This window comes from Poromitra crassiceps (assembly GCF_964638095.1).
Source record: "Poromitra crassiceps genome assembly, chromosome: 2".
Taxonomy (NCBI): domain Eukaryota; kingdom Metazoa; phylum Chordata; class Actinopteri; order Beryciformes; family Melamphaidae; genus Poromitra; species Poromitra crassiceps.
In genome coordinates this window covers 41274172-41346260 of record NC_139624.1, presented here as the reverse complement: position 1 = coordinate 41346260, position 72089 = coordinate 41274172, and positions in this window count along the sequence as shown.

Genomic DNA, 72089 nt, shown 5'->3' with positions numbered 1-72089 from the left:
TAAAAAAAATCTAATGAGATGACCTAAATTGGCTGTTTGGATATTGTATATTGTTTTTCAATATAATGAATGCTGAAGAATAAGTATGTTTAAAAAAAATAAAAATAAATCTCACCCTGGATTATGGCACCAACGGATGCACCATCAAAGTCAAGTGTGTAGATCAGAAAAGATTTGTATGAAGCTTCACCCTTGTCCTCTGAATCTGTCGAAATCTTATATAGAAACATATTTCATGCTCTTTGAATACAGAAAACTGCCTGTGTTTTGTAAATCGAATCACAGAAATAACTAAATAAATCCAATTAGATGGACTGCCTTTTTTTTCTTTATCTCTTTTCTTTTTTCTCTCAGTTTTTGTGTGTGCGTGCGTGTGTGTGTGCGCGCGCATGCACGTGTGTTTTTAGCTTTCTCTGCATGTGACGTCCACACGGTTGAGAGAGAGGATCTTGCTGGACACTGGTCTATTTTATACAAGATTAGACCAATTTTCCAGAGGATTGTATCAATTTAACCCAGCAATCATGCTCCCTCTCTTGCTCTTAGCTTGACAAGCCTTCAGTTCGCTGAAGGTCATTGTCTATGCTGCGTACCCTGCTGTTAAAGAAGAAGTACACTAGAGGAGAGGAGAGGAGGAAGGGGGGACAACTGAACGGAGTAGGGGAAGAAGAGCGAAGAGGCAGGGAGGTAAGACAAGAAAAGTGGAGAATAGAGGGGGGGGTGAGGAAGGAAAGAGAAGATGGCATGGAACACACATCCACACAAGCAGAAATGTACACACACGTTACAACAGCTACTCCTCACATAGGGCCCAATTTCAATGCAGCAATGCAGTTAAAAGCATAGTAGCTGAGGGCAAGGCACAGGCCGTCGACTGCATCTCAGACACCCCCTATCCTCCGCCATCTCCGACCTACTGGCCCCTGTCCCCACCGTCAGAAGAGCTATGCTATTGGTGAAACCATGAGCCAGGTCTGCTCGAGGTTTCTTCTTGTTAAAGGGGGAGTTTTACCTTGTTGCGTGTAAGAGACTGGTCATGACCCGCTCTATATGAAAAGTGTCACGAGATAACCTTTGCTATGATTTGTCGCTATATAAATAACATTGACTCGACACCAGAGATGCTCCAAGTAATTTTTTGCAAGTCTAAGTCAAGTCTCAAGTCTTTGAGGGGAAAGTCCAATTCAAGTCTCAAGTCTCTTATGGATGAGCGTTCTATCACCTGCCGCATGCCATCGGGTCTGTTTAGAACACTGCATGGCTAATTCAAATCAGGTACTTTACTGTATTATCCTCTCATTTATCTATTAAAGCCTAAAGGGATAGTTCTGATTTTTTTGATGTGGGGTTATGTGAGGTAGTCAGTGTACTATATGCAGTAGAATACCGCTGGCACGGTCCCACTTTGGAGAAATGGACACCAGCCGCATCAGGCAAGTAGAGCTATCTGCTGAGTGTGAATGGGGTCTAGGGATACACAATATATCGGCAATCATATCGGTATTGGCCGATGTTAGTCATTTTTTTACAGATTGGCATAAGTCAGATTTTGCCATAACAGCAATGTTAATATCAGTTGTCGGTAGCAATGTTAATATCAGTTCTTCCTCTTTGTTAATATTTCTTCTTCTTTGTTAATTCTTCTTCTTCTTCTTTGTTAATGGCTCACTAGCCTCATCTGCCCTGCAGCTCGTCCACTGCGCTGCCTCGCCCGCAACTCAGCTGCTGTGTGGCCTCGCCTGCTATTTTACATATATTTAACCCTAACCCTAACCCTATCCCAGATCTTCCTGGACCAAACTGCCTTTTATTTAACCCTAACCAAGATCCTCCTGCCAAGCTGCCTTTTACATATATTTAACCCTAACCCTAACCCAGATCCTCCTGGACCTGGACCAACGCACAACGCACAATTGCACAACTTCACATCACTGATGACATCATTGTGACATCATCACTGATGATCTCATAGACATTGTGACATCATCAGTGATGTAACTGATGATGAAAAAGAAGGAAAAAGATGATGTCATAGACACAATTGCTCGAGTGTAGTGACATCACTGATGATGTCATAGTGACATCATCAGTGACATCACATTTGCGTGAGTGAAACAAAAAACATATGACCAAAAACATGACCACCAAAACGTGACCAAAAATGTGACAACCAAAATGTGACCAAAATTGCAGAACCCACATACAGTACTCCCTTTTATATAAAGATAAACATTGTTCCAGATTCAGACTACTGTATTACCCACAGCAACTGCAGTGACAATGAATGTGATGACGACTGGCAGGCAATTAGACAGACGGGCATGGCAAATATGATTTTTATGTGGAAGGAAAGGATTCAATTATATTTGTTGAATATAATTATAAGATATATTCTTTATCATACTGTAGTATTAATTTATACAACTGAATTATTTCCTTCCCCATAAAGATGTTTTTTTAAGCATTTCCATTAATTTGCTGAGTCCCCCCTAGTGCCCCCTGGCAGCCCCCACTTTGAAAACCCTGCACATTAACACCTGCAGTGTCGGGTGGTTCTTCTCCTCCACGTCATGCATTAAATCATTTAACACACACCCAGGAGTTGACTATCCTGTATGTATCAGCATTGATTAGTTGACATTATTATTAGTAGACGTTCCTTTGGTGTTAACACATTGAGTGCCACAGCGCTGCAGTAAAATTGTCTGGAGCCTGTGCCAGATTCACTTCCATTCAGTTGAAAACAGCTATAGAATTTTTTCTATTAGGGCTATATGGACAGGGCTGGACTCTAATGAAACATTGGACACTCCTGCTTCTTTCAAAGAAGAAATTTTGTTTCTAGACAGTTCCATTATGAAATGACAGCCTCTGAAAGAAGAGCACTTTCAAGGGTTTTCTGCTGTCTTTTTTTACTTTTCAAGATAAAGTCACTTTTATGAATACTTTTTGCACTCTAATTTCAAGCACATTCACTGACTCTAGCTACTATTTTCTGATGTAGTGACATGGTGTAGTTCTGTGCAGCCTGCGTGCCCCACCCCCCTCTCCCCCCCTCTCCACCCCTGAGCTGCAAACTCCTCCCCACACGCACACAGTCTTTTTCGCAGCCTCCGTTTTTGCCCCGGGCGGATCCCAGCGCAACAAGGAAATGGCAAACGGGACTGAAGGAAAAGGTTTGGCCGTTCGGCTTCGGGTGCTGCCTTTCTGGCAGGGAATCGTGTGGAGAAACTATATGCAGACAGATAGACAGAAGCAGAAGAGCTCAGTTGTGGGCGCGGATCGCAGCCAACTGTCAGCTGCAGACAGAGCAATCTATATGGCTCTGGCTGCAGCATGCATCGGTTTCCCCTTTGATCACGGCTTTCTCCGCTTTCTCCTGCACAAAGTAAAGGATCTGAGGTGGGTGGCGCAGCTCCCGTGTAGAGTTTTAAGGTGGCGCCGTGTGATCCCTTGAAGGGATTCATGCTCACTGGCTGGGTACGACCTTAAACAGCAGAATTATGGAATAATATGAATTATGATTTTAGGACGTCCACAGACGTCCTTGGCACTTCTCGTTACTTTTTTTTAGGACGTCCACAGACGTCCTTGGCACTCATGCACCAAAACACACACACACACACACACACACACACACACACACACACACACACACACACACACACACACACACACACACACACACACACACACACACACACAGCTAAGCTGTGTACCATGCCAGGGAATGGGATGTTAGTGGACTGCATTTGGCTGGTTTGATCCCTGTGTGTGTGTGTGGGATGTGTGAGAAAGTGTGTGTCTGTGAGTGTTGCACTCAATCACAGTAGACAGAAGCACGCGTGCGCGCGCACACACAGCATGTTACTCTATGGTTGGATAAAGGATATGACACTGCTGACGTCAGTGACACAACACAGGCAGACACACACACACACACTCACATATGCGCACATGTGCGCGCCGCGCGCACACACACACACACACACACACACACACACACACACACACACACACACACACTTGTGTGCACGGGCATGCACACACACACAAACAGCCACTGATTTAAGTCCTACACCATCAGACACACCAGGATTAGACTCCCCCTCTCCCTCACACGCATGCACACCCCCGCCACACACACACACACACACACACACACACACACACACACGGGATTATGTACACAGCTCTAGTAGCTTGTAATGGTTTTCGAGGCATGATGAGAATTGGAGTATTAACCCATGATGTCATCTCTTTACTACGTCATACAGCAAACACACACACACACACACACACACACACACACACACACACACACACACACACACACACACACACACACACACACACACACACACGCACTTTTATTTATTTAACCTTTATTTAACCAGGAAGCTCAATTGAGAACCATTTCTCATTTACAATGATGACCTGGCCAACAGGCAGCATAAAAGGCAAATGGAAAACAATTGGACATAAAGAAAAACATAGAAACAGATAATACAATTATACACATCATACCAATCCTAAAAGAGAGTAATATTTACAATATTTACGGTGACATATATTAAAAAGTAAATGGCTAAAAACAGTAAGAACATACAAACAGTATACAATATATATACAATATACACGATGACATATATCGAGAAGCAGATGGCTAGAAGCAAGTGCAATGATGTTGTACTATTGATTGTAATGAGTTTTTAAAAGAGGAGAGCGGAATGAATGAGTTCAGCTTTAAGGTCCGTTGCAGATGATTCAGTCATCTGCAACAGAAAACTGAAAAGAGGAACGACCAAAGGAGGTACAGGCTTTGGGTATGAGGAGATCGATGGAGCTACTGGAACACAGACTGTGATTTGTGTTGTGGATATTAAGAAGTGACTGTAGATATGAGGGAGTTTTACCTATGAGAGTTTTGTAAATGAATAAAAACCAGTGAGTTTGTCTGCGAGAATGGAGTGAATGCCAGTTCAGCAGAGAATACAGGCAGCAGTGGTGAGTGTTAAATGAAGATCCAGTCACAAAGCGGATAGCAGCATGGTAAATAACATCCAGTTTGTGAAGTTTTTGAGGCAAACCTGTAGGCTACATCACCATAATCAAGAATTGGGAGGACTGACATTTTAACCAGAAGCCGTTTTGCAGAATGTGTAAAGGAAGATTTGTTACACACACTAACCTTTTTGGTTTGTTCATCTTAAGGATTTTTGCTTGGCTGGCTGTATATGAACTTAGATGAGAATTCTGGGTTTTTTTTACACCCTGGACCTATTTCTAGCTTTAAATATGATGTTTAGGTCACCCTGATAAGTTTGGTTTGATATTATTTGCTAAAACGACAATTTGTTTTGAACTGTGACCTGAAAACGAGGAAAACGGGGCATGTGAAATACCTCTATTTATGTCCTGTATATAGATTATTTTCCGACACACAGCGGCTCATATGCTTATTATATCAGAGAGGCATCGAGAATATGAGCGATCTATTTACCTCCGTGCCACTGGCAGCCTGCTCTGTTTGCTGTCCGTCACATAGATAGCATCTCCCGCCGTCTCCCCCACTGCTGCTTGTAATCCATATATGATGGTATTCCATACGGGTGGCCATCGAATTCAAATGAATCGTCTATATTCTCTTAAACAGATAAATATCATCAGTGTATATTTTCTGTTTTCTTATTTTCAGAAAAATGAGTATGATGTTTTTACCGGCTGACGGTTTCGGCTGTAACTACAGCCTCTTCAGAGCTGTCATCTGACTTCCTGGTGATGACGTGTCTTATCAGCTGGTTGGGCCGAGAAACCTGTCAACATAGGGTTCCCGGCCCAGCCGCGCCCCACCTCCGCCCCCGTGCCGCCGGTGGAGGACGGTGTCCCAGGTGTGCGAGAGCATGTATGCTCCTTCGTTCCGGTTCATGGTGTTGCTCCCACGCTTCCTGATCTCAATAGATTCCTTAATCCATCTTTTGAATTTATTGGTCTCCGATGTAATGAAATGATCCTGCCCTTGTCCCAGTCCATGATGTGATTGTTCCTTCTGCAGTGATCTGTGATGGCTGATTTCTTATTTTCTTGTTCGGCTTTTTCTTTTTGTGTTCTTGTGAATCGTCCTGCTGTCTCCTTCTTGCATTCGTTTTTGTGTTCTTTTTTCCTGGTGATGAATGACCGCCCTGTTTCTCCGATGTATGTTTTATTGCAAGATTGGCATGGTATTTCACATCGCATTTTTTGTCCGGTGCTATTGCGTCTTTGGGGTGTACTAGTAATTGGCGGAGTTTTCTGTTGGGTTTTATTGCTGTGTGGATGTGGTGTTTCCTCATGATGCGCTGTATAGGTTCTGTTATCCCTCTGATGTAAGGTATCGTTGTTGTGCCCTTGCTTTTATTGTCGGTCTCCTGTTTTTGCTTTGTTTTCTTTTCTTTCTGTTTATTGTCCTTTTTCGTGGCTTGTCGTTTTCCTTTGCTTATGGCCCATTGTGGATATTGGCAGAGTTTGAGTGCGTTCTGAATAGGTTTTTCCTCCTCCTGTCTGTCCTTCTCGTCTGTGATGATGCTGGCCCGGTTGTACAATGTTCTGACGACTGAGAGTTTGTGTGCTGTGGGGTGTTCTGATGTCCAGAGGAGGTACTGATCTGTGTGTGTGGGTTTCCTATATACTGTGATCTTGATGCTGCCGTCTTCTCTGTGGTGAATGTTCATGTCCAGGAATGGTATGGTCCGGTTTATTTCCTCTTCGTGTGTGAATTGTATATTGCCGGTGCTGTCTATTGTGTTTAGATGGTCCGTGAGTTTTTGTGTGTGTCCGATTTTTATTTTTTCCAGTATGTCATCCACATATATTTTCCAGAGTGTTGGTTTGAAATGTGGGGGTGCTGTGTGGATGGCTTTCATTTCCAGGTCCTCCATGAAAAAACTGCTCATAATAGCTGAAAGTGGGTCTCCCCTTGCGAATCCTTCCTTTTGTCTGTATAGTTTACCTTTGAATTGGAAATATGTTGATTTGGCGATGAAATCTAATAGGGTGGAAATGTCATTGGCTGTCAGGTTTGTGCGTTTTTTCAGGGTTTTATCCTACTTTAATCTTTCCTGTACAATGTGTAGGGTGACGTCCACGGGGGTTTTTGTGAATAGTGAAATGATGTCGTGGGAGATTAGAATTTCATCTTTTTCAACTGTTATGTCTTTGAGTTCTTGTGCTAATTGTTGTGAATTCTTGCAATCATGTTTTGTTGTGCCGAGGAGGAGGCTGATGATTTCGACTAGGGCTTTGGAGAGGTTGTAGGTGACGGATCCTATGCTGTGAACTATCGGGCGTAGTGGTGTGTCCTTTTTATGGATTTTTGGGGTTCCATATATCCGGGGGGTGACGCTTGCAGTGGGGATTAGGTGGTTATGGTCATCTCTTGTTATTTTATTGGTTTCCAGCAACGGTTTGAGTAATGATTTTAATGTCCTTTTCTTTTCCTCTGGCGGCACGGGGGCGGAGGTGGGGCGCGGCTGGGCCGGGAACCCTATGTTGACAGGTTTCTCGGCCCAACCAGCTGATAAGACACGTCATCACCAGGAAGTCAGATGACAGCTCTGAAGAAGGCTGTAGTTACAGCCGAAACCGTCAGCCGGTAAAAACATCATACTCTACTAATTTGTCTGAAAATAAGAAAACTAAAAATATATTTTAAAAGAAGACAAAATTAACCAATCAATTTATCATCAGTGTATATCATGCTAAGCTACATAACAGCTAACTACAGTGAGTGAACCCTGCAAGTCACCTGGATGTACTTCTTTTCTTCTTCTTCTTCTGTTTGGTTTTATGGTGGAACAGAAGAAGAAGAAGAAAATAGACCACTGGAGACCATAACCCTTCAGCACCAGTGGCTCCTGCATTACATTACTGGCTTTCCTTGGGAAGTTAAGCAGGTCTGGCCTAGGATACAACTTGAATGGGAGACTGGTGCTGGAAGTGGTGTTGAAGGACCAGTAGGAGGTGCTCTTCCCCTCTGGTCTGAATGGTCTGATGAATAATCTGATCTGATGAATAATCTCCCCAATGCCCCAGGGCAGAGACAGGGACTCTGTCCTGTGAGTGAGCACCGTCCTTTGGATGAGACATTAAACCGAGGTCCTGACTCTCTGTGGTCATTAAAAGATCCCATCTGCACTCTTCACAAGAGTAGGGGTGTAACCCTGATGGACTGGCTAAATTCCCAAACAGGCCTTCCTTTAATCATGGCCACCTAATCATCCCTCGTTACTTAATTGGCACATTCAGTCCTCAACTGTCCACCGTGATGCTGATGTGTGGTGAGCGTGCCAGGTGCTACACATCGGTGGTGGATGAGTTGAGTTCCCTCCCCTCCCTCCCTTGATATGTGAAGCGCTTTGAGTATCTAGAAAGGCGCTATACAAATCCAATCAATTATTAAGCCCCCGACCATATCCAGACTCTAACCCTAAGCCCTTGTTCACACAGTATGCCTAATGTAAGCAGAACTGAAGCTTGAGGCAGACTCACGCTTTATCGTTCACACAAGAAGCCTTCTCTTTTCCTCTCAGTGCCTACTCGGCGCCTTGAACGCGCCCACAACTCCCATTCACTTCATGCCTGGCTTGACAGATCAATGCTCGGCTTCAGCACGCGTCACGCTTGGAATAGGCGCAAATCCTGAACGACGCTTGAGCAAGGCGTGAGCGTGGCTTCAGCGTGACGCGCGCGGGTGGTGTGAAAGGCTTTGCCCGTTAACAAGGACGCCTAAATGAAACTTGTGGGTTCAGCGTAGGTAGAGCTTAGGTTGAGTGTTGCTTCGGCGTCCTGTGTGAACGGGGGTTTAGACCCTCTAACCAATGCCTAACCCTAAACCCCCCCACCCAAGCCTAACCCTAACCCTACTTAGTCGTTTGTCTACAACTTTTATGTTTGTGATGGTGCTTTCTGGGCCATGTCTGCCATTTTCATTTGATAGGGTTACAAATGTGAATATATATAATAAAGTTATAATAAACCAAAAGGGCACCAAAGACAAGTTTAGGTAAAAGCCTGCATATGGAAACACAGGTCTTTCTGCCCATGCATTGAGAAATTAAGAAGTAAATTGACACAAATTTGGTCAAATAGTACTCCTAGTGAATTTCACAAAGCCACAATTGATCTTGAACAATGAACACAATAATGTGAAAGCATGATGAAAGTGTACGGGGGCCAACCCCATTCAACAGCTTTTTTTCATGTCAAAGAAACTTTGCACAATCAGAGGGCATGCTTCAGCAGCATGCTTCAGCAGCAGGTGGAGAAAGGAGGCGTACAAGCAGAGGTCAGCTAAATCCCAACAGTCACTCACTGTCTCCAGGCCCAAGGAAAATGGAGCCATTCACCACATCCTTTTAAACTCCATGACCTGATACAACTCAATTTATCCTGCTGGTGTGTGTGTGTGTGTGTGTGTGTGTGTGTGTGTGTGTGTGTGTGTGTGTGTGTGTGTGTGTGTGTGTGTGTGTGTGTGTGTGTGTGTGTGTGTGTGTGTGTGTGTGTGTGCATGCGTGTATGTGTGTGTGAGTGAGTGAGTGAGAGCGAGAGAGACCCACAAAATGATCACCAGCAAACATGCATTTCTAAATTGCCTCTTGCCTCCTAATTTTTCTTTTCCGAATAGAGCAAAAAAAAAAGTGATTAAAAACATGGTTCTGCAATTGACTGCAGCACCTCTGCATATTGTAAACACTGAGCGTTCCCATCTGGCCCCACTCGTAAGCTACATCATGTATGCTGCCACATTCTTATCTGAAGAGAGTGCTTCTGTTTGACATGCATGCAGTGTGTATAGAGAGGCCAAGGTTAAGTACCATGAGTCAACAGAGCCAGCCACTCAAACAAATACTATAGCAGTGTCACTTGTGAGATGCGATTTGGGGGTATTTATATATACAGTATATATTTATTATACGTTTATTCATTCAGGGAAAGATTGCGGCACAGTCGCCCTTTCTGCAACACCTTGTTTCATATTTCATACAGTTCCACGCAATCACACCAGAGAGCTGCCCGGGGCTCCTACAGTCTGCCCGGGGCTCCTACAGAGAGCTGCCCGGGCCGGGGCTCCTACAGAGAGCTGCCCAGGGCTCCTACAGTCTGCCCGGGGCTCCTACAGAGAGCTGCCCGGGGCTCCTACAGAGAGCTGCCCAGGGCTCCTACAGAGAGCTGCCCGAGGCTCCTACAGAGAGCTGCCCGAGGCTCCTACAGAGAGCTGCCCGGGGCTCCTACAGAGAGCTGCCCAGGGCTCCTACAGTCTGCCCGGGGCTCCTACAGTCTGCCCGGGGCTCCTACAGAGAGCTGCCCAGGGCTCCTACAGTCTGCCCGGGGCTCCTACAGAGAGCTGCCCGGGGCTCCTACAGTCTGCCCGGGGCTCCTACAGAGAGCTGCCCGGGCCGGGGCTCCTACAGAGAGCTGCCCAGGGCTCCTACAGTCTGCCCAGGGCTCCTACAGAGAGCTGCCCAGGGCTCCTACAGAGAGCTGCCCGGGGCTCCTACAGAGAGCTGCCCGGGGCTCCTACAGAGAGCTGCTCGGGGCTCCTACAGAGAGCTGCCCAGGGCTCCTACAGTCTGCCCAGGGCTCCTACAGAGAGCTGCCCAGGGCTCCTACAGTCTGCCCGGGGCTCCTACAGAGAGCTGCCCAGGGCTCCTACAGTCTGCCCGGGGCTCCTACAGAGAAGTGCCCGGGGGTCCTATAGTCTTGGCTGGAGCAGTTGGGGTTAAGTGCACTGCACCACCAGGGTGCATCAATGGCTGCTGCTGAGTGAGTGGACTGACCGCGATACTCATTCATTTCCCCCAGATGTTCCCATCCTGTCTGGGAATTCAAACTGGTCATCTTCTCTAATCTGTATCTGACATCTGCCTCAAATTGTTTTGCCTTCATGATTTTTTTCCAATCACACCGCGAAAATTATACACAAATAGTCATGAGTGTGTGACGACTGAATTGAAAGATTTGTCTTATCATTGGGGCTTTATATTTCTGCTATCACAATGTACCAGATCTGATAACTGTGCAATCTGTTATCTGTGCAATCTGCTGTGGCGTGACAGATTATACATACAAACACACACACATACACATACATAACCGTACCCTTTATGCTCCCAACTACACACAAACACATGCCTTTGAATAGCAGTTTTCAGGGTTGAGTGCAAAATCGGTAAATTGGTTTCTAGACCATTACTTCAGCTAGCGGAATACCTGTGCAGTGTGTCTGCTATTCTTTGCTGTGAGACTGCTGCATGACACATCCATGGACTCTGGCAGGCTGGCCGGGGCAGTGGGGACAGACATGTCCGCGCCTGGTGTGTTCCCCAGACCCATAAATGGGGTCTGGGGCCCAGACCCATAAATGTCGTAAAAATCGTCGGAAATAGCTCACCAACAGATACAAAAAAACATGAGAATTATGTGTTTAATGTACATACAAAGAAGTGCTATGATCGGATTTGTGAAATGCGTATTTAAAAGAATCATGATTTGCCTCTCCCTGGAGCTGCAGGTAGCTCCCCGACAGCTCCTCAACTGAAGCCTCAACTGACTGCGGACGCTCTGCCCCGGCTGCGTCGCACGGTGGAGGCTGCGCAGGCATTCCGAGTTCGGCCATTAATCTGTGCATTCGGCCCTTCATCGTCCATAATTACCTAATTAAAACATCTGGCTCCATTAGGTCACCTGCAGGGGTGCTCATTACACTTGCTGAAAGATTCAGCGCGATCGCACGTAAAATGGCATAGCTGTGGCCGAACACAATTTTGTTCACACACTCACAGACAGACAGACAGACAGACAGACAGACAGACAGACAGACAGACAGTTTGCATTCTTATTATAGAGAGCCAAAGTGAATGTCACTTCCTGACTTTCTCTGTGTACCAGTGTATGAAAAAATATGAATGGTGGTGAATGGAGACAGACATGTTTTTTTTTAATCCCGTTTGAATTGTGCCACGGGGTACACATATCATGTTTGTCAATGTAAAAGATAACTTTGCAAGTCAAGAAAGTGGCAGTTTGTGATAAAACTGTGGCACTATAAGTTATACATCAGAAAGACTACGCACAACCAGTCACATAAGTGACGTCTCTCCTGCCAGACCATGGTGTTGATGGTGTGACGTTACGTATATTGTGTGACATGAGAGATGTAGTCGACTGACAAAACTAAACCTTATGTTTCAGTTTCAGGACAAACTGCGACTTTCTTGACATGCATAGTTATCTTTTAAATTGACAAAATTTACATGTGTACCCCGTGGGGTACACATCAAACGGGATAAAAAAAGTAACGTCTGTCTCCGTTCACCCACCATTCATATTTTTTCAGATGCTGGTGCAGTACACAAAGGCAGGAAGTGACGTTCACTTTGGCTGTCTATGGGAGGATATAAAGCACAAACAAGCTCCAGAAAAAGCACTTCAAAAGAATTCTACAATCCTTGGGCATAGCCAGTCTGCAGTTTGGTGGGTAAATTGCTGCTTCTGCAGACATTTTTCCCCCAAAGTTAAAATTGACAAAGGAAATTTGTGCTGACAGGTCGGGAAGTCGTCCTTTCTCATCCCCTCTCATTCTGCTCAAATCATCCCTTGGGCCTAGCAGCTAACATAGCCCAACACATGCTCACCAGCTAACCAGAAGTACTGCGAGAGGAAAATGATATCACAACAAGGAGCGGTGGCTTGGACTGCCTGCAGTGAGGCTTACATCATTACCTGTCCCTGTGCCATGGCTCATCATGCGGCGCTGGTAGGGGGGCGGCACAAGTGTTAACGTGTTGCCACGGAGCGGTATCGCTGTCGGGACATGCGGGGTGGCGCGCCTGTCATGCCCTGACACGGGCGAGCAGCTAAACTCCAAGTGCTGAGTGAGTGGAATGCCAAGGTCCAGTAACCCCCCCGCTAACCCCCCCGCGGGGCAATTAGGAGGAGGAGAGGAGATTCTACCAGGGACCTAGGGTACTTATGTGTGTGCTCATTTCTACTCAGAGAGGTGACTGTGAGCGGAAGTGTTCATGTGCAGTCAACATGATAGACGGGGTAAGACACCCAAGTACAATCGCAACATAAACATACAACATCGTCACCACCACCACCACACACACACACACACACACGGACAAAGCCGGCCAGACCAATTATTCTACACTGAACAATCCTTTCCTTCCCCTGTTAACAGACATCGGTGGGTAATTACCATGGAGAGCAGCTTTACTGTACTTCAGCAAACACATTATCATAGTATGATAGCATACGGAGCAAATGCAACAGGACCAGCTAAACCCGATCTATTATGTTTAAAGGAGAATTACATGTCATTTTTACACCCTTGACCTATGATTTTTAAGTCACCCTGACAACTTCGGTTTGATTCTTCTTCTGCTTGGTAAGCGATACGGCGGAACAGAAGAAGAAGAAGAACATCCGGGGCAGGTCATAGTTGACTTGCATCTAGTTTGTTGTGTAGCTAAGCCTAGCCAAACGGATATTTATCTAGTTTCAAGATTATGGACGATTCATTTGAATTCAATGGCCGTCCGTATGGAATAACGTCATATGGATTACAAGCAGCAGTGAGGGACACCGCGAAAGCTGCTATCTATGTGACGGACAGCAAACAGAGCAGGCTGCCAGCGGCACGGAGGTATGTTAGATCGCTCTTATTCTCGTTCTCTCTATGATATAATAAGCATATGAGCCACTGTGTGTCCGAAAATAAGCTAGTTACAAGACATACAAGCATTTCACATGCCCTGTTTTCCTCGTTTTCAGGTCGCAGTTCAAAACTGATTATGGTTTCTGCTGATGCTGATCAAACCGTAAGTTGTCAGGGTGACTTAAAAATCACATTTATATTTAAAGCTGCAAATAAGGTCCAGGGTGTAAAAAACTGGAATTTTCCTTTAATTCATGTATGTGAGCATCACTATGGGCTGCTGCTGCTGCTGAAATGGAGACTGAAAACGGGAACTTGCTGATAAAAAAACAGGGAGCATGTCACTCAACATAGAAAAACAAGCACCTTGTGGTGACTGGTGAGAGCGTTGAGTTGAGTTCCCCCCCATTAATGTTTGCATTCAGAGCTATAAAATGGTACATCACAAACATAGGAGTGAATAAATTAGTCTGCATTATTAAATAGTGAGTCAAAGATGGAGCTTCTGCCTCCAAGTTAAATGACGTTTGGAAAGTTAAATGAGTTCATGGTGTTTGGTCACATATTAAGACTCAGCTTCTTCCTTTTCCCACATACAGAAGGCATCATCATCCTACTGTGAGTCAACAGTAATGGGAGCAGAGGGATATTATGAATACATATGGTGAACTAGGTCAGGCCAGGACATAGCTGTCTAGTCAATTCATCATAGAATTACTTCCATACTGATTGGGGTTAACCGTTAACAGACTCCGACAAACACAACCACTCAGAGATTAAAACTTAACCAACGCTAACCTGCCGCAGCGCAGACATATCTGTACTTATATCTGTAATATCTGTAATGTACTTATTGTAGATTTTTAATGCTTCATAATTTATGAAGATTAGAGATTGAGCTTTTAAAGGCTTATCGGCATACTGTATTAGCACAGCAAGGTTATTTAGCTCTCGGGCTTAGGTTGAACCCACGTTCCATCCTCTGCAACATCCATTCAAGTTCAGAGAGCTCATATAGCTCGTGTCTTCAATAAACCAACTCAAGATAGATGCTCAGATGCTGCACCCGTAACCAGGGGCTTGAGAGGGGGCAGACGAGGTCAAGTGTCTTTACTCAATTCGGGAAGCAGACATCTCTTTTCTCATCTCTCTTTCAGAATGTATTTTCAATCTCGAGTTTCTTTTTTCAAAAGTGAAAGCAAAGTAATATAATTGGATTCAATATATGATGTTTTGAAGACAACACCTGGTGAACCTGGTGACTAGTAGCAGAATACATATTCCAAAGAAGAGGCAAGGGGGGGGGGGGTTGAAATGAACCCAGTGGCCTGTCTGAAAGAGAGCACACTTTGCCCCAAGCCAAGTCGCTGCTCTGTCACCTTTGGTCTCAGAGGCGCACCGGGCTTTATAGCCACAAGATGGGCCAAACAGGTTGGAACAAAATCATGCTTAGTTGACAATTTCCTATAGCTCTTGATGAAGGGTTGACGGTGCAATTTGGAGAGCTAATGCCTGTTTATTGCAAGGGAAGGAAACGATTGAATAAGTGGGTTATACGATGAGTGAGAAGGATCAGAGATAGTGGAGATAGTGTCTTTCCTGGACAATGTCCAAGATGTAATTACTTTTCCATTGTAAAAACAAAAAACAAAAAAGAGGCAGTATTGATTTGTTAAGGGTCCGAGAAGCCAGGAGGACAGTTGTTTTTATAGCTGACCATGGAGGTTTATGACTCCTGTCAGAAGCTTTATGGCTTGAAGAACTAAAAGAGGATGTGTCTGCTGGGTGAGAGTTCACTTCCTGTTAGTGAGCTAACATGACGGGGATGGATTTGCCTGGGGTGTGACATCACCATCTGACTGAATAAATAAAGATGTAGCAACCGTGACGTGGTTTTTGAACTCCCGTTTTGAAGCCTTACGGTTGGCTTTTTCACCGTCCGTCACCATCTTGTTTATTTGGAGCCAGAAGTGATGTGGATTTGGATGAGAAGAGCCGCAGTCCGGCCTGCCATTGGTCTGTGATCGGCGAGCTGTGCAATCACTGGACAGGCGACCTGTCAATCACGCCCCAAAACAGTCTTTTTTATCATCAATATGACTCAAAATGGGACGATAATTTACTAAATGAACATCATTGAAGAAGACTAGAAACTGGCGATTGAGACCATAAACTCATTAGGTAAGTGTTTACTGGGGCCATAAATCAAGTGAGAAATACGGTCGTTTTTCCATTCACTTCCATGTAATCTGACATCCAGTGGAATCACCCCCTGCAGTGCATTTGAAAGAATGCAGGTTTACAGTAAGTTACTTCTGCATTGGCTTCACAAAGGGAGCTACGAGCTAGCCCCTTGGACCCACACACACACACACACACATCATGACCTACAGTAAATCAACCAAAACAGTAGTGTTGGACGGTGGCAGCAGATGATGGGACTGGCAGGCTATGATGACAGGAAAACGTGATGCACAACCCTGCGTTAATATTCAGCACACATTGTCAGCATGTTTGATGGTGAACTTAATGTTAATGTTTCAACTTTGCTGTGGAATTAATGATTTCACAAAGCGGCTCTGATACCTGCCGCCCAACACGGTTCCACTGCAGGATCAAGCCTGAGCCATCAGAAACGCTACAGTATGGCCTGTTTTCTAATGAACCAAGGCAGCCCTGCGCTATTAGCTAGCAGTCATATAGCTAGCAGTCATATTCAGCACTCTGCCCTGATCCAAGGCTGTAGACATAACAAAGACACAGCAGCTCATCAATTATGCCCTTTCTGGTATCCTTTCTGTCAAACAGAGGGAGGACGAATTATGAAAATGCTATTGAGAAGGGATTCTTTTGCCAACTAGTTTGGAGAGGTTTGCAGGCTGCCCTTCAAATCCATCATCACGTTTGAGCTGGGAAGGGAATTTAATTTCACTCGAGGCACAAGTGGCAAAGCCCGCTGAAGGATTGACAATGTGCTATAATTCCTCCGCTGAGGTACCTCCTCAAAAAAAGATTCCGGTGATAGTTGTGAGGCTAGATCTTTCTTGACAAAGCTCCACTTGCCTGTTATTTTGCTGTTGACAGAAAGAAAGAAAAAAACAACAAATGGAAATGGTGTTTTATTCAGAGGGACGTCTGGGCTCAGAGGCTTTGCTACCAATCAGCAAGTTCGCTCCAGATTTACTCCCTCTCCATATTCCCTTTCTCTCCTTCCCCCTATCCTTTACTCTGCCCTCTTTTATCAGAGCCACTGTTTCTGTTTTGGCTGCAAGCAGAGCCACAAATTGACATGCTGAATTCTCAACTGTGACATTAACCCCTGAGGACCAAACATGCACACAGAGAGAGAGAGAGAGAGAGAGAGAGAGAGAGAGAGAGAGAGAGAGAGAGAGAGAGAGAGAGAGAGAGATGTTTTATATTCTCTCCCTTTGGAATTGCTTTATGCTCATTATAAGGTGGATTTTCAATTCACAAAAGAGTATCTAGGAAATGCTGGACTAAAAATAGACAATAAAGGAAGGAATATAAAAAATGTGTTACCTAACTGGCCGCTATGAACCGCTACTCGCACTTGTTTACTTACTGCTTCCAGTGCAATGGCAAAAACAGAGAACAGAATATAAGCGGCCTAATGACTCACCGCAAATGGAGAGTCAAGATGAGAGTTTGCATATATACAGATCAGTGGGCAAGCTCGGAGGTTTTCCCACGAGGATGCGGAAGTAACCCTGAAAGCTGTAATTCCTCGAATGGCCACTTGAGGCAGGGCTCAGAAATCCAGTCATTCCCATTCACCCCCATGTTAAAATGCCCCACTTTGTAACAGTGATTAAGCATCTTTGCAGCCTGGAGCAAAACACGGTTTTGGTCTATATAGCTAATTTCACCTTTTCATAACAACTGTAGGGGGGTCATTTATTATATAACTCACCCTTTTGGAGTAAAATAGATGATATAAAAGGGGGGGATTGACAGGTCGCCTGTCCAGTGATCGTGCAGCTTGCCGATCACAGACCAATAGCAGGCGGAGCTGCGGCTCTGGGAAACCCACATCTCACGTGAGGTGCGCAAGAACGCCAACATGGCGACAGATGACACTTTGCTGCAAAACGTGAGTCCAAAAAAATAGTGGATGGGTTTGTCCATATTACAATTAGACCCTCGAAACAGACTCTATAAATAAGAAAACCAGCCTGTTAATTTCCCTTTAACCATAATTTTCCTTAACATTATTCACACTGCACAGTTTGCAATGGCATCACTACAGCCTATACTATATGTTTATAAAACCAAGCCGCCACTCTATCACTACTGCCTCCACTACATTATTTACATGCGTTTGAAGGCATGATTCAATCAAGCAGAGAAAAACTGCATTAACCATTTGCAAGACAGCTGGGACATTTGAGGAACACAATGAAAATGTAAATTTGGTGCCTCAAGGGTTGAGTGCTGTGTGTGTGTCAAAGTACTACAGTACAATGATGGAACTACTAAATAAATTAGGGCCTAAGGCCAAACCTACTGACCAACAGTACACAATCACATATTGTTACAGTATAGTATATATGGCACTGGTGCACGCAAACAAGAGCATAGTAGAGTATGCTCGAGCAGACACACTTGACACCCCGTACAACTGTGTATATATATATATATATATATATACCACTAGAGAGACACACGAGTAGCATACGTACACTCTCACAAACGTGCACACACGCACACTCTCTCCTTGTCTTTTCAGGTCAGCCCAGTGGAGAGCACTCTGCGCTAATGAGCTGCTCCACTTTCATGACAGATGGAAAATGTGCAACACGTCGCGCTCTGCTCCTCCCTCCTCCTCTGTGCTCCTTCGTCCGGCTTGCCCGACCATCTCCCCGCCGGCCCAGCCGCTGCCCCGGCACATACAGCGCCGTATCGAATGATCGGGACGGGCCAACGAGAGGGGGGGGGGGGGGGGGGGGGGGGGGGGGGCGGGGGTGGAGCTGGGAGCTGAGGCAGTGGAAACATCGCATCACCCTCTTCATCAATATTGCAGCCTCACCTGGTGAAAACTAACACCGGCCAACATATTCCATCATGTCATTGGAAGAGAGGATCGGATGCCTTGGCTTGACATGCCAACATTGTTACCTGTACAAATGATGACGCGAGGCTCGCTCCATTATGCATGGCTCCTTAGGAGGAGGAGGCGGAGTTTGGAGGGATGGAAAGCATTGGATGTTCAAGGTTTTCGGGGACAAGTCCAGTGATCAACAAGTAGGCCATGGTTCTCCTCCCTGAAACACGAGCACGGGCTCCTCCTGGCGTACCAGGCTGGCCAGATACTGTAGGGGGTTAGAATGGCCAGAGCTACAGGTGCAATGCCAAAGCACTATTACTGATCCTGTGAAGTGCTGCATCCTGCTAACACACTTGTTTACAGCATGTTGTTGACAAGTGAAGGGGGCACAAATAGTCAGCGATAGAGAACAATATATGGTAACTGAAATAGAATTATTGTGAACATTGTGAACAGGATTTCTTACGCTGATTGGAGCAGTGAAGGTGCTGAATGGAAAGCAATATATTTAAGGGCAGAAATAAATAAATAAATGGATGTGTAACAAGAAGGTCACACAGCCAATCGTCTGTTGAAGGCGTTTTCAACTCCTTGTTACTCAAGACCCTTAGCTTGGGTCTTGAGAGAGTTTACATGTAACTCTCTCATGTAAATGAGAGAGTTACATGTATGTGTATATGTCAGGCATAGAGATATAACACATCTTAGGTGTATGAAGAAGCCAGTTCCAAATGATACTGGGCGGGATAAAGGCAAAATGTAAAATGAATAGACACTGCCTGTAACCATGACGTAACTTGAGTAGTATGTTTTTAAATAGACTGGCAATCGTGATTTTCTGATATGAAGCTCCTCCTCTGAGCTCTGTTAACTGCAGCTGATCTCATTGGTCAGTGGGAGTGTTGTCGTCACAGTAGACCGTGTGTGTGTGTGTGTGTGTGTAACATGGTCTGGTTGAGGTCAGGGTTTGTGCACATTTAATCTGCTCTCTGTTTCCAGGCCACTCCAAGGACTTTGACACGATGCTAATGTATCTATTATTCAAGAGCGGTCTGAGACTGTGTGAGTGCATGCGTGTATGTGTGCATGTGCGTGTACGTGTACAGGTGCGTGTGCATGCACATGTGCGTGTGCGTGTGCGTGTGCGTGTACATGTGCGTGTGCATGTACGTGTGCATGTACATGTGCGTGTGCATGTACATGTGCGTGTGCATGTACGTGTGCATGTACATGTGCGTGTGCATGTACGTGTGCATGTACGTGTGCATGTACATGTGCGTGTACATGTGCGTGTGCATGTACGTGTGCGTGTACATGTGCGTGTACATGTGCGTGTACATGTATGTGTGCATGTACATGTGCGTGTGCATGTACGTGTGCATGTACATGTGCGTGTACATGTATGTGTGCGTGTACATGTGCGTGTGCATGTACATGTGCGTGTACATGTATGTGTGCGTGTACATGTGCGTGTGCATGTACGTGTGCATGTACATGTGCGTGTACATGTATGTGTGCATGTACATGTGCGTGTGCATGTACATGTGCGTGTGCATGTACGTGTGCGTGTACATGCGCGTGTACATGTGCGTGTGCGTGTGCATGTGCGTGTGCGTGTGCATGTACATGTGCGTGTGCATGTGCATGTACATGTGCGTGTATGTGTGCATGCATGGCGAGTCGGTGACTTGTCCTTCAGCAGCACAACAAGGCTCTAAACCTCTGAATTGTATTTGCAGCTATATGAACCCCCCACACTGTTGCATAACCACAACATTTCTACCACAAACTCACACTCAATCCACAAACACACATACGCACGCACGCACGCACGCACGCACGCACATATGTGCCCACTCCAGTTGCACAACCCCTGAATTTTAGGGATAGAATGGCCCTGTTTCATAAGCAGTTTGTTGGCGGTTGGCAGCTGTGCTGTCAGATGAGGTCATTACTTGGGGTGGGCCACAAGCACACACAGGGCATAATGTTGGACAAATTGTTAAAAACCCACTGAGTAAATAAGAATGACCACCGGGGGCGCAGCATGAGACTGTGGTGATGCACAAGGCTGGATTAACCATATGGGCAACTGGGTGAGTGCCATGGGGGCAGCAAGCAATCAATGCTTTTTTCTCTCCCCATGGTGCAGCTGAGGGCAGGTCATGCAGTCAGTCAAGTAAGGCTTAGTGAGGTGTCGCTTCGTGAGATGGCCTCTAGTTTCCCGGCTGGACGGTGTTCGGACCTTCGGGCGAATGCAATCACTGTGCTTAAATACGGCAAGCTCCACTCAACCGGGACGCCGGGCAACATTTGAACAAACACACATTCAAATGTCAAGCACAGCTTCTGAGCCACGGAGCTGACAGGTTGTGTTGTGAAAATGTTGAGAAAGAAGAAACGACACATCCTTTCCTATTCTCAACCCAATGTGAGTACAATGTGTTCAAGTGAATTCAACTTGTTTCTATCAAGTACAGTAGGTCCGTTCTGAGCGAAGCTAGGCTACTGTGTTTCTGCCTCTGTTGATGTTACGAAACAGCCCAGTGCACAGAAACTGCTGCAGCTAATTACATTTTCCACACGCGCTGTGGGCCTGAACAGGATCTGCACTGTTTGTTTTCCCTCCTCTGTAGAGATGCCTGGATCGGCTCTGACGCCGTCCAAATCCGCATGTCCATCATCCAGCCACCAGCCACCCCAACAAATTATTTTCTACGATTTATAGACCCGCACCCGGATAATTTATAAACTGAAAATGTAGTGGCATAGTAGTAGTAAGCAAAAAGTACAACAAAAACAATCAAGTAAAGTACAGATACTAATGCTTAAGATAAATAATGCTTGAGTGCAGTAAAAAAGCATACACCCATGTGGATAGGTGTATGGTTTGTGTGCCATGGGGTGGGGGCGGGTGGCATTTGAGTCATGGGTGCCCAGGGGCACCATGAAGTCTAACACGGGCATGATGATGCATTGAAGTAAACAGGGAAGGGAGTGAGTGAGTGAGTGAGTGAGTGAGTGTGTGTGTGTGTGTGTGTGTGTGTGTGTGTGTGTGTGTGTGTGTGTCTGTCTGTGTGCATGCAGCCTGGTGTTATTATCAGCTCAGTGCCAGGGTGGAGTGAATGGCCTCAGTGCTATCTCTGGAGCACAGCTTGTTTACCCTAATGAACAGCGCTTCAACTCCACTTCACTCCAGCCAACTGCAATTGTGGGCAAATGCCTATTGATGCAGCTCCGATGCTGGGAATCATAAGGGATATGAATATACATCAGAATAACGCCAGCGCTCCTCATTCACACACACAGTACGGTGAATGATGCTGGCATGCCTGCTAAAATAAGCATAAATAATAGCCTACAGAGTGCCAGGTCTTCTGAATTCTCTGCCCTTCACTCTGGCATTAATAACCTGTACGTAAATAATTGTGTGTGTGGAGCTGCTCAGTGCCCTCTCAGTTGAACCAGGTCTTTTGATATGTGTGTGTACCTGGAAAATGATTCGGCCCCAATGTCAACATTCAACCCTGAAGACAACTGCCTAATAATAAAGGGGAGTAGAGCACTCAAATCATTTCATCCAGTAGCTAAAGCTTCTTTAAATCCCTCCAAACATGATTTTTGACCAATGGGAAAATAGTTAGAGGAGGAAAAACACCCCCCTCCGTCCAATAGCAAAGCACCTTGTTTACACAAATCTCTGAAATCCCCTTCATAAATATTGATTCAGCCAATGCGAGGGCAGTTGCCGCGGTGGAAAAGGAGGAAAGTCTGCCTGCGGGTCTATGGCAGCGTTGTGCTGCAGAAGGCATGAGTGTGACCATTACATCATGGCTGTGCCCCTGACCGTACTGGTCACGTGACGCGCCCTCCACATCCCAGGAGCGCCGCCGGCCTGATCGGATGATGACTTTAGTGGGGAGACGCTGCGTGTCTTAACCCCTCTGTGCAGCCGCTGCATTGGCTTAGGGATTGAGGAGTACGACAGTGCCTGTGGGGACGTATGGGAGTTTTGCCTCTGTCGGGATGTTTCGTGTCGGCCTGCATACGCGTGTTCATGTGTACGTGCGTGTGTATGGCTGTGTTTGTTTTTCCCCTCATTACAGATTGTTTTCAGTGCCACCTCTTTAACCTCTACCCCCTCCTCACCCTCCCCTGCTCTCCACCACGCCAAAGCCGCTCTGAGCTCTTTGCTCTGACATCACCATATAGCGATCATCAGTGGGCATGGGTCATACCATTAGGTGAGTAATTGGGGGGTGGGGGGTGGATTACGTGCATATCGGAGCACGTCAGACTGGCCTTGTGCCAAGACAAACTGAGGAAACAAAAATCAGTTATTCAGCGTTCTTTCAAAACTCCTTTTAAAACCAGCTGACGAACAACAAACATACTACGTTCCCTTAGCTTCTGAAGGAATGGTCCAATTATCTCTGTCTCAGCAGAATAAAGCTGAGTCGCAGTCATTCGGATACTGTTCTCTCTCTCTCTGTCCACCTTTTTGTTGTGGGTTGCCGGAGGTGAGGAGTCATGACCTGCTGATCTGTACTGACACTCACAGAGAACAGGGTGACAAGAGGCAGGGATAAAAGGAGACAAAGTATGTGAGTGTATGCGTGGTGTGTGTGAGAGCGTGCGTGTGTCCGTGTCGGCCTGTCAGCTATCAGCCAACCGCGGCCCTAACTCAGCGACACCGTGACACTTTCAGGGCCGAGGAAGGACAGTGGAAGTTTCCACTCGCTCTGGAAACCCATCCATTTGTTAGGCCGCTTATATGAGCGAGGTGTTGTGGTGACCTCTTGCACCTCTGTTTGGGGTTCTGTGATGTGACATAGCGCCAGGATCACGTTACTCCATGGAGAGGGCTGCCAGAAACGGCTCTCCCAGGCTTCTTAAGAGAGGATATTTAAAGATCTAATAGTACGACTCGAGGTACACTGTCGGTCAAAAGTTTGGACACACCACATTTTTCTATGTGGTGTGTATTTCTGATTGTGACTATTTAAAGTAGCTGTCCTTTGCCTTGATATAAAGGCAAGGGCTTTGAAAAGAAATGCATGTATAGACATCAACTTCCTGAGAGTTCCTGTATTTATTTTTCTTCCGATTTCCTCCCCATTTCCTCCCCAATTGTACTTTGCCAATTTCCCCCTGCTCCCCCGCTGGGGGCTACTTGAGCAGCAGGGGGGTACTTTGAGCAGCAGGGGGTACTTGAGCAGCAGGGGGTACTTTGAGCAGCAGGGGTACTTTTTGGGAAGATTGGAGATTACAATTGACTTCCAAAATGAAAAAAGAAAGAAAGAAAGAAAGAAAGAAAGAAAGAAAGAAAGAAAGAAAGAAAGAAAGAAATATATATTCCAAGTGATTTAATTAGCCCATTGTTAAAATGGTACATGCATGCTGCAACTAGTTCCCCCCGGCAAGTCTCAACTGTTACACTGTTATGCTACTGATAAATGGCTCAAAAACGCCCGGTTGCTATCGCTCCAGATTCAGGTTTAGGGGGGCCTGGTGACAAGGAAAAGAGAGGCAAAGCCCAAACACCGGCAGTTCAGTTAAACATATATTTTGTATGGATTTACTTGTATGTAATCATCAACACGCAAGATTGAGGGGGTACAATTAGCATGGAACAACAGGCTCAAGGGGTACATAAGACAAAAAAGGTTGCGAACCACTGGGGAAAATACAGTATGAAGCTAAATAAGCCCATGTACACAAGCCACCCCCCCCCCCCCCACTAGAGACAAGATAGAGATTTCACTCCCCTTTCCAGTCTTCATGGTCTGACCACAAGAGATAGGAACTGATAAACATGAGGCTCTGAGTTTCCACTGGACAGCCACACTCAGGCTGATGGCGAAGCATGTCATAAATATACGAGAGCACTCACTAACGTGCTGGAGAATATTATTTGGGCTCATGTCTTCACGTGGGCTGCCAAAAAGTATGCACTCTGAAAAGCCACAGCATATGGAAACTATTTCAGAGACAAGGAACTAAAAATGAAAGCAACACGTAGGCATAAACTCTCTCTCTCTCTCTCTCTCTCTCTCTCTCTCTCTCTCTCTCTCTCTCTCTCTCTCTCTCTCTCTCTCTCTCTCTCTCTCTATTATAATTCATTGTTGATCTCTGCTTACCCCTGTAGGTTGACAGAACCTTTGACTCTAGCCTAAACACTAACACCTGCTTTGTCAAGGCAAATGGAAACATCCACAAGCTAAACCAATTGGACACGGACAGCAGATAGAGTTCACGAAAAATCCCCCATCACAAGATGCTGGGGCTATATGCACTGAAGGATTTAAATCCCCCATCACAAGATATTGGGGCTATAGGCACTGAAGGATTTAAATCCCCCATCACAAGATACTGGGGCTATAGGCACTGAAGGATTTAAATCCCCCATCACAAGATATTGGGGCTATAGGCACTGAAGGATTTAAATCCCCCATCACAAGATACTGGGGCTATAGGCACTGATGGATTTAAATCCCCCATCACAAGATACTGGGGCTATAGGCACTGAAGGATTTAAATCCCCCATCACAAGATATTGGGGCTATAGGCACTGAAGGATTTAAATCCCCCATCACAAGATACTGGGGCTATAGGTACTGAAGGATTTAAATCCCCCATCACAAGATGCTGGGACTATATGCACTGAAGGATTTAAATCCCCCATCACAAGATACTGGGGCTATATGCACTGAAGGATTTAAATCCCCCATCACAAGATATTGGGGCTATATGCACTGATGGATTTAAATCCCCCATCACAAGATACTGGGGCTATATGCACTGATGGATTTAAATCCCCCATCACAAGATACTGGGGCTATATGCACTGATGGATTTTCCACCATCACAAGATACTGGGGCTATATGCACCGAAGGATTTAAATCCCCCATCACAAGATACTGGGGCTATATGCACTGATGGATTTTCCACCATCACAAGATACTGGGGCTATATGCACTGACGGATTTAAATCCCCCATCACAAGATACTGGGGCTATAGGCACTGAAGGATTTAAATCCCCCATCACAAGATACTGGGGCTATAGGCACTGAAGGATTTAAATCCCCCATCACAAGATATTGGGGCTATATGCACTGAAGGATTTAAATCCCCCATCACAAGATACTGGGGCTATATGCACTGAAGGATTTAAATCCCCCATCACAAGATACTGGGGCTATATGCACTGAAGGATTTAAATCCCCCATCACAAGATATTGGGGCTATAGGCACTGAAGGATTTAAATCCCCCATCACAAGATATTGGGGCTATAGGCACTGAAGGATTTAAATCCCCCATCACAAGATGCTGGGGCTATATGCACTGAAGGATTTAAATCCCCCATCACAAGATGCTGGGGCTATATGCACTGAAGGATTTAAATCCCCCATCACAAGATATTGGGGCTATATGCACTGAAGGATTTAAATCCCCCATCACAAGATATTGGGGCTATATGCACTGAAGGATTTAAATCCCCCATCACAAGATATTGGGGCTATATGCACTGATGGATTTAAATCCCCCATCACAAGATACTGGGGCTATAGGCACTGATGGATTTTCCACCATCACAAGATGCTGGGGCTATATGCATTGAAGGATTTAAATCCCCCATCACAAGATATTGGGGCTATATGCACTGAAGGATTTAAATCCCCCATCACAAGATATTGGGGCTATATGCACTGAAGGATTTAAATCCCCCATCACAAGATATTGGGGCTATATGCACTGAAGGATTTAAATCCCCCATCACAAGATGCTGGGGCTATATGCACTGAAGGATTTAAATCCCCCATCACAAGATATTGGGGCTATATGCACTGAAGGATTTAAATCCCCCATCACAAGATGCTGGGGCTATATGCACTGAAGGATTTAAATCCCCCATCACAAGATACTGGGGCTATATGCACTGAAGGATTTAAATCCCCCATGACAAGATACTGGGGCTATATGCACTGAAGGATTTAAATCCCCCATGACAAGAAACTGGGGCTATATGCACTGAAGGATTTAAATCCCCCTTCACAAGATGCTGGGGCTATATGCATTGAAGGATTTAAATCCCCCATCACAAGATATTGGGGCTATATGCACTGAAGGATTTAAATCCCCCATCACAAGATATTGGGGCTATATGCACTGAAGGATTTAAATCCCCCTTCACAAGATACTGGGGCTATATGCATTGAAGGATTTAAATCCCCCATCACAAGATATTGGGGCTATATGCACTGAAGGATTTAAATCCCCCATCACAAGATATTGGGGCTATATGCACTGAAGGATTTAAATCCCCCATCACAAGATACTGGGGCTATATGCACCGAAGGATTTAAATCCCCCTTCACAAGATGCTGGGGCTATATGCATTGAAGGATTTAAATCCCCCATCACAAGCTACTGGGGCTATATGCATTGAAGGATTTAAATCCCCCATCACAAGATACTGGGGCTATGCACTGATGGATTTTCCACGCCACTTTGTAGGCCAGGTCCCAGCAATTGCTGTATCCGCCACAGGCTGACATAACGTTGCATTGAGCGGATCATGTGGACGGGATGAGTCAGATTCCATCCAGGACACCCTTGGCATGATATCACCACAGCTGGGAAGTCCCAGTCTGGAACCCCCTAAACGTCCCCCTGAACTTCCCCTAGCAGCTCACTTTTAACCGCCATTCCAACCTACTGAGCTGGCACCGGCTCCATGCCGAGCGGGTAAAAATAGGCTGCGAAGGGTGACGCGTCGGTCCTGATGACACATGTCTCCATGGCAACCCAACATGACAGGTTGTCGGAGGTCAAGAAGCCGGCTCTGAAGGGAATCGTGTGACCTTGGGGGACAAGGAGGGGGGCAGAGAGGACAACGCGACGCAGTTGGAGAGGCAGCTGCGCCCAGGAGGAGGAAAATCCCCCTAGAGAGGGGGGGGGGAGAGAGACAGAGAGAGAGAGGGAGAGAGAGCGGCCTTCACTATCACTTACTAGGAAAGCACTCCCTTTGGATTTCAGCAAAAGTCATTGGGTCATTAAACCAGCAGGGGCTTTAGGGAAGTAGTTAGGCATCTGATTTCGTCATATTCATAATGGAGGCCGTCCTCTCCTCCCCTCACCAGATAAAACAGGTTTCATGTTTTACTGCTTGTCATGCTAGTTCACAAATAACAACAGAGAAGTGAAAAGGTATGGTATATGCCTTTTCCCATAAGGCACAGCGACTGAAGAAGAGTGGCGGGTCAGTGGAGGGTGGATGGGAGACTCATCATGACTAGACTCAGCTCTCAATCTTAATCCGTCTGGAAACCGAGACTACATCATGACTATCAATGTAGTAGTTGGTGGGGGAAAACCTGCTCGAACCCCCCCCCCCCCCCCCCCCCCCCGCAATGGAAAATCCTATAAGTGGAAGGGAGGGCGAGGGCGAGCAATGACACAAAACATTGGCTGGGTCTTTGGGTCACAGAGCTGCCCACAACACCCCTCTTCACTCACCTTCACTCACTCACACACACACACACACACACACACACACACCTAACCTACCAGAGTCCAACCTCCTTGGCCACAGATATTTTGAGCGTGTGAGGGTGACCCCATGCCGGCTGTAAATAAGAAGAGAATCACATTTCTGGGTTGTGTAAGGCTTTCACCTTTTTAGGGGGAGGGCTGACCCCCCCAGCCACAGACACAGACACAGACACAGACACACACACACACACACACACACAGACACACACGTACAAAGACACATTCCATATTTCACTACAAGGATGTTGATAAATACATGTGACAGCACGGTAAGCAACCAAACCTTCAAACTATCCATTCTAGTACTTAGTTGGCTGCAGTTGACTGCTTCCACATTTCTCTCCTCGCTCGCTCTCATTTTCATGTCTCTTTTAGAGTAGGTTAGCATGTGGTTATTTGTGGTCGGCTTGAGTGTGCGCTCCCCTCTGTACTGTGTGTACTGAGAGAGAGAGAGAGAGAGAGAGAGAGAGAGAGAGAGAGAGAGAGAGAGAGAGAGAGAGAGAGAGAGAGAGAGAGAGAGAGAGAGAGAGTGGCGATACCAAGCCTTTTATTAGCACCCCATTTGTAGACTGGTTCCAAGATCCTCGTCCTCTCGCGCTCTCTCGACACACACACACACACGCACACACACACACACACACACACACACACACACACACACACACACACACACACACACACACACACACACAGAAGGCAAACAGGGGATTGCAGACTGAGGTCAATATGATGGTATCAGTAAGGGGCTGTTCATTATAGCATTGTTTTGTGTCAAAAAGTGCTCCCTGGAGCGCGTTTTGAGAGGAGGAATAAAAAGTGGATCATGATAACGCCACCTGCTGTTAGCTGACCAGCTGCTAGCTGTCTGCTACAAGAGCTTACAGAAAATACATTGTTGTGTAACAAGCAAAGGCTTACCAGATATTTCCAATACATGTCTGCTATAATCCTCAGAATCAGAATCACTTTTATTGCCACAGTATGCAAGTTACATACGAGGAATTTGTCTTAGTGTCTGTATGCAGCGCGGTCACATCAATATACAGGGATAAGAAGTAGGAAGATAACTAAAGAGACAATCGCAAAGTTGCAAGTGCAATCAAATCGAGTAAATATATACAATAGTGTACATGAGTGGTGAAGTGTTCTGTGGATGATAAATATGAATTTACATTTATGTACGTTGGATTTACATGAGATTTACAGACTGAGTTAAATAGACATTAAATAGGCAGTGGATTTACATGAATTTACAGTCGGAGTTAAATAAGAGTTTACATTGAATGTACATGAAATTTACAGGCTAAGTTAAATAGGCATTAATGTGCAGGGAATTTACATGAATTTACAGTACCAGTTAGACAGGCATTAAATTAGATATGAGTTCCAGTTTTATGGGGGGGGGGAGTTCAGTTGAGTTTAGGAGGAGGTAGTGAGTTTGTGTGTGGGGGTTGTTGGTGAGGCCCTTGGCGGAAGGGGTTTCCGGGCCTTGTTGGTGAGGCTGATGGCGGTTGGGAAGAAGCTGGTCTTGTGGCGGGTGGTTCTGGTCTTGGCAGACCTCAATCTCTTGCCGTGGGGGAGTGTCTTAAAGAGTTTGTGGCCAGGGTGAGAGGGGTCAGCCATGATCTTGCGAGACCGCTTCAGTGTCCTGGCTGCATGCAGGTCCTGGAGGGATGGCAGGTTGCATCCGATTATCTTCTCAGCGCAGCGGATGATGCGCTGAAGTCTGTTGATGTCTTTGAGAGTGGCAGCAGCATACCAGACGGTGATGGAAGAGGTGAGGATGGACTCAACGATGGAGGTGTAGAAGTGCACCATCGTGGCCTTTGACACTTTGAATTTCTTCAGCTGCCGCACAAAGTACATCCTCTGCTGTGCCTTCTTGGTGAGAGCTCTGATGTTCAGCTCCCATTTTAGGTCCTGGCTGATGATGGTCCCCAGGAAGCGGAAGGACTCCACAGTGTTGACTGGGGAGTCACCCAGGGTGACGGGGGAAAGTGGGGCTTTGTTCAATCCTACTGCCTTTATGATCGCTGTTACAGTAACGCAAATTCACTGATTACAATGTCCTATCTCTCCACTGGCACCTTCACTTTCTCCTTTGTTGTTGCTATGGGAAACAGCCAGCATCCGTCATCGGAATTGGTCGGATGATAAAAAGCGGTTTACGTCACCCGATGCTTTTCTGAAAACGTGAACAATTCTAAACTTTTGAAAGCGCTCTGCTCTGATGGAAAAAAAGGCTGGCTGACGCGCATTTCAGGAGCGACCGCCTTTTGTGAGCCTTTTAGGCATTTCGTGTTATGCTGTGGCCACACTGATCCGTCAGAAAATGGATAGAATTATAAAATGGACAGCTTTATATCTGTTGCGTTGTTTTTGTACAGTATTAGCTGTATAGCATTAGCTCTAGCTGTTAGCTATGTTTGCTAACTAAGTGTTCGCCAGGCTCAAAACGACGCGATATTAACTTTTAACCACTTCGAGTAACAGTCTTTCCATAAAGCCCACAATCTTTGATATATGTTGGCTAGTTGTTGATATTAGAACAATATTGTGGCTCTAAAATAATGTTTTTACAGAGATGGGGGCAACTGCAGCGACTGTTTCCTGTATTTCCGCTCTGGACCAGTTGAACAAAGAGAACAAACAGCTTAAACGGACGGTGACAAATCCGTCCATCCAGAAAAAGTTCAGCCCCGTTGAACTTTCTGTCCATCAAAACATATGCAAATTTGCTGGAGATGTATGCATCATCAGTGCTCCACAGACAGACGGACAGCTGTCTTTGAAAATGAATGGAAGTGAACAGAGAAACCAACGGAAACTGACAGACATCACAGATCAGTGTGGCCATGGCCTTACTTTTGATGAGAAAAGGGCGCTAGCAGTTGGGGAAACTAGACGACCGCAACGCGGACTTATGCCTCCGCCATTAGTTAATTCTTCAGTCCAAATCGCCATTTGAGGCAAATTGGAAGAAATTCCGTCAAGGCGCTCCTGTGATGTTGCGTTACAGAGCTTGGAAATTGGGTGTGTGAGGTCACAGTGACCTTGAACTTTGACCACCAAAATGTAATCAGTTCATCCTTGAGTCCAAGTGGACGCTTGAGGCAAATTCGAAGAAATTCCATCAAGACATTCCTGAGATATCGCGTTACCAAGCTTGAAAATGGCATTCGAAGAATCGGTGGTGGTGGGGATGGATGCGGAGAAAGCTTTCGACTCTGTTAGGTGGGATTTTTTGTATAGTGTATTGAAACGATTTGGCTTTCATGAAGGGTTCATAAAAACCGTACAGGCTTTATACAATAAGCCAACAGCTAGGATCAAGGTAAATGGGAGCATCTCAAAGTCTATCACGCTAGAACGTGGTTGCCGTCAAGGGTGCGCGGCTAGTCCCCTCCTCTTCGCGATTTTCCTGGAACCGTTGAGCCAATGGATAAAACAGAATGAAAACATACAGGGTATAAACATGGAGGGGGGAGTACAGAAAATAGCATTATTCGCAGATTATGTATTAATATACCTGTCACAGCCAAATACATCCCTCCCAGCACTTATGTCGACCTTAGCAGACTATGGTCTGTTATGGTCTGTTAAGGTAAATGTACAAAAAACACAGGTTATTTCATTTAATTATAGGCCAGACCAAGCCATTAGAGAAAGATATGACATTAATTGGGAGTTGAAATCAATGAGGTATCTGGGAATCAATTTGCCACAAGATCTAGGTCAACTAAAATCTGTTAACTATGACCCTCTACTTTGTAAAATTAAAAATGATATTAGGAGATGGAATCTTATTCCTTTTATGGGCATTAATGCCAGAGCAGAAGTGATTAAGATGAACATACTTCCGAGGCTACTTTATTTATTCCATACATTACCTGTGGAAGTAACCGACAGGGAATTCATAGAATGGGCCAAAATGATTTCACGTTATATTTGGCAAGGGAAGAGACCGAGAATCAGGTACAGGACATTGCAGTTACCTAAGAATAAGGGAGGGTTAGCTTTACCGTGCTTGAAGAGTTACTACCAGGCAGCGCAAATAAAAACATTGTTAAATCTGTGCAATCCCTCTTATAAAGCGAGGTGGAAAGAAATTGAGGTTATGACAACAGATGGTGTTCCTATCCAGGCTATAATAGCCGATAATAAATTGAGGAGACACCTCCGAGAGGAGGTAAATCCATGGCTGGATATATCAATTAAAATTTGGTCTACAATAATAACAAAAGATAATTTGACAATAGCCTACATAGTAGGTTGATAAGATGGATTGCACATGATTCAGAATTCATACCAAACAGAACAGACAGGAGATTCAAAACATGGGAGCGGGGACCCAAGATACGTACACTGGGAGTTACTGAAGAATAGGAATATTAAAAGTTTTCAAGAAGTGAAGGATCAATTTGGCTTGGCTAATCAGGATTTTTATAGGTATTTGCAATTAAGACATTATATAGAGCAAACAATGAGAGAGGGGAATCTAGATGGATCAGAATTGGGAATAATTAATATGTTTACCTCGGCACATGAATCAAACTTGGGAAGAAAACTAATTTCTAATTTATATATGAGAGTGGAAGATTTGAAGGGCAGTGACACAATATATATAAAAAAGAAATGGGAGAGACAAGCAACTATTGAGATGACAGTGGAGGAATGGGAAGAGGTATTTGAACAACAGTGGAAAACAACATGCGCCTCATCTTGGAGAGAACATGGATGGAAAAATATCACAAGATATTTTTTAACTCCTGCACAGAAAAAATATCAAAACACAAGGTGCTGGAGAATGTGTGGAGCAGACAGAGCTGACCATTTCCATGTATTCTGGGACTGCCCTATTCTAAAAGGTTACTGGCAAGAGTTAAAGAAATGTATGGATGAAATAACCAAAGTGAATCTTCCACTCTCATTCGAGGTATTATACTTGGGGAAAGTAGACCAAGGGCTTGTGCGATTAGGAGACAAACATATATTTAGAATGATGTTAATTGCAAGTAAGAAAGCGATTACCAGGAAATGGCTGAAGGCCGAAGCACCTAAGGTTGATGATTGGATTGAAGTAATGCATGATGTATATGTGATGGAGAAGCTGACCTATTCTATCAGACTGCAACAGGATAAGTTTAAAGGAATTTGGGAAAATTGGATCGAGTATATAGCGCCAATTAGAGCAGACTTTGTGTAAGTGATTGTGCAGGGCAAGGAATCCCTTAGTTCAAGGTTTAATAGCTACAGATATGTACATGTTATGATTTATTTTTGTATTTTTGTTAATGAATGTAAAAAACATTGAGGTGATATAGAGATGACTAAGTAGCTGTATGGAGAAGAGCATAAAGAAATGTGTGGTACTAAATACAACTGTCAATATGCATACATGGGAATTGAGAGAGAGGGGGGAGTGGGGAGGGGAATGCAGGGGTATGATTGGATGTATGTATGTATGAATAATATAACACTCTGTATGACACAAGAAAAGAATAGTAATAATGTATCAGATGCTCTGTATACCATGCTGAAGAACAGGAAAAAAAGAATTAAAAAAAAAGAAAGAAAAAGAAAATGGCATTCGAGAGGTCACAGTGACCTTGACCTTTGATAACCAAAATGGAATCAGTTCATCCTTGCGTCCAAGTCGATGTTTGAGCCAAATCAGAAGAAATTCTATCAAGCCGTTCTTGAGATATTGCGTTAACCAACTTGGGAATGGCGTTCGTGAGGTCACAGTGACCTTGAAGTTTGACCACCAAAATGTAATCAGTTCATCCTTGAGGCCAAGTTAATGTTTGAGGCAAATTTGATGAAATTCCGTCAAGGCGTTCCTCAGATATCGCGTTAACAAACATCGTACGTACGTACGTACGTACGGATGGACAACCCGGATCCATAATGCCTCCGGCCTGGCTATCGCCGGCGGAGGCATAAAAACGCTATGTGTGAACAGCCTCTAAGAAGAGAACCAAACAGTTGTTAGTTGAGGAAGAGACTGAATACCATTTTGAATATACCATCTTAACCAATACATCTAAACTGAAATGTAATGCACTGTTAAAGCTTATTAAGGCTTATACCGAGCTTATTAAAATATGGAAGACCCACTCATAGTTTAAGAAAGTGCCCAAGTTGAGGTGGCAGGACTTGCAGAGATGTCATGTTAATACTCCAGAGGAGAGGTGACAGCTGTGAATGGAGAGAAGTGAGAAGTCTTCGGAGAGGGACAGGAGGTGTGAATGACTGTAGCGGTCATAGGGCCTCTACACACACACACGCACACACACACACACACACACACACACACACACACACACACACACACACACACACACACACACACACACACACACTTCCACCTTGCCAGTTCTCGTCTCACCGCGGTCCATGCTGTCATATTGTGTGCAGCAGAATAAATTGCTGGGTGGCGCCGCTAATAGAAACTTGACAAAATGTCCCCATACATATGCAAATCCAAATGCTACAAATATTGAATTACAGCAAGTGCACAGAGAATTAATATGCAGAATACGTACACCTGTAAGAACCCTCATATTTTATTTATTCTTGTGATCATGGGGAACCTATATTGGATGCTATTCACCTATGATTGGAACGGAATGAGTTAGGGCTTAGCCAGGCAAGATGGTGAGGGAGATTCCCAAAAGGCAATTTCACCGTCCTTTCTCAGCGTCCACAGCAGCTCCAACTAAAGCTGGCTAGTTAATGTCCTGCGGTGTCGCTGCCCCGGGGAATTATATTATGATTACAGAGTGAGAGCTGTGTATGGGCAGAAATAGGCCTAATGTTATGTGGCACTAGAAACTGAATTTGAATTATTTACATGTGAATTGCTCAACTTGAATAATTGCATTAAAACCTGAATTAAAATAACATAATTTGAATTGGTTTAATTTGAATAATTGCACTGAATATCATGAACAGCATAATTTGAAGTTGATTTTAAAATCAATTTCGAGGTGTGATGAGTGGTTTGACTGCCAAAACCTAATGGCTTGGCTTAATTCTGTTTAGTCTAGAGCAGTGGTTCCCAAACTGGGGCATGGGCAGTGGGCACCCCTAGGGGTATGTGGTGGTAATACAGGGGGTCCTTGAGAGAAATGGGGAATTGGAAAAATATAAGAATAAATCATTAAAATAAATGAAACATTAAAATAAATCTGCTCAGGAGGCACTAATTGCAACTCTTTCACTCCATTTCTTATTTTCTAGTGCTATAGGGTGGGTTATCATTCATTCATTGCATAATGCTATAGTTTTCTCTTGCACTTTTCTAAGCAAAATGTTGTAAGAGGGTAAAGGGGGTACTTGGATTCAGAAATCGGGGAACTGAAGCAAAACAAAGTTGAGAACGACTGGTCTAGAGGTCTTCGAGTGTGCCTGACGCCCCGAATGCACGAGGACCCGACCCGTACTGGGTCTCGGGTCCATTCAAAAGGAGTGACTCCGGGTCCAGGTCTCAGCTTTCTAATAATAGACGGATCCAACTGGGTCCGGGCACAAATTTCCCACATCCATTAGGGTCCGTCATTTTGGACCTGTGAAGACCTCTAGTTTAGTCAAGCTAATGGAGTGTGTGTGCATGCCTACAACATAGGGGTTAACATCTATCTACCCCCATTCCTCTCTCGCTCCGATCCTTCACCATCTTTCAAGGAGGTCAAGGTTGCTAAATAAAGTGCCCCCAAACCCCTGTGAGCTCGAGCATTAAGTCTCCTAGGCAAATGGTGGGAGGCAGGAATTCCAGGAATTTACACAGAGGATAAACCCGCTCTTCACATTTGACCCTTACACTCCTTTCTCCCTCCTCTGTCCTACATAAAGACTCTGGTTGTGTCTGTAATGCAAAGCAGCTTAATATCATCTAGTTACCTAACTAGATCATTCTTTAATTAGGTATCTCATTTTAATATACAGTAGGTGATTAAAAAATATCTTGTTTCAGACCTCCTGCATTCTTGAAGGTAGCATCACATGCGACAGGTCGCACTGGTGCTCTTTCCATTGAATAGACCTTTTCTGACCAAGCTTGATGAAGTCGATTCCCAAAGCATTTGGCAATAAATTAGTATAAAACGGCATGGCTGATGGCTGTTTTCTCTAACCTTATTATAATCCAAACAAGTCAAGGCTTCACAGGTGAACGTTTCGTTGTTTTTACACTTTTAATTTGAAGGCGAAAAAGGGAAATGCTACGTGTGAAATGATAGAATTGACAGACCAGTGTCAATTCAATCTACTATCACACCATTTCCCTTTTCGGCCTTCAAATTAAAAAGTGTGAAACCAAGCTAATGGTAACGTTACTTAACTAATGACAGCTTGTCATTTAATAAAGCACGGTTAAAATTAACTCCACTCCACCATTCCAAGATCTGCCATGCTGCTATCCTCCTGGCTGTACAGTGTAAGTCCTGCTTTGGGCCACGCGGAGCGCGTTTTCTAAAGTAACGTTAACGTTAGCCAACAACCTAACTAGCTGGCTGCTGTACACAACAAAGTCAGGTAAGATGCTTCCTACTATTGTTCAAAAGTGACTTTCCTGACACTGTACAAACATCTGACTGCACTGAAATGAAGTAAAGGTTGACGTTATTGACTATTCTAGAATAAAAACTTAAAAAAAGTGACAGATGTTTGTTATTTAGACAACAATGTTTCACTTTTTTCTGATGCGGGAGGCTTTGTGGGTGCCGCCATTACAGTAGCTCGGGCTCGCTTCGTTCTTCTTCGTCGATTGCAAGGGCGCAAGGTATTATGGGATATCCTAACCCACCAAAGGTACCATGGTATGGTTCCTCGAAAATTATCCATAACCAGGTACCAAGAAAGGTTGCAAATTCAGTGAACTTATGTATCAAACTGGTTTCAGACAGCCTAATTACAACTTCTTACCTAGAAATGCCACCTATATTGCTTGTTCACTTGAGAATCAGACAGAGCCTCTGTCTGAAGTCTCTTTATCTCTCTGAGATGGCTGCCAGCATGGTGAGGCTTGAGTGTGTGCAGACACCTACCCCACACTGTTTAGAAAAGGATAACAGGAGCTCACTGAGCTTCAATCAAAAGCATGGGTCCTGTATGTGGTTTTATTGATTGCAGACTAGACTAATTTGGGTGGTCACTGGTCAGTGGGTGAGGCCAGAATGTTCTCTACAATCCCAAATCCCACCTGCATATTACTCATCTTTTCACAGTGCTCCAAACAAAAACTAGGTACACACTACAGTGGAGAAAGAGATAAGGCTTAGTCACTGTCTGCTCACATGGACTCAATAGATGACTTTTCTGGGAATCAGCACTGTGACCTTTTGGTGTGGTGTGATGCAGTGTCCACAGGCTCTATAGGTTACATTCAGTATATGAAGGGGGTGACACTGTGTTTAGGAGGTAATGAATGATGATGACGAGTGACGGTGACAAAAATGCAGCTTTGCTTTGTCAATCACAGAGTCTTGTGCCTGGCATCATGAGAGCCAGCCACACAACATCCTGCATCAAATCTTGATACTAATTGCACAGATAAATTACATTTAGCAACTTATCTACCGGTAACTCAAAATTGGTCCTGATTTTTCTCTTCATTTTCTCCCCAATTGTACTTGGCCAATTCCCCCATTTCTGCCCCGGTCGCTGCTCCATCCCCTCTGACAATCTGGGGCGAGCCGTAGACTAGCACCTGCTTCCCCTGATACATGTGCAGTCACCAGCCACTTCTTTTCACCTGACAGCAGGGAGCTTCACCGGCAGGACGTAGCATGTGGGAGGATCACACTATTCCCACCAGTTCCACTCTGTCCCGAACAGGTGCCCTGACCGACCAGAGGAGGTGCTAGTGCAGTGACCAGGACACATACAACTAAGGCTGGGTTCACACCGGCGACCCAAGCCTTGCCTATGCCTTGCCTTTACCCACGCTTTTAAATAGGCGTCCGTTTTAGTCAACGAGGCTGTGTACACCGGCCGCCTGAGCGTGAACCCTGCGTGTACCCACGCCTTGCCTGTGCCTTGCCGATTTTATCGTTTAGGCGTGAGTTCTATTTTCAAGCCGACAAGGCGCATGCAGGCAGGCTTCTTCTGTCAAGCCATGAAAGAAAAACGCGACAATATCCGTGGGAAATGGCAAAGTCAACTGAATTTCAAAATAAAATCGAGTTACTACAACAGTGTTGAGCAGAGAGAGAGAGAGAGAGAGAGATTGACGGGTGGCTATTATGTGGGGCTTTCTCCCTGTCTGCAAACAAATCTTCATGAGAGAGAATAGCGACCGAAGAAGCAAGATGGACAATGTTGTTGTGCCAGCACATATTCTTGCAAGGTCACCTCTCTAAAATGTCCGACTATAGTCAGACCTGGTTATACATATCCAGCATCAATAGAACATTAAATATATCCGATTTATTTTACCTATGATAATTCGGGACCACACATGAAAAAATACAGTCGGGAGAGAGGAGAGGCGCTTGTGACTTGGCTCCAGGTTCAGCATGCAAAGGCGTGCGCCGTGCGGTGTGATCGCAAAAGCGTGTAATAGGTTCACGCCCAGCTCAAGGTCTGCAGGCGTAGGCGTGGGTTGAGGCAAGGCAAGGCGTAGGTTCTCTGTGTGAACTATGCGTAATCCTTCCCACCCGGCCACAGACACAGCCAAGTGTGCCTATATGGAAGCCCGACCAAGCCGGAGGTAACAAGGGGGCGCGAACCTGCGTTGCTAGGCAGGGAATCTACCGCTGCACTACGCGGACACCCGGAATTCATTTTTTTTTAAATCGTTCTGATCATTTGCATATTAAACCGGACGGACAAACCCCGTCTTTATTTGTCACAAACACTGCATGAATAAGGCATATTTTGTGTGATTGTTCCACAGATTCATTTTACTTCTGTACTGGGATCAGACAACCAATTATTCGTCTTTTCTTCTTTGTAGAGTCATGACTCACACACATACAGTACTGCTCCCATATTCAAAGTGATCACAACCCTGGAGGGCCCTTTTTCAATAATTTTCTACTTACTGTAAATGGAAAGCCAGATAGTAAATATGATGTCCACAATTCACCCTTTTTTTTATGTACCGCCCTTTCCTTTTCCCACCACTAGTGAAAGCACATTTATTTTAGAAAATGGTGATATGTTAATAATAGTGTCATAGTAGGCTATTGTTAATATTGCACACAATGCAAATGATGGGTGTATTCTCCACACAATTGAAGTAGTGATTATCAACTTGGAAATCCATGTATCACATTTGCTGTTATATAAATGTGATCCAGCTATTGTTTGTGAATTGTGGTTACAGTATGTAATACTTTGGATATGGCAGAAAGAGTTCTCGTCTTGGCTCCATGCCATCCCAATCTGAGCTCACACACATCCCATTACGTGTTGAAGAAGTACCTTAGGGTGTGTAGAAGGGTGTGCATGGGGGGGGGGGGGGGGTCAGAGGAAATAACAAATCATCTGGGTTTAAGGGAGATTAAATAGCAGGAGGAGACAGTGGGATAGGGTAGGACTGCGTCATCACCCACACACTTACACTACATATTGAGGTAGCTCTTCTCCCCCAACACACACACATCACGGCACGCACACACTTACACTACATATTGAGCTAGCTCTTCTCCTCCCCCACCACACACGCACACACACACACGTTCCATGGCTGGCGACAGCCCAGCGCTGGCCTTTTGGTCATGGTTGACTCTCCCTCTGATTGGTCGGCCCTGCATCGGGCCCTGGGGACCTGCGGGGTGGAGAAGATGAGGCGGCTGCTAAGAGACTGTGAGTCACAACACACGGCCAGCACTCTCTGCTGGCTCACAGTGTCTCCTGTGCACAGAGACACTCTCTCTGCTGCCTCACAGTGTCTCCCGTGCACAGAGACACTCTCTCTGCTGCCTCACAGTGTCTCCCGTGCACAGAGACACTCTCTCTGCTGCCTCACAGTGTCTCCCGTGCACAGAGACACTCTCTCTGCTGCCTCACAGTGTCTCCTGTGCACAGAGACACACTCTCTGCTGGCTCACAGTGTCTACCGTGCACAGATACACTCTCTCTGCTGGCTCACAGTGTCTCCTGTGCACAGAGACACACTCTCTGCTGCCTCACAGTGTCTCCCGTGCACAGAGACACTCTCTCTGCTGGCTCACAGTGTCTCCCGTGCACAGAGACACTCTCTCTGCTGGCTCACAGTGTCTCCCGTGCACAGACACTCTCTCTGCTGGCTCACAGTGTCTCCTGTGCAGAGACACTCTCTCTGCTGGCTCACAGTGTCTCCTGTGCACAGAGACACTCTCTCTGCTGGCTCACAGTGTCTCCCGTGCACAGAGACACTCTCTCTGCTGGCTCACAGTGTCTCCCGTGCACAGAGACACTCTCTCTGCTGGCTCACAGTGTCTCCCGTGCACAGAGACACTCTCTCTGCTGGCTCACAGTGTCTCCTGTGCACAGAGACACTCTCTCTGCTGGCTCACAGTGTCTCCCGTGCACAGAGACACTCTCTCTGCTGGCTCACAGTGTCTCCCGTGCACAGAGACACTCTCTCTGCTGGCTCACAGTGTCTCCCGTGCACAGAGACACTCTCTCTGCTGACTCACAGTGTCTCCCGTGCACAGAGACACTCTCTCTGCTGGCTCACAGTGTGTCTGGTGCACAGAGACTCTCTCTGCTCACTCATAGCATCTCCCGTGCACAGAGACACTCTCTCTGCTGGCTCACAGTGTCTCCCGTGCACAGAGACACTCTCTCTGCTGGCTCACAGTGTCTCCCGTGCACAGAGACACTCTCTCTGCTGGCTCACAGTGTCTCCCGTGCACAGAGACACTCTCTCTGCTGGCTCACAGTGTCTCCCGTGCACAGAGACACTCTCTCTGCTGGCTCACAGTGTCTCCTGTGCACAGAGACACTCTCTCTGCTGGCTCACAGTGTCTCCCGTGCACAGAGACACTCTCTCTGCTGGCTCACAGTGTCTCCCGTGCACAGAGACACTCTCTCTGCTGGCTCACAGTGTCTCCCGTGCACAGAGACACTCTCTCTGCTGACTCACAGTGTCTCCCGTGCACAGAGACACTCTCTCTGCTGGCTCACAGTGTGTCTGGTGCACAGAGACTCTCTCTGCTCACTCATAGCATCTCCCGTGCACAGAGACACTCTCTCTGCTGGCTCACAGTGTCTCCCGTGCACAGAGACACTCTCTCTGCTGGCTCTCAGTGTCTCCCGTGCACAGAGACACTCTCTCTGCTGACTCACAGTGTCTCCTGTGCACAGAGACACTCTCTCTGCTGACTCACAGTGTCTCCTATGCACAGAGACACTCTCTCTGCTGGCTCACAGTGTCTCCCATGCACAGAGACGATCACAGGGAGACAGACGGAGCAAACACACCCCTCAGCAGCACGGTAATCTCCAGAGTCCTCTCCTCTTGTCTTTTCCATTCTGGCTTCAGTCAGTCACTGTCCTTTTGTTTTACCGCTGCATGGCTTTAGACACACTTTTGGAGAATGTCCTGTACTTGCTTTTCCTCATGCTGAGCTTTTTGCACAATGTATAACTGCTTTGCCTAAAAGATCATCCTGACGCATTAAATGGCCATTAGTAAATCCACCCTCATTAGCACCAAATCAATCCTCTTACCAAAACACAGACAAAAAGACTGTTGTTGTGAACTATATTCAACTGCTTACATTATCATCATCATTATCAGCACTGTACCATCAGTATGGCTTATATATCATCATTATCAGCACTGTACCATCAGTATGGCTTATATATCATCATTAACAGCACTGTACCATCAGTATGGCTTATATATCATCATTAACAGCACTGTACCATCAGTATGGCGTATATATCATCATCATCAGCACTGTACCATCAGTATGGCTTATATATCATCATTATCAGCACTGTACCATCAGTATGGCTTATATATCATCATTATCAGCACTGTACCATCAGTATGGCTTATATATCATCATCAGCACTGTACCATCAGTATGGCTTATATATCATCATTATCAGCACTGTACCATCAGTATGGCTTATATATCATCATTATCAGCACTGTACCATCAGTATGGCTTATATATCATCATTATCAGCACTGTACCATCAGTATGGCTTATATATCATCATTAACAGCACTGTACCATCAGTATGGCTTATATATCATCATCATCAGCACTGTACCATCAGTATGGCTTATATATCATCATTATCAGCACTGTACCATCAGTATGGCTTATATATCATCATTATCAGCACTGTACCATCAGTATGGCTTATATATCATCATCAGCACTGTACCATCAGTATGGCTTATATATCATCATTATCAGCCCTGTACCATCAGTATGGCTTATATATCATCATTATCAGTAGAGCTGGGTATTGGTTCAAATTTCAAGAATCGATTCGATTCCGATTCACAAGGTTGCGAATCGATTAATTTCGATTCGATTCGATTCGATTCCGATTCGATCAATTTTCAATATTGATTTGGTTAGTGATACCAAAACGTGGTTTTTGAGCTGTACCCTGAATTACATGACTGTCCAGTTATGTAACACAGGGGTTTCCAACCAGCCAAGTAGATACTGTACATGGGGAAAAAAGTTGCAGACCTGTTGTCAATTTTAATGGTTTTAGTTACACATATATTTACTCACCACGTGGTGACAAAGGGTAAATAACAGCCTTTTCATCTGTCAATAAAGAGACTTTCACAATTATGCACAGTGATTTGATTTCAGCCTATATAATTTCTAAAAGTAGATATTAATAATGATCAAACATTTCCATTCATGTAGCCTACAGTATTTATGTTTTTGTTTCAACTACAAACATAATTAAACGGCAACTTGAAACTATGTTTCAACTACCACACACAGCACAATATTTTAGCCTGTTTAGTAAAAAAAAAAAAAAAAAAAAAACGATCTCTGGACATATGAATCGATAATCGAGGATTAAAATGAAAATCGATTAAAAATCGGAGAATCGATTTTTTTGAACCCAGCCCTAATTATCAGCACTGTACCATCAGTATGGCTTATATATCATCATCAGCACTGTACCATCAGTATGGCTTATATATCATCATTATCAGCACTGTACCATCAGTATGGTTTATATATCATCATCAGCACTGTACCATCAGTATGGCTTATATATCATCATTATCAGCACTGTACCATCAGTATGGCTTATATATCATCATTATCAGCACTGTACCATCAGTATGGCTTATATATCATCATCAGCACTGTACCATCAGTATGGCTTATATATCATCATTATCAGCACTGTACCATCAGTATGGCTTACAGTATATATCATCATCAGCACTGTACCATCAGTATGGCTTATATATCATCATCAGCACTGTACCATCAGTATGGCTTATATATCATCATTATCAGCACTGTACCATCAGTATGGCTTATATATCATCATCAGCACTGTACCATCAGTATCGCTTATACAGTATATCATTATTATCAGCACTGTACCATCAGTATGGCTTATATATCATCATCAGCACTGTACCATCAGTATGGCTTCTATATATCATCATCAGCACTGTACCATCAGTATGGCTTATATATCATCATTATCAGCACTATACATCGTTGGAAAAAGCATTCTAATGGTGAATTATCATGACTCATCATAAAAAAGTGGACAGTGGTAGTTTAATTTCTTGGTTCTTTGCTCTCATTAATGCGTGTAAACTGACAGTGTGCTTAAAATACAGACTGTCAACTTCAACGAATGTTCATCCTCATTTGTACATGGTTTTAATTTCTTTATCTGTCCCAATACCTTGGCTCTGTGAAAATGGTGAATATTTAATTTACACAAAGTTCTTTAGCTCTCTACCTGTTTAACCAGTTTGCCTCGAAATTACTAGAAGAAACATACACAATATAAATGCTTTGTATTCAAGCCAACATTAACTGGAAAATATACGGTACTCATTATATATAAAGAAGGAAAGGCAAAAATCTTCATACACACTTGCACTTTAACCTCCTGGTCATTTCACATTCAAGTGATGAGAGCAGAGAGCCAAATACACAAGACATCAGCGTATATCATACAGCTTCCATATGTGCTTCTGTCAGAGGGGCATTCACATGACCTCACAGCAGTAGTCAAAAAGACTATTCATTTAGTGTGTTCCATATAAGGTCATAGAGGAGTGTGTGATGAGATTATCATTATATTATTAATGAGATTATCTCAAAGAGCCTGAGTTTTGCAATCTGCACCACCAATCTCCTTGATTGGGTTGCACTGAGCACTGAACACACACACACACACACACACACACACACACACACACACACACACACACACACACACACACACACACACACACACACACACACACACACACACACACACACACACACACACACACACACACACACACACACACAGGCGAGACAGATAGAGAAGGCACACTCTTTCTTCTCTCCGGCATTTCCTATTCCTCCCTCCATCCAAACAAGCCTGTCAGAGCTGCAATTATGGGAAGGAAACCATGTATTTATAGCAAGGCGAGGATCAACGGCAGAACAACTAGTTGTGTGGCGAGAGGGGCGGTTATATTTAACATGCCGTGATGTCAACACGTGGCTGCTAGGTTTCCATGGTTTCTCCTCCGAGACAGGGCGGGCACTTTCTTATCAGTGCAGTGCAGAGACAGATGAGGCGGCGAGGGAGACAGAGCGAGACAGACAGACAGACAGAAAGGGCAAGGATACAATAAAATAAAGATAGGGGCTTGAGGATTTACAAAGGGATACACAGGAGAAAGAACAGTTCAACATAATGGACTGGGTGTATAGGACATTGCTGGCCTCACACAGTATATATAGGCCATTCAGTGACGTTGAAATGTCTGATGCAGATTAAGGACAGTAATAGCTGATGTTCTCCATCATCCGGGGGAATTGTGTAGAAGATTGTGAAGCAGATTCCTTCCTTCCATCCTTCACACCTTCCTCCCATCTTCCATGCTCACTCGTCCCTCCCTCTCTCCTTTAAGGTTGTCTCAGATGCTATCTACAGTGTGATAAAGGTTAAGGAGACTTCTAGCTGGCAGCACCCTCGGTCTCCAGCCCGCTCGGCACCTCACAGCCTTCACAGTGATAATCCCCGGCCTCATCGCTGCACTATGGATGGTGGCGCTTGAGACATGAAGGCTTAATGAGAAAACAATGAGCTCTGCAGCACTCTAACATGAACCTCTGCAATTGTTTGTTGTTTTAATTCAGAGGACTGATCAGTCAAATCTGTTTCAAACATAGAATGTAAAAATAAAAAATGTACGCTTAACAAGCAGTAGGCCTACACAGAAACAGCTTGTGCCATGTAGCCTAATAAAGATTATGCTAAAAACATTTCCCCCCCTGGGCAATGGAGATTTTTAAATATTCATTCTTGACTCATGATGCCTGTTTCTACTAGGCTACTTCACAAAGCTATGGTTAGAACATGCACTGTCTGTCTCTACAGAACCACTGCTCTACAGAGTCAAAAGTGATGATGGGAGGAGACCGTGTGGAGAGACAGGATATGAGAAATGAAACCTATAGCTTCGAACACGAGCCAGCCCCACTTACTCAGCACACATGAGCCCCTCTTAGCCACATTCACCCGACGAGCCGTTTAATATTTAGCCTGCGTGAAATGACTGTGGAACTTGCACTCCACATTTAATAGCTCTACAACAGTAGGTGTCATGGCTTATGTCATGCTTGCACATTATGCATTCTATAATGCCACAGTGACAGATCCTCATGACTCCAAGCCAAGGCTGTGTTATCTACAATAGCAGAGAGGGCTGTGTGGATTTAGCTGGAATGGGCAATAAACCGAGGAAGGGAATAGGAGAGAGATTGAGAGAGAGGGAGCTCCAGGGAGGAATACAAGCTGGAAAAGGCAGCGATTAGCTAAGCTCCTTAACCTAGCTGCATGCTTTCATTAGCATGATGCTACAAACAGAAAATGAGAGGCGTCATGGCTGCAGAAGCTCAGGCTGAAGGAGATGCTAGCTAACAAAACGACAGGCTGCTGATAGGAAACAGGCAGGGAATATGTGACTGGAAACAAGTGAAATGCAGAAACAAGAACAATTTAAAAATTTACGTTTTCTGTCTCCTACTGAAACTGTCTATATATGATATCTTCTATTCTGACAAGAAACATATAGAGAGCCAAAGTCCCTCCCCTTCCGGTCGGGGCATATGCGAACCAGCCGTGAAAAAAATATGAATGGTGGTGTATGGCAAGAGACAATCAGTTTTTGATCCCGTTTGAATTGTGCCATGAGGTACACATATGATGTTTGTCAATTTAAAAGGTTAGGTTACAAGTAAAGAAAGTTGCAGTTTGTCCTAAAACTGTTGCACTATAGGTTATAAATCAGAAAGACTACACACAACCACTTGCGTAAGTGACGTCTCTCCCACCAGGCCATGTTGGTGTGACGTATATTGTGCGAGACCGTCACCAGAGATGTAGTTGATTGAGCGGTTTCATACAAAACTAAACATTTTGTTTTGGTTTTATGACAAACTGCGACTTTCTTGACATGCAAAGTTATCTTTTAAAGTTGAAATGAACCGGAACGGAATGCACTAGCGCGAGCGTCGGAGACTGAAAACAAATCTTGTCTGAGATGACAGGGTTGTGAGGCGGACCTTATAGTAGGGCTGGGCAATATAATCGATACGGCAATATATTGCGATATTTTATTTGGACGCCAAGTATCGCGATATTATTTTATTTTTTTCTTCTTTTGCAGGCGATGCGTTCAGTAACACTCAACACTCAGTAGTTTTGACTAAATTTGTCCACTAACTTATCAGTATAAAGTGATGTACATATTATTACACTACCTGGGTGGTACACAGTGTCACAATATCTTTAGCTCTATTATTTAATTTTGAGTAAATTCTGTAGAATATCGCAATATATCGCAATATGTATCGCATCGCAATATATCGTGATACAATCGTATCGTGACCCAAGTATCGTGATACGTATCGTATCGTGAGATCCTTGCCAATACCCAGCCCTACCATATAGGGTGTTGATGATTTGATTTGACATTTCTGGGGACTGGCTTTGGCATTGGCCAATCCTGGCGTGTTCCACCCCCAAATCGAGTGGGATTCAGCGTGTTGTCGTGCTACGCGAGTGGGATCCGCCGAGTACCAGGCAGCCAGCTACTTCTGTGTGGAACGAGCGGACAATCCGATGCATGGGTGCTGCCCTCCCGCCTGGAATCTCCGAGGGGCGACCCCTGACAACCAGGCTCTCAGGCGCGCGCCATTATCACTATTGCGGGAAATACAATATTGCTGGAATGCGAGTTTTAACGAGCCAGTTACATTTCTCTGCATTCTCCGACATTACCGTTTCATTTATTTAGTATGTTCCATACAATTGGCCAAGTTAGTACCGGTAGTTAGTTTATGGGCTAGAAATTCTGTCAGATGACAGGCACTAGGCGCCATTTTCTCATTCATTTGGAAGAGAAAATTATCCTGAAATGAAGATTTGATTGACAGCTGCCATGTCGTGATATGATTGGTTGAAATGGGGTAGAAATTTGATAGTACTAGGTGACGTCAGCAAACTGTATAGATTACTGTTATGAATGAAATCTTTCTTTTTTAATCAAGGTTTATTTTCAATTTTCAAAGTATTTTCATGGCATTACAAGAAAGAATGAACTGAAGATTGGGCTCGTAGCTCCAGTATCCCTCCCATTCATCTCCCTCCCACCCCACAAACCCATAAAAAAAAACAAGAAAGAAAACAACAACTACAACATATTCCCACCCCACTTGGCAAGAGGCATCTCAAGAGCATTTGCATTGAATTACTTTCCCACATACATACTCATTCATACACACACACACAACGATGGGGAGAGAGAGAGGAAGGGAGAAGAGGGGGCATAGAAGTCAATATAAAAATAAAAATAAATAAACAAATAAAATAAAAACCACACACAAAAAAAACCACACACAAAGAAACAAAATACTAGTCCATTCCGGCTAATAGCTGGGCATCTAAAGCCTCTACAAAATCAAGAAATGGCCTCCATGTTGAATAGAATTTGGAAGCTGATCCTCTCATGGTATATCTGACTTTTTCTAGTTTTAATGACTGCATAACCTCCTTAATCCAACGTGCAAAAGTGGGCGGGGAAGCATCTTTCCATTTGGATAATATCAATCTCCTAGCTAGTAAAGTAGTGATGATGAATGAAATCTTGAAAAATTAACTTTTGATGTGAAAAAGTGTGAAAAACTAAAGAAACTAGATTTTTGTGATTTTTTTGGCATACATTATTAAATGTATTAATGTAATGTAATTATTAATTACCTGCATACCCAGGTATCTGAACTAAAAGAAAAGAAAAGTCATTTTTGGGTTCAGCTCGACTTTAAATTGACCAAATTTACACGTGGACTTCATGGCACAATTCAAACGGGATTAAAAAAGTATCATCTTTCGCTGTTCAGCATCATTCATATTTTTTCGCAGCTGGTTCGTAGCTGAAGCAGGAAGTAGGCGGTCACTTTGGCTCTCTATACGCTATGGCTGACCCCAAAAAATCAATGCTTCGACGCTTCAATCGTTGCCATGGTAATCGGCACTCAAATCAGCAATCGACGCGTTGTTATTGTCCCCCCCCCTCTCATCTCTCTTTCTCTCTCCATATGCACAGCCAGCTAATGTGAGGAGCAGCTTCGTGAGACAGTCTCTAGTTTCGTGGCTGGGCGGGGTCCTTCGGGCCAACACTATTTTTAACACGGGGAACTCACACCGGGACGCGCCGTGAGCACAAACAAACACACCAGTAGCCACACAGATGGTGAGCTGTGGTCTGTGGAGTTGTAAACATGAAACTTCGTACACTTCTTTCCAACCCAGTGTGAGTAACGTTACAAGTGTTCAAGTGAATTCAAGTCATTTAATTTGTTTATAATGTTATGAATTAGCAGCAGTCACAGATACTAACGTTAACATTGGCTCCATCTATCACATGGATTTGTTATTACCAACTGGTAGTGAAAGTGAAGTTGGCTCCATCTATCACATAACGTAACGTTATGTAGATACAGCCGGAGCGCACGTCATATTAAGATTATCAACACGTGGAACGTGATTGTTAATATAACATTAAGTCACTTAATATGTAAACTAGTCACCTTTAGGTGACAGTCACCTTTTTCATCCTAAAATATAAGGATTTCTGAGTGGCTTTATGTCTGGCCTGGTGTCAGACGATCAGCTCAGAGAGCAGAGGGAAATCCGTTAACGTTATGCTGAGCTCACCTGAATAAATTCACATCATTTCGTGGCAAATAATATATTATGCGCATGTCGGACTCAGAGCAGTTGAGGAGCAGATGAGGAGTGTTTTGTGTGGAAGCCTGGAAGGAAGTTTACTATGGGCCGCGGAGCGGACGGTGCTGAGCGCTTTCAACTCTGTGAGTAGCCTACAACATGTTTGTTTGTTCCTCAGCGGGATCGCCACAGCCGAGAACGCGCACAACACTACCAGAGTTTTTCTTTTTTCGTGTTACCGGGTACCAATGTTAGCTTGTCGCTTGTAGCTATTGTCTTTTTGACAACTATGGCGCATAAGTCCTCGCCTGTTGGGATTCTGTAGCCCTGTATCAATTGACTTTGTACAGCGGCATTGTCTGACAATAGAGACAAAAAGATCATTTATATAACACCTTCATGTTGTAGTTTTCACTGAAACTCAAAATAAACAATGACAGACTGAGTCGGAGATGATGGAAAGTGGGCGGCAGACATTACTGGCAATAGTGCGAAACCCAAGCTTCTCCTCGCTTCCTGGTCGGAACTCCACTCTGTTTCTATCTATAATCCCCTGCACGGACCCAGTGACACGACTCTCATATACAATTACATCACACAGGCCAGGCAGGGTGCCCTCACAGCAAAGAGGGGGATGAGGGCAAGAGAGAGAGAGAGAGAGAGAATGGGAGAGAGAGAGAGAGTGGGAGAGGGGAGGTGATTTGAAAACATGGGAATTTATGGAGGGAATTGGAGAGGAGGAGGAGGAGAGGGGTGGAGAAAATGAAAAGATGAATTTCCATCCATCCGGGCCAGGGAGGGAGGTGGTGACACCATATTGATGGTTAAGACTGAACAATGACATCACAATAGTCTAATCCTAATGTTAATTTAAAATGAGATATTCCTCTAAATCTGGCTTCAAACGGCCAGATTTCTTCGCCGTCACCGGCAAAGGTGCCCCCCTTACAGCCCAGTCACATATAAACGTCAAAATCCACCCATGCCCAGAAAAGTCACGAAAATTCAGAAATTTGAAATTCGGGGGCAGACACACACGGTCACAGACTACCAATCATAAGTAATGATTGAGTAAGGAGACAGATAATTTTTGGATGAGCTTAATATGCTATTTCAAGGGAGAAAAAAAAAGGGAGATCTATCTATCTATCTATCTATCTATCTATCTATCTATCTATCTATCGCCAACTGAGTTAACACAATGGTTATTGAGCCTATTGCCCACTGATGGAAGCCTTTGGATTTTCAGTATTGCCGCATTTATGAACTGGGTGTCGCCAAAGAGAACCAAACTGAAATCTTTGCGATTATAACTTTAAGGAGTAAAAACAAACTGTTTCCCCTATTAATATGCAGATGTATACAGCAAGCTGGTCCAAAATCTAATCAGATAGTCTACTAGCACAAGTACCTGCTAGACTAGCAGGTACTTGTGTGGTGTAAATATGGGGTTTCTATCATGTTTTGTTATTGAGTTATTACTGTGAACATAAAAATAGCATAAAGTACAATAAGGTCACTATAAACTCACTATCGAGTACCACAGACACAAAATAAATGTTTTATACTTGTGCTTTTGAGGGTAGTAAGAAATAAGGAGCGCATTCGAGAGGAATACAGGGTGAAATACGGAGATGGAGTGATGGAGCGAGGCAGAAGAGGTACAGTAGAGGCAGGGAGAGAGAGTGAATAAGTGACAGAAAGAGAGACGGAGAGTGACAGGACAGAGTGACAGAACAGAGTGACATAAGAGGATATAAGTCTGGAGAGCTGGAGAGCAGCCATGGTGAGTGATTCACATCCATTTTCCGCCAGCGGGCATATGAATTACACAGTCTAAAAAAACACATCTGAAAATAGTTTTTTCCCTCCCAATTATGTATGCATGTGCGCGCCTTTTCTCTCTCTGTGCGAGAAAAGAGGGTGCACAAGGGCGTTTTATTAGCAGGCACACGAGTCCCATGCGCTGTTGTACAGAAATAGACCATAAGTCTTCACCACTGGAGCCTTGCCTCATCAAAGTGAATCTATTCTTAGTAAACGCTGAACCATAAATAAAATGCGACACACGCATCACTCGGTGGAGAATTGACTCGAAAATACAGAGAGAGAGAGAGAGAACGGAGGATCTGTGAATGAAGATTGTTTGAGTGACAGCACCCTGCAGGATCTATTTGGGGAAGTTTATGAATAAACCATTCATGTATTTATAGGAATGATGAAGATGGAGTATAGTTGGATGGAATATGCACATATACGTACATGCCTGTGAACACATGTGAGCAAACAAATACATGTAACATGGACTCCATAGAGATGCTCCGATATCAGAAATAGTTGTATTTTCTAAAGCAGGGCTATCCATACTAATTTATAATTCCAGGTCTGTCTGTGTGTGTGTGTGTGTGTGTGTGTGTGTGTGTGTGTGTGTGTGTTTGTATGTTCACATACAGTATCTCGAGAACCCTTGTTCGCTGTGGGGAACCTTACGAAGTGCAGTGCTGAATTTGGTGCGATTTGGTTGCGCCAAAGCCGAGATATTAATGCTCCGCCCCGCTGTGCACCGGAGATGAAACAAGCGCACACACTGGAGCTGGGGGGCGGGGCAAACAGCACAGCACTCTGTGTGTGGGCTCTAGAAATAGAGAGCCCCAGGAACGAGTCCGGAAAACATTGATGCTAACACTTCCTGGTTCTTCACTGTTTTCGCCTATAGGATTTTTGAATGGGTTTTTGGCGCGATGCTTCTAATAAGGTCTCTGGGCAACGCAAGCTTAATCAAACGCGAACCAGTGTTCAGTAGGATAACCTTCACACATGAGGACCACTTTTATGAGTTTTTAAGATTGTACGTGCTGTTAAAAGGGCGGCTAGCTAGCAAACAGCTAAATGAGACTACACTATTGAGTCGACGGGGATATTATACGTCAATAACGTCATCACTTCAAAGGACGAACACGGAAATTCTCTTTCCCACACCTGGTTCAGCCCGGGGTAATCAGTGCACAGCAGCGCACACATCAACAATAGTGCAGGTTGAGTGGTGACATGACGGGGAAGCCTATGCGACAGTGTGTGTAGTCCTGGATTAGCTTAGCACGAGCTTTTTACTTCTAGGGCTCGCATTTACGCTTCAAAACTCATGAAAGTGGTCCTCATGTGTGAAGATTATCCGGCTGAACACTGGTTCGCGTTTGATTAAGCTTGCGTTGCCCAGAGACCTTATTTGAAGCATCGCGGCAAAAACCCATTCAAAAATCCCATAGGCAGAAACAGTGAAGAACCAGGAAGTCCGGGACTTCCGCGTTCCGACTACAAAAATACGTCATCCCTTGGGCTCTCTATAGAAGGCTCTGGTCTGGCGGGGTGCGGAAGCCCGCCGGGTGGAAAGCGAGCTGCTATCTATGGCTACTATAGCAGTTTTTTTTTAAAATATATTTTATTTTGCAATTTTCAAAACGTAAAACAGAAACAACAACAAAAGGCTCAGACAGAGAAAGAAGAAACAAACCAACATAGTTCACATGGTAGCTTGGCACTACCAGCCATGTAAGGTCCCCATGTGCCTGCAAGCAGGGCCGGCCCTAGTCATATTGGTGCCCCAGGCGAGATTTGATTTGGCGGCGCCCCCCCCCCCCCCCCCCCCTCCACCCACACCCACACACACACACACACACACACACACACACACACACACCTGTGAACCACCATCATTGATTATTATTATTATCATCATATAAAGATTTTGGTCGTTTGAAGCCAGAGAATTTTAAATTAACATTAGGATTAGGTTGTGATGTCAGTATTCAGTCTTAACAATCATATATTTGCTCCTTTTCTCACTCACTCCTATGTCACCACCTGCTCTCCCTGCAGGGTTTGAGATTAAACTTTTTTTTTTAATCACCAGCCAATATGGCTGCTAGATTTTAAAGTTACAAGCCAATTAATTTCAATTAGCCAAAATGTTTTTCTTGAAATAAACCAGAATATGAGTGCCACTGGGTTAATATAAGCATACGTATCAGTACAAATAAGTTATAGCATAATGAATCTATAAATGGAGTTAGTGTGGTAACTGAAGTTCAGGAACACAAGACCAGACCATGTAATTATCAGCGCCGCACTAAGCTATTTCACCTGCGCTCCAACCTATCACTTCACCGACGCACACCTGTGATCTGTCAACTCAATCACTCGTAGCACATATAAACACAATCCAGTCCATCTCTTCCCCGTTTGTTTCAGTCGTCACGACAGACAACCAAACAGAGAAAAGAGAATCAAAGAAAAACGAGAGAAAATATTAGCAGTTTAAATAGACTAGTAGTCACCAGAAAAGACAGAGAAAAAAGAAAAGAAATACAGAAGAAATGTCAGACAGCGAGTTCCAGATCCTCGCATCGGACGAGGACCTGTTTGGCACCCCAGGCACGGTGCCCGAGTCTCCCCGGTCCGCTGCCTCGTCGGCAGTGGGCTTCTTGCCAGCACAGAACCGGCCGCGCTCCAACGTTTGCGTGCCATACAGCGCAACAACCAGCTCCAGCCCGTCTCCTCCACCACCGCTGGATCCACGGGGCCGAACACTATCGCGCCTCCCTCCAGCAGACAGGCGCTCCACTCAGCGTCACCCCAGACGGCCGCCTTCCCCTCGCAGACGCCGAAGCCCGGCGAGAGAGGACCGCCACGCCAGGCACAGCACGGGCCCCCGTGCGCCCGCTCGCCGCCGCGCGTCCGCTGGCCGCCGCGCGTCCGCCGACCCGTCACCTCGGCACACCGCCGGCCGCCGCCCCGCGCATCAACCTCCCGCTCCCACCATCTCTGACTGGACCGTCGTCCGCCTGCAGCAGGCACTCCGGGACAGAGGCATACGATTCAACAGAGCGGACAACAAATCTACGCTGTTCCACCTCCATTCAACTTCCACATCGGCGCCACAGCCAAGCGTCTTGGCGGCTCCCACAGCCCAACCCACAGCCACGGTCCAGGCTGCTGCTGCCCCAGTAGCGGGCCAGGTAGTAATGCCCCCACCCCCTCCCGTTGCCGACGCAGCGTCCCTCCTCTATTTTTTCCTGTCCTCCCTGTGCACACCACCTGCACAGGGCGCACTAGTCCCCCATGCACACGCGTCCACACGTCCCCCCCTCCACCCGGATCCCCTTCCTTCAGCCCTTGGCACCGGGGCCCCGATAGCCCCGCCTGCCACCGCAGCCCTTTACCCCCCATCTGCTTTCTCATCTGTTCTAAACCCATTCGGCCCCCTCCCCCTCCCTCCCCCAACCCCCGTCCCCTCTCCCCCCCCCCCCTTCCCCATCACCCCAATGTTAATATTCCTTCTGTACTAACAACTTTGTTTCCACAGGCCGCACTCGGTTCTGACGCACATGTCCCCACCCGTTCGCCCTCCCCCTCCCATCCTCTTCTTTCTGCCCCCGCGGCTTTTCCCCCTCCCCCTCCCCCACCTCCCGCCACGGCCTCCGCGGTCCTCGGCGCCGTTCCCTTTCCTCCTGCTCTGAACCCTTTCGGACCCCTCCTCGCCCCCCCCCCAACCCTTCCCCATCACCCCAACGTTTTCGACGTGGTTGCTTCCGTCCCGTCCCCGTCCGTCCCGGCATACACCCTGGCTACCGCTACTCCCTCCGTCCAGCCTCAGCTGACGCCTTCTCCCATCCAACCTACACTCAGGCAGCAAATACTGTCAGGTACATAAGTAGATTTAGCCTCTCTGCTCCTACCATCCACCGACAACTCCCAACCAAGGGAGCTTATTACACCTTACGGCGTAGCGCAGCTCAGGTCGCCCAGGCCCGCCCGCTCCAGGGAACTCACGGTGCCTGAGTACGCTTACGCTTTCTCATTGTACAGAGACGTGCTTTGTACAGCCTACCCCGAGCGCAGGGCAGAACTTGACGCATACCTGACCATCATCTTGGACCTGGCCCTGCGTTTCGGTGGTACGGCTTTTTATCAATACCACGTGCTGTTCGCTTCCCAGGCCGCAGGCCGTATACAGCAATTCAACCAGGGCACGTACTGGGGCACCCTGGATGCAGAAATATACTGCCGCGTGTTCGCGGCACGTGCCTCTCTCAACTGCACCTCGTGTAGAGCACCGTCACATCCAGCCACCATCTGTGTCGCCCCCAAACCATCGCCTTACCCCACGGCCTCAATTGCTCCCGGCCATAACGTGTTCTCGCGCCTCGGCACCGCCCCACTGTCTTCCATCACTCCCAGGCCAGTCGCTGCTCCACTGCAGGGCGCTGGTCCGGCTTCAGCTAACCAATATGACTCGCAGGGGCGGGCTATATTCACCCAAGGTCGGCGCATGATATGCAATAATTTCAATTATAAGGGTTGCAACCTATCCGCGTGCCGTTTCATCCACACTTGCTCATTCTGCGGCGGTGCCCACGCCAGGCCCACCTGCCCCCATAACCCCACCGAGCCCTGACTAGACCGCTACCTAGGGACGCCAGTTAACATCGGCGCCCTGGGCCAAGCCTTACGAAACCACCCCGACCCCGACTTCGTACAGTATTTAATCAACGGTTTTACATACGGTTTCCACCCTGGCACCATGGTCTGCCCCGACTCACCTTTCACATGCCCCAACCTTCGGTCCGCCCTCACCGAGCCGGACACCGTGGATAGGCTCCTGGCCAAGGAGGTCTCCGACGGTTTCATGATGGGCCCTTTCCCCGCCCCCCCCTTCCGTAACTACCGTATCAGCCCTATCGGAATCGCCACGAGGAAATACTCAGGCAAGAAGCGCCTCATCATTGATCTCTCCTCCCCCCACAATTCAACTACACCCAGCATAAATAGTCTCATCCCCAGCCCGGACTTATCCATGACGTACGCCACCATCACCCACGCCACCAACCTCATTCGCCTTGCCGGCCGTGGGGCCTGGTTGGCAAAGGCCGATATCACAAGTGCCTTCAAAGTCCTGCCCATACGTCCGGACTTCTGGAAGTTCTTCGGCGTGCTATGGAAGGGCTCCTATTACTTCGCCGTCCGCCTTACATTCGGATGTAAGAGCAGCCCGAAAATCTTTGACTCCCTCTCCGAGGCCCTCTGCTGGATCCTCATGAACAAACACAAACTTCCATTCGTCGTCCATCTCCTGGACGATTTCCTGACAGTAACCCCACCTTCGGCACCCCCGGCACACGACCTCTCCACCCTCAAGTCCGCCTTCCTAGAGCTCGGGGTTCCCCTGTCCCCGGAGAAGACCGAGGGGCCCAGCACGTCCCTCGAGTTTCTCGGCATCACCCTGGATTCTGTCACCTTCCAGGCCTCCCTCCCGACTGAGAAGCTCCATCGCATTTCACTTTATATCTCTAACCATCTCCTCGCCCGCCGGTGCACCAAGCGCCAGCTCCTTTCACTGCTCGGGCACCTAAATTACGCCATCCGCATCATCCCCCAGGGCCGATCCTTCATTTCCCACTTGTTGTCCCTGGCCGCCGCCATTCCCTCCCTGCACGGTTACACCACTCTGGACGACGAATGCAGGACCGAGCTGACACTGTGGCGTGACTTCCTTTCCTCATGGAACGGGATTTCCTTCTTTTACGAGGATTCCATCACACACCCCGAAGACATTCAACTTTTCACAGACGCTGCCCCCTCCATCGGCTTCGGCGGGTACTACGGCGGCCGGTGGTTCGCCTCCACTTGGCCGCCGGAGATTTCGCTACTGGACCCATCTTCCGCACTCTTCGAGCTGTACCCAATTATTGTGGCAGCCATTCTTTGGGGGCACGAGTGGGCCACTAAAGTCATACTCCTCCACACAGACAACCAGACCACAGTCGACATCATTAATAAAGGTCGTTCGCATTCACTCCACATCATGAAGTTTGTCCGCAGGCTCACCCTGGTTTCAGCAAAACATCAGTTCATTGTCCGAGCCGCCCACATTCCCGGATACCAGAATTCCATAGCTGACTCCCTCTCACGTTTCTCCTTTCAGAAATTCAGAACTTTGGCACCAGACTCCAACCAGCATCCCACTCCGGTCCCACCGTTTTCAGCCACCATCTTCCCCTGAACCCTCATCTCCTACACCTGGTCGCAACCACACAGCAAGCCATTCTGAACAGCCTGGCGCCAAAAACCCTGTCATCTTACTACTCTGGGTGGTGCTCATTCAAAGCATTCCACACCACACACCACCTCCCATTCCCTTCGGTCGACGTTATCTCCATCACAAGCTACATCACTCACGCCCACTCAGTCCTCAGGATCAGAACATCCACCATCCGAGTCTATCTCTGCGGCATCAACTTCTTCGCCAAACTGATCACCGGCGCTCCGGCTCCCTCTATTTCACATCCCCACGTGACCATGCTCATTAAAGGCCTTCGCAAGGACGAACCTCGGCTTCCGCCGCAACGCCTTCCCCTTACAACCGACCTCCTCACCCGGTGCATCCAAACCCTCCGCGCCGGGTATTCTACTCCCATCATCAACTCTACCCTGGAATCCATGTTCCTCCTGGCTTTCTTTGGTTTCCTACGTTGCTCAGAGTTCACGACTAATTCTTCCACCTACGACCCCTCACAACACGCCAGTCTCTCAGACATCTCCATCCACACATCAGACACCCTCCGCTTCAACCTCAAACGAAGCAAAACAGACCAATCCGGACTGTCTCACCCCATCTTCCTTTTCCGGCTAAACTCATTCCTAAGCCCCTACGAACCCATTCTTAACTACGTCAACGGGAGACTGGCACGACACGCCTCTCCCCGAGATCCTCTCTTCATCACGGAATCGGGCAAAGTGGCGACACGTTTCTGGTTCCACCACCACTTCCGCCAAGTCCTCCTCAGATCAGGAATTTCTCCGGATCTGTATTCCGGCCATTCGTTCCGAATCGGTGCGGCGACAACCGCCTCCAGCCAAGGTCTCCCGGACCACACCGTCCAAATCCTAGGCCGCTGGTCTTCCCAAGTCTACCACAGCTACATCCGCGACAACCTCGACGACATCCGAAGAGCCCACGCACTCTTATGTTGAAGTACTCTTTTGGGGGCTGATGGAGCCGGGACTCCATCCGTGAAGCCGAGCTTCGCTCAAGAACCAAGCTTCACCCAAAGACGATACCCCCACCCTGAGTCTCAACCCCCCGGGTTCCCGCCACTGCCGCACCATCCTCCCGAAGAGATGCTGCCGCACCTTGACCTTACGTTCACGCATCCAAACACTCACTTACAATAAATTATCTTTTTGTTTAAACATGGTGTGGTCTGTGTTAGTGAAATGGAGTTAGTGTGGTAACTGAAGTTCAGGAACACAAGACCAGACCATGTAATTATCAGCGCCGCACTAAGCTATTTCACCTGCGCTCCAACCTATCACTTCACCGACGCACACCTGTGATCTGTCAACTCAATCACTCGTAGCACATATAAACACAATCCAGTCCATCTCTTCCCCGTTTGTTTCAGTCGTCACGACCCTCCCCCCCAACCCTAAGTTTTTCCCCTGTTACGGGCAGCACACGTGGAGTCTGCACGTTCTCCCCGTGTCTGCGTGGGTTTTCCCCGGGTACTCCGGTTTCCTCCCACAAACAGCAAAATACATGCTAATTACGGGCAGCACGCGCGGAGTTCGCACGTTCTCCCCGTGCCTGCGTGGGTTTCCTCCGGGCACTCCGGTTTCCTCCCACAAACAGCAAAATACATGCTAATTACGGGCAGCACGGGCGGAGTTTGCATGTTCTCCCCGTGCCTGCGTGGGTTTCCTCCGGGTACTCCGGTTTCCTCCCACAAACTGCTAAAGACATGTTAGTTAGGGCTATGTAATCCTGCATCCCTATCTTCTGCTTACAGGAACCACGGGGGGGCTGATGGAGCCGGGACTCCATCCGTGAAGCCGAGCTTCGCTCAAGAACCAAGCTTCACCCAAAGACGATACCCCCACCCTGAGTCTCAACCCCCCGGGTTCCCGCCACTGCCGCACCATCCTCCCGAAGAGATGCTGCCGCACCTTGACCTTACGTTCACGCATCCAAACACTCACTTACAATAAATTATCTTTTTGTTTAAACATGGTGTGGTCTGTGTTAGTGAAATTACAGTATTTCACTGATCAATTGTGTGATTTCAAATTGTGTGAAAATAAAGAGATTTTTATTTATATGTAAATTGATAGCAGGGGAGCACTTCAAGTATGTCACTTTATTTTTTATAAATAATTATGAGGGGGTGGCCCTTTTTCACACTTATGCACCTGGCCCCTAAACTGTCTGTGCACATCTCTGGATTGCAGGCAGGCTCGTTACTTGCACGTTTGAACGCCCACCATTTGCTCTGCTATTTCACTCGTGTCTTTCTCTTCTCCCTGCCTCCCTCTCTCTCTCCCTCTGTCAATAGTCACAGCTCACAGCTGTATCTGTAAGTTCTTCACAATAAAAATTGTCCAGGTGTTTTGTCAATGAAAGTTCACCTTATATGAATCAGCAATAATCAGGAAATGTTTAAACAAGGCTCCAGACGACTGAAAGTGATCAGCATTAAACGCTAGTCTAGCAGATGTCAAACAGAAACAAAACTAAAAAAGAGGAAAACTAAAGCAGCCTGCCTATACAACCTTTTAAACATGTAATTTCCTGGTTCACTTTTGACAGGGAGAAGAAGGCAGGTGAAGTGAAACTCAGACACTCACCACCCCCAACGTAGGCTACTCACCTGCTCCAGCTGTACTGACGCTGCGCCTGGATGCTGTCTGTGACAAGCGGCTTGTCCAACATCATATGTCGCGTTCTGCACCATCAACTAATTGTTAATAATAGACATCGGTTTGCGCAAACACATGTGGGATTCCCGCAATCCTGCAGCCAATTTCAGGCACTGATTGTGCAGAAAAGGAGGGGGCGCCTACCAGCGATTTGTTTGTTTGTTTGTTGTTGTTTTGTGAGGGGCTACAGCGCCCTAGCCGAACTGGCGCCCCAGGCAGGATACTGTTTCGCCTGTAGGGTGAGCCGGCCCTGCCTGCAAGGGATGTGCGTGGGATCCCACGCAAAGGGTCCATGAGAAGTCAGTTATGCGAGTCACGTATCGCTATTAACCTCATCCAAATAGGCCAGAAACGGGTCCCAGATAACCAAGAACTTCCCAAGAGAATTTGTCCTCAAAAACCGGAGCCTCTCCATACGTATAACCGAGATCATGTCCGTCAGCCACAGCTGAAAAGAAGGTGTAGAGGGAGACTTCCACTCCCTCAGAATGAGTCTCTTGGCAACAGTCGTTCCCTGCGTCAGAGACTGTTGTATAGCCGTAGGGAGGAGCAGAGAGGATTCCGAGCAGCCGAAAATGGCGAGTTCCGCCTCCGGCTGAAGGGTTGTTCTATAGGCCTTAGAGTACCAGTCAAATATTTTGGCCCAAAAACCAGATAATGAAGCACAAAACCAAAAAGCATGGGACAATGTACCCTCTAACACCTGACACCTATCACATAGTGGTGAGACAGAAGGGTAGATCTTGTGCAATCTAGACTTGGAATAATGGAGACGGTGAATGACTTTAAATTGGATCAGCTGGTGTCTGCTATTAATTGAGCAGAGTTGGACCACAGATAGACTCCTGTCCCAAATAGCTTCAGACAATTCAACACCAAGTTCCTCCTGCCATGCCTCTTTAATCCTCTGAGTGGCGGCTCTGATGCAGCCATAAAATAAACATACAAATCTAGAAATAAGATGCCTGGAGTGGGGGGGACTCGATAAAACATAAAAAAAAAAAAAAAAATTTGGGGAGAACTTCAAAGTCACGAATCTTGGATCTAACATAATTTCTAACTTGTAGGTATCTAAACCAGTGTGTGTTGAGCAACTCAAATTTCCTCTTCAGAAGATCAAAGGATGCAAAATGACCATCTATGTATAGGTCTCTGATGGAAACCAGACCCTTCTCACTCCAGACATGGTAATTTTTGTCTGACCATGGAGCTAAAAAATAATGATTAAAACAAATTGGTGTGTGGCTACTATAGCAGTTTAACAGGCTTTCAGACGTCTCAACAGACGTCTTGTTAACACACACACAGTCCAAGTTACCTGGGACTACATGAGCACATGCTGTCTAAATGCCTGTGTTAAATACAACAGCCTTTAGTTGCAGGAGAGAAGTGGGACATAATGCTTTAGCGATGGCAATGAGGAGGCAATGGGAGATAGTTTCTTATCTCTCATTTGTCAGACAGAGGAGAGCTAAATGGCTTATGTAAGGATGCTGTTCAAGTCATTGGATAATTTAGCTGATGAGGCTGACATTTGGAGTGTGTGTGTGTGGGGGGGGGGGGTTTTAGTGGAAAGAGACATCATTACTTTGTATGTGACAGCAGAGGAAAGGGAGACAGGGTGAGAAGGTTTGATCGTAGTGTTAGCTCCGGTGTGAGCTTACACAGACTAGTACTGAACTAGGGAGGAGAAACAGGTGCATAGACATCAATGCAAATGCATGCACACAGTATGAATCATACATAATGCCTAGTGGTGACGATGCTTATAAGAACAGATATTGCTTAACTTGAAAACATAAAAAAACTTAAACTTAATGATTCCAAATTCAAACTTGAAGTTCAAGCATCTTATGAATGCTTATGACCAGTGTTGGGCAGTAACGCGTTACTTAGTAACGCGTTACTGTAATTTTTTTCAGTAACGAAGTAATATAAGGCGTTACAATTTCCAAAACAGTAATTAGATTACAGTTTCTAATCCAAGTTACGCTGCATTACTGCGTTAGATCATTGCCCGCCAGAATGCAGTGTTTTCTATGTAAAAAGAGAAGAAAGGAAAAAGTAATCCTCACGGACTCAGGTAGACCTGTCGCGCCGCACATACGTCATGACGTATCTGCGCGACAGGTCAGAGAGTGTGGTTACTTCAAAACAAACTGAAGCAGCATGATGGAGGCTGAAGCCAGGAGAAGACAAATACTGTACGTGTTCAAAAGCTGTAGGTATTCATGCCATTATTTTTAGTTTGTCTCGGTCAAAGAGGCAAAGAACATTATTGTCCTTTGTAAACTATGTGCGAGCAGCTTGGCAGATGCTACCTATTTGCACTGTTGACTCGCCCTCATATCGATGCATCATAGAGAAAATAGCCACGAAGAACAATATCAAGCTGCCACAGAGAAAGACGTTTGCTGGCTACCTCGAGAGAAATATGCGGGGATGGAGGCTAAATGGAGGCTAAATTGAAGGCGACGCTGGGTGAGGTAGACTTGGCTGTAACAGTTCACTGGATTAACAGATACACTTTGGATAAGTGTTGTACACTTTGTTACTTTCACCTTCTGGCAGACAATTGGACTCGAGTCATAGGGACTCGGACTCGAGTCGACTCGAGTCGCAAATTTGACGACTTCCGACTCGACTCGGACTTGGAAGGTAAATACTTGAAACTCGACTCGGACTTGGAAGAAAATGACTCGAAACTCGACTCGGACTTGTGACAAGATCAGCTGAGTGCACCAGCTGGGCGTACGCCTAGGTTTACACGCTACGTCCGATGTAGAACTCAAAGTTACGACTAACTTAATTTTATGACTAGTGCACCCTGTATGCGCTGCGTCTGTGTATGGAGCAGGCGTAAAAGTTACACCCAAATGCGTAGCTACTCACTGACAGCTGTCTCATCTTGATCTGCGCGTGATGCGGCCGGAATCTTCTCCAAAAATATCGATCGATATGTGCTGTAAATAGACGAAAGCTGATGCGTCGGAAGATCTTTCAATTTCTTCCTGACTTCGTCAACTGCCCGCAGTGCGCAGTCTGCCATCGCATTCAGTACTGATTGCACTTGTGATCAAACTGCTTGTGTTGGCGCTGTTAAATTGAGCTGTGAGAACGTTTCTATGCTTTGAATACAACTCTATAAGTTTGAGCTGAGTTGGAGCTGTCTGTCAGCTGTCTCGAGCTCATCTGAGAGAAGTGTGTTGCTTGGCAACAAGCACGTATTAACGTGAACGCGCACGTCTGCAGCCTAAATAATCTCTGCCTTGTCATTTTTTCTAACCTGTGACTCGACTTGACATAACCTGTGACTCAACTCGAGACTTGACTTGAAATAACATTGTGACTTGACTTGACTTGACTTGCCGACAAAAGGAAAGACTTGAGACTTGCTTGAGACTCGGGACCAATTGACTTGAGACTCGCTTGGGACTCGGATCAGAGTTGCCCCTTTCGGAACTGCTAACCGCTAACGCTACGCAGTCCCTTATTAGTACACCGCCGAAATAGCGTCCACAGGTCGCTCCGTCTGCTAAATCTTTCAAACTACTCGATAAAGTTTCGCAAATGAAATTTCAAATGTACTTACGGAGCGAAAAGGGTTGTGTGAACCTCCGCGCATGGTGTTGAAACAATAGCGCCACTAATAAACATGTTTAATCCCTCACTGAAACCCGGGTGTCATTTCCTCAAAATGAATCAGCGACAAACACTCGTCTTCTTCTGCGCTGCTGGGGCCGGAAGTGATAGCGAGCGCTATAGACAGCAGCGCAGAAGAAGACGAGTGTTTGTCGCTTTGTCGTTTGCCTTTCTTTTAACTCATTGAGTGCCATGGACAAGTATGTTCGTCAATTGGTTTAGTAACGTAGAGTGCCAAGGACGAGTATGTTCGTCAATTTCGTTTTTTGACGGTGGGACGTGCATCAAAGCCAGATCCATCTCCTGTGAAAGTATGGTGGCTGTTGAATGTGTAAAAGCTATTTTAGGGACCCATTAGGTGGCGACAGTGCTCTCCAGATTACAGAAAGGCGAGGAAAAAACAGAGAAGAAGTCGTTGGGGAAACGAAAATCGCATCGCATCCGTATGCATCGATATGCATGAAGCATAACGTTAGCTGTGCCTGCAGCAGCCAATCTGCTGCCACAATTGAGCACCTCTGTGTCCGCTGCGATAGCCCATCCGCATGATTTTGTTATTAGTTGTTATTATTCTCAACTGGAAGCATGGGAGCCGGTGACAAATACACGCGGAACGCTGTAAAAAAGCTGGATGTAGCGGACTTTTCAGTGCAGAACAAACGCAGCAGAAAGCCCCAGAGACACTCCCACACGGAGGAAGAGTGTGCAGTTGAGGGGGGGGGGGAGGGGGGGGCACGCAGAGCAGCATACAACACTGACCCAGACAGACCCAGACAGCAGGACAGGATTGGCAAACGCAAGCTAGAATATCTGATGCCCACCAGCAGTAAATCAAGACCAGCAAGAAGCTGCAACCAGCAAGAAGCTGCAACCAGCAGCGCACGCAGGGGCCAGCGCTGCTGGTTGCAGCTAAAAAATATTGTTTTGCCAAACAAAATTCCTTGGTTTTCGCTGTTCTATTGAAGGAAATTATTTTTGAGGTGTGACTACATCAGAAAATATTAGCTTCAGTCAGTGATGTGCATGAAATGTTTAATTTCACAAAAGGCTCATTATCTCAGCTTCTAGAAAAAAACGGCTGTTTTTGGTTAAATCAAGCTATCTTCTCCGGCTGATAACTAAAGAACGGAAAATGATATCAATAAACCTGTTTTTGCTGATGATAGAAGAGAGTCTCATCGTTCTTTTTGCGTGTTCGGTGTTTACATAGTAATATCACACAATATTCTGTGGGCCTCGAGAAATCACTGAAAACGCTCTGAAACTCTGGCACTGGGAGCGTCCGTTCTCCAAAAGTGGCTGGCACTCAATGAGTTAACATATATAATACCAAAGCGAAAATAATTAATACAGTGACATGCTAGACATGTAACAACTTAAGTGTAAGGTATTTTGGGGTAAAAAAAGAAGAAGTAACTAGTAACGTAACTAGTAACGTAACTAGTAACTTTTTGAAAAAGTAATCAGTAAAGTAACTTTTATTACTTTTCAGTAATCAGTAATCAGTAACTAATTACTTTTCCAGAGTAACTTGCCCAACACTGCTTATGACAAGTTATCTATCAACGATTATCTGACAAGTATTATAATTTTCGGGGATTTAAATATTTTCAGTCACCTTATGCTACAAAGGATTATAAATGCTCATAGTACAGCAATATGAGTCGTGCAGCGTCACCATTATTATGCTTAAAGTGCCACCTATTCAAATGCATCTTGAATCAACATTTCGTTTTCATAATGTTGAGTGACAGTGTTTTACATATGTTGATAGAATGGATCTGTATAAATTATATAATCTTTTTCAGCATGTTCATAAGCCATTATGAGTGCTTTATAATCAGTATGAGTGTCCTTGTAATGTATGCACTATGGTACTATCCCCCCTCCCCCTCCCCCCACCTCTATTTTTTCTCTCTCTGCTCATGTAAAATCAGAACATACAGATGGATTTGGGCAACAGATTGATGCATGGCTGGCTAACCGGCAGCTGTGCGGCTGCCTGAACAGCATGGCTAAACTGAGCTTCACTGAACTCATGAAGTGATGGATGGCCGTATTTGACCATTTTGGAAGACTTGGCTCTTGGCGTCGTTTAGATCTACAGAGTGATGGTAAGGATTACATTAAATTACAGTCAGCTACACTGCCAATTTGTGTGGTGAGGAGGACGGAGTGCACACATTGCAGTCTAATGAAGGCAGTGGAGCCTGTGTTACAGGTGTCCGAGCCAAAGGTGAGTCTCTTCTCAGTCTGAACCCCCTCAGCTTTATGCCTGAATTCCTGCAGGATGGACACTGCATCCACTCATATGAATATGCGATATGCAAATCCATTATGCATTGTAACATAATATATAGTGTGCAAATATGCATTTAGAAGCATACACACAGAGGCCTGGCTATTATATGTTGCAATCCTGTTACACGCACACACAAAGAAACACACATACACACACACAAACAAACACACATAGATGGATTTATTTCTCCCGCAAGCCTTCAAACAGATTAAACCATTTGATGCTCTGTGAAGTGTGAACTTAAAGATGCCCAGCTGCTCTCAGCCAAAACAGCCAGCCAGCCAGATAGACACAGACAGACAGATACACACACACACACACACACACACACACACACACACACACACACACACACACACACACACACACACACACACACACACACACACACAGACAAGACAGACAGACAGATAGACCGAGACAGACAGACACACACAGAGACAGACAGACACAGACAGACAGACAGAAGCTGTGTTGCCATTACCCTCAGAAATGCGCAAAATCTAAATATCGCAATAAAAATCAGTAATGGAAACACGTAAATTTCGAAAAACCTCCCAAATATCGCAAAAAGTTTTCGCGCTCTCATGAGGTGGTTTTTCAGACGTGTCGATATAGCAGTTTATCGCAAAAGTGTAATGGAAACACATTTTCCGCATTTACACGTCATGTGACTAGGGCTGGGTATCGAGTTTCGATACTTACTTGGCACCGAAATGAAAGCATCGATACTAAGGGGTATCGAAACCTCCCTTGTAGGGGTGTCACGATACACTCAGTTCACGATACGATACGTATCACGATACTGGGTTCACGATAACGATACGATACGATACGATTTTAACAATATTTTTTTAAACTTGAATAATGACAATATATGACTGGAAAAGTAGTATTTTATTTGAAATGCACAAATACAAAACATGCTGTTGTGGGAAATTGTTATTACAATAACAACTAGAAAAAACATGAGATTGGAGATAAGGCTTATCTTGAAATAGAATGAGTTACACCGTCACTTAGATTTACTTTGAACTAAAAGGTTTCTCAGCAATATAAATTCTCATTATGCATTTTCAGTTTTTCTTCAAACTCAAACAACAAGACTTTTCTTAGTCTATTTTTTATGCATCTTCAGTTTTTCCTGTCAAGTAAATAGTTTTGCCAGAAACTCAATTTAATGGTTTCTCTCCTGTATAACTTCTCATGTGTCTCTTCAGAGACTTGTTCAACTGAACTACTTTCCACACATTGAACTTCAACAAACAAAGACGTATCTTAGTCTATTTTAGAAAAGAAAAAAAAGAAAAATTATATTAAAAAAAAAAAATCGCGATATGAGATTTCATCTTAACGATACATATCGTGACGTTTTACTATCGCGAAATTTCGTGCCGATATATTGTGACACCCCTACTCCCTTGTCAATCGATACCAATTTTCGATACCAAAACAGCGTCATTGAGCCTATAAGCATGCGACATGCTTGCACACCACGCTCTAATACGGCTGGTGATTGGCTGTTATGTAGAGGCATGCAGGAAACGTTACACCCACTTTAGCCGGTGTGTGTTTGTTGTGAGCCAGGCAGCGTGCGGTGCGGAGACAGTATACAAGAAGTTAGCCACTCAAGCTCGTCCTATCCTGAAGTACCATACGGCGAAGCTGATGATAAGCAGGGAAAGAAACAGAAACAACAAGGACTGGTTTCCACAGACAAGATAAATAATCGAGAGGTGGGTCAGTTTACCGCAAGTTCTTGTTAATGTTAGCGGTTATCAGATCCCTCAGTCTGACAAATCGATGCATCTGGCTGTGAGTTGTAGCTAGCATTACCGCTAGATCGTTTAATTAATTGGCGCTGTACACACGCGGGCATTGTGTATTTTTAACAACTCGTTAACTAACGCTGATGTCTTCATGATAGTTTGTTGAATGTAAATGTGATTTACTTTGTGCCATTGAGGACGACGCTATATTGATAGGCTAGTCAGTGAATGCATGTGGAGCTGTCTCGTCAGATTTGACAAGAATGACGTTCTGTTGCAGCAGTGAGCATTAAACACTGATCTGCAACGCTAGCGTTAGATGTTTAATTAATTAGCGTTAACGTTATGTGCAAGCAGGCAGTTATCGCCTATTATGTATTTTTAGCAACTCGTTAACAAACGCTGATGTCATGATAGTTTGTTGAATATAAATGGGATTCACTTTGTGCCATTATTGATAGGCTAGTCAATGCTCAACTATTGTCTTCCATGCATGAAGTGGAGCCATCTCATTAGTTTGGACAAGAATAGCGTTCTGTTGCATCAGTGAACATTAAACACTGATTTGCAACTCTCTGTTTTGCACTGAAAACTATTGTACCTACTAATTTATTTGTTTTACATTTCTTTCCTTTGTAGTACTCCAATATTTTTTGTAGGGACGGCAATAAGTTTAGACAACTTAAAGTTATGTTAAATAAAGTAGGTTTTATTTTTTCTGCTGTAAAACTTGGGGGAGGGGGACTAAAGATTTGTATCATAATTGTCAATGTGTAATACACTTTTATTTTTGTTAAAATGGATTTTTCTAAAAATTGGTATTGAAAAAAGTATCATTCAGTAACCGGTATCGAAATCCAAGTATCGAAACGGTATCGATATCGAAAAATTTTGAACCATACCCAGCCCTACATGTGACCCATCCTCTCCTTTGGAAAAGGAGCGGAAAATGAAAGGAAAATGAGGGAGAAAGGGTTCGATAAGCCGTGGCAAAACCTCCGCAGCAAGTGGAAAACTTTGAAGCAACGCTACCTAGCAGAAAGACGAGTGTTGTGCAAAAGCGGAGCCAGGGGAGATAGAGAATTTTTAATGGCAGAAATCGGTCGGCTGCCTGTGTGTGTGCGCATTTGGCACAGCGGCGAGATGAGGGCACACACCGGTGCGGTGCTGCTGACTGAAGTGAATACAGTGAGTAATACATGTTTCAGGTGCAATGTTATAATTATAATACACGACATTCTGATTATTGCACCAAATCAGACTTTTTTCCCCTCCATCTCTAAATCGGACCAGTTTTATTATCTTTTTTCCTCTGTCTGTTGCGCTCACTGCATTCACCGCAGCCAGCAACATGTTGCCACTCATTTTCTTTTGAATTGATAATCAGGCTCGTTTATATGCGTTGTACCTTCATGTGGTGATTTGCATTGACCATTGGTTGGATTTGAGCATGCAAGGGACGGGATATGGGGCAGATCCCCGTGCGTAATCACTGTGGCAGCTGCTGGTAACAGGGAATTGCGTTCAGGTGTGCGTGCCATCACCGACTTCAAACAACTTTAATGGAAACGCCTGCAAGTCGGAATTGTACTTTGACGAAGTTGTAGAAATATCGCAATTATTTTGCGAAAAACTGTAATGGAAACACAGCTACAGACAGACACAGAGACACAGACAGACACAGACAAGACAGACAGACAGACCCTTGACTGAGTATGAATTAAACCATGGCCCTAATCAAACTTCTGGAGGAAACCCGAGGCTCAACTCTCAATCAGTGAACAGAGCATGCTCATCATCAACTGAGGCTCAGTGAGTGTGTGAGTCTGTGTCTGTGTCTGAGTGTGAGTGTGAGTGTGTGTGTGTGAGAGAGAGAGGAAAAAAAGAGTGAATCTGTGCATTTGCATGTGTGTGAGTGTGTAATTAATTGCATCATTGTGTGTGTGCATACATGTACATGTATGAGGTAGCTGTAGCTCAACCTGCATCAAGATTGAGACTCTGATCAAAGATATATTATATTATAAAATATTGCCTTGGGAACAAGATATAGCACTAACTCAAAAGAGTAAGAAAAGGGAAGGCGAAGAGAGAATTCTGCACCATCAAGAGCCTGAGATTGTGTGTATGTGCATGCCTGTGTGTGTGTGTGTGTGTGTGTGTGTGTGTGTGTGTGTGTGTGTGTGTGTGTGTGTGTGTGTGTGTGTGTGTGCATGTTAGAGAGAGTGAGAGACACAAGCCGTTTTTCCACATGCGTACCGGAAAATTACCTGTAAGTCAATATCGGACATTTCCCGGAATTTCCCTTCACACCTGAGCGCTCGCATGTGGGAATCTAGTCGTCAAATAGCCGGTATGTTGGGGGGTGGGGTGGGGTGGGGCGGGGCGGAGCGGGCGGGGGGCGGAGGAGAGTGGCCTGGGGTCATGATGTATAAACTGTGCTGCAGGCCACTGAGGCCAGTCAGAAAAAAACAACAAACAAACATGGAGTCGGCGTCCACTCTTTTGATAATATTGCTGACACGCTTTTTCCTCAAACGTAGACAGCGACGTAGACAAATTAAGGCGAAAATGGAAAGGGATATACGTGCGAACAGAAACAGATTCATGTTCGCAGTCTTCTCCGCTCAACATCGTGCAGAATATGAAGATAGACTAAACCGGGGACAGATGATGACAGTGTTAAGTACCTCTGCGCTGCTGCGTGAGACTAGAGCCGTCTGGAAGCGGGAGGGACCAGGAGGGAATTTATTTTGGGAAGATGCTCTGAACAATTTTGACGACGTGGAATGGAAGCGTCATTTTCGCAGGTCCTGGTCTACGTTCGACTACCTGCTGAGTCTGGTCCGACCCGCACTAACACGCAAGATCACCCGGTGGCGAAAACCACTGGAAGCGCGTTTGCGACTGCAATAGTGCTTTGGTGGTACGCAACACCAGGGGAATATCGAACAATCAGCTGTGTATTTGGTGTTGGACTGTCTACAGTGTCCAAAGAGTCAGTGACTGAAAGTCACTGTCTACAGTGGACAACGCCCACTGATAGCGGGAAATGACTGGACCCGTTTCACACTTGTGTCCCTGATCGCGCATACCGCTCTTCTGACTGGCTCGAAACTGGTGAAATGTCCGCGATGACGGGGTCGCGCTTATACCGGAACAACAACTTTCACACATGAAGGCATTAGACCACGTTCCGGTCATTTAGCGGGAACAAAGCGCATGTGGGAAAACGGCTACAGAGAGATAAAGAGAGAAAGAGATGGAGAGCGAGCATGCTCCTTGCAGGGGCAGAGTGATCTGATCGTAATGAAGAGTGAAAAGTAGCAACCCACAACACATTCACAAATGCAAACAAACACACATGGGTATAGGGAACAAACACACATGGGTATAGGGAACAAACACACATGGGTATAGGAAACAAACACACATGGGTATAGGGAACAAACACACATGCTTATTTCACAACACTATTGCATGCAAATACATGCTCTTTTTGGGAAATTGTTTCAATTGCTACATGACCTGTGCAGTAAAATAGCCTGCAGGTGCATGTGAGAATTGTTTCATTTGTTCGGTCTATAATAAAGAGCCTGGTCTTCCATCTGCTCCATTTGTAAAGCGTCTTGAGATAACTTTTGTTATGATTTGGCACTATATAAATATAAAATTAATTGATTGGTATCTTGAAATGTGCTATCAGCTTATGTCAATGTTTACCCTGAGGGAGGATGCACAAGAAGAACATGTTCAAATATATGAAATCGCCTGCTTTTAATAACCATGATGCTGTGGTCTCATAATGGGCAGTACTCAGGTGTAGGTTAATTCACTAAGAAAATAAAGGGTAAAGCAATTATTGTGTCTTAGTGTGTAAAATGTTTAAGTGCA